A 70850-nucleotide genomic window follows, 5' to 3' on the forward strand; every position below is an offset into this window, starting at 1 on the left:
TGCCAGCCAAACATTTTCTAAGGCATTAACTAATAGGGTTCTTGGATATTTAAATTTTTTTTCTTTTAAAAGCCTCACAAAGCAAAAGAAGAGTTCTATGTTACTTTATGGCATTAAATGATGTCTTTTCATTTTCATATGAGTAGGTTCCATAGAAAATTGTCATTTTCACTCAAGTTCCAGTCAATGGTGATGTTCATGTCCATCCTAAGGAATTGGAAAGTGAACATGCACTGTGCATCCTCTCTCTTTTCAGTCATACTGCCCGAATCCGCAGTCATCCCTGAAGCACCTATTTGAAAATGTCAGTGTCCGATCACAGAAAGCATCTCAGTGAATCAATTTAGCATCAGTGTGCCAGGCACAGCCTGCTAATGAAATCCAGATGGATTAACTAGAGGCTTAAGACCTGTCTGGGAGGGAGGGTTCTCTTTCACTAGACAAAATAGAAGAGGAAGGATGGGTCAAAGAGGGAAACAGTTCAGATGGGATAAAGAACTCTCTAAAAGTAAACACCAAAATTGAAAATCTTGTTACAGAGATTAAACTGAACTAAGTATCTATGTGATTGAGACTGTTTCACTGGCATGCTAGCAAAACATTTACAGGGCTCTTCTGAACTGTTTTCCGCAGTACACTTCTAAAAGATACTGTGATAGCTACATTGCAAATAACTGCATTCTTCAGAGCTGACATTGGTGACCAGTTTCAGTGCATTGCTTTTGGGCTATCTTATGACATGTAGGACTGCATTGTGTGTCATAGAACAGCTAAACAGGTTCCAGGTGTACTTAAAGGTACCAGGTGCAAACAAGGAACTGCATGTTTGGTCCACAGGACTCAATCCAGTCAAAGGCTTCTACTGACCTTTAAAAAAAAACAAGTTAGAAAACAACAAAATCAGCAGTCCTCTACAGGAAGCCTGCCAAGTCTCACAGACAAGGAAACACCCATTGTTTGAAATATAATGCTGGCACTTGCTACCATAATGGCGGCGTGCAACTTTAATCCCAGCACTTGGGACCTGGATGTAGGCGAATTGCTGTGAGTTCGAGATCAGCCTGGTCTACCAAGTGTGTTCCAGGACAGCCAGAGCTGTTTTACAGAGAAATCCTGTCTCAAAAAACAAAGACAAAAAAAAAAATGATGGGTTATACAGTGAGTACAAATATAATTGGTTACCAAGAATATGGTCTTTTGTTCTTCAGCACAATAGGGTGACTGCATTTAAACATATATGTCTATATCCATATGTGATTTTATATATTTATATATATATCACATATTTTAAAAGATGTAGAAGAGTTTAAGTCTCCAAATATGTCACATTTAACACAATAATTAAGGAGAAAAAATCCAGTTGCAGTGATCTGATCACAATACATTATATACATGTATAAAATTACCACATTACGCATAATAAAAGTGTTATTATGTGTCTACTGGAAAAGTACTGGGTAAGGAACCAGTCCAGCCTCAGGTTCAGCCCTGTGTGGCCAGAACCAAAAGAGGAAGGGAGAGCTAGACTTCTGTCAGTAGGGTGGAGAGAGAAGTTTGGCCCCTCTCCCAGTTCCTAGGGAAGAAGGAAGACACTGGATAGAGACTGAAAATTCGGCAGAGAGAGCACAGCAGTGCAGAAATTCCCACTCCTCAGTAGGCACCCTGGCCTGACAGCTTCAGCCTCCCTCTCCCAAAGCAGACTCACGTCCATGCTGGCTCGGCGGTGAGCAGAGCCTCAAAGGACATGAGAATCTTACTAGAACAACTATGGGACTGGAAGCAGAAGAGAAACAAAACCTGTGTCCTGTGCCACTATATAAGAAAGTCAGACTCTCAGCCAGGTCCTGACAGATTCCTGGACCAGTCCATAGTTCAGCTTCTGCAACCCTGGGAAAGCCCTTTATGATAATTACAGGCATTGCTGCTTCTATATTTAGCCAAGAAGCAAAGCCAATTAGTCTGGGATTCTGCTCCTGCCTCTTAAGTACAAGAGAGTTGGCTGACTGTGGTGTCCTTTATTCTACCCTCATTTTCCTCAGAGGACAAAATTAAGATTCAGAAAGGGACAAAGCTTTCATTCATCCTGGCCAGTTAATGAGGACGTGGTCTGACTAAATGTTAAGAATTCAGAATGCCTTTAAGCAATTTGCTGGGAGTCTTCTCCCATAAGCCAGGGAGAAGTCTGAAAACAGGGAGAGTGTTTTCAGACTCAGCTTGGTTCTTTTGACTTAACAAACTCGGTCAGATACAATTTCCATTCCCACCACACAACTTGTCAAAATTGCTTCTTGTTCTTGGAAGTCAATCACAATGGGAAGCAGAAAAGAAGATTTATCCAATTTGACCACAGTGGGAAGAAGGATAAAGAGATCCATTGACCACTGCTCCCTACCCCCAAGCATTCAACCCCCCAACCCCAACTCTGGTCCTTCTTCAAGGTCCTGACCTGAGATTAAGGTTTAAATAGAGACCCAAGGACACGCTTATCTAGACAGTCTTAGTCAAGGTGTGGTCTGCCCAACCTTGACCCGTCCTAGTTTGGGCTTCAGTCTCCTCTTGGAGGGTGGTCTGACGAGACAGTAGAATGATCTTAAAGTGTTTCTTAAAGACAAGTTTATAATCTCTCCGAGATGCTTTTCTTCTCCCAACATGAGATTCCTGGAGAAAATTCCCATTTCTCTGGGGTCCTTTGTTTCTTCAGAGAGTCTCTTCAGAATGCCTGGTCAGTCGCAGAACACAGAGCTTGAGCCTCTCCTACTTCATTATTTTCCCCCTAGTTCCTCTGAAGCTGTTTGGGATTAGAGTTCTTAACATCCAGAGAAGCGCGTAGAAGCCAAAGGTCTCACAAACATTTTGGAGAATGTTTACATAGAACAGGGAAGGGCAAGGGTGTTTCCCCAGCATCTCTCTGCTGATGATTAAAAAAGCAAACATGAGGCCCTACCTCCCTCTCCTGTTGAGTCACCGTGCCTGGGAGTCTTGGTATCACCATGGTTTCTCACCTTCTGAGTTCCCTGCCTAGGCCCTTAGTGCTCCAGAAGCCATTGTGTTCGGACCTGGCCCACTTCTCACTTCCACAGAAGAAGAACAAAGCTCATCTGCTTCCCTTTTCTGTCAGAACCGTGTGAGGGGAGGGCTCTTTGTTTCCATACCTATGTCGCCCCAACCTTGGGACTTTAAAGAGTCAAAGAGGAAGCGTACAGAACAGGACCTGCAGCACACCTTGAAAAATCGGTGACACCGACAGTGTTGATTCCCCTGACTCATCTTCTGGTCACCCCCCACCTCCTTCCTTTACTTATCCCCTTCCCTACCTTAAATGTTTCCTCATTTCCTCATTGTTTCTCACAGCCACTGGGCAATAGGGGATTCGATTTCCTCAGCACCTGGCTGCTAATTTTAGGAAAGACCTGCATGTGTATAAAATAACCTCTTCTTTCCTCAGATCGCTTAGCCGCACACCCCTATAGGCTCTTGAGCCTTATTTAGTCCAGGGAACATGAGTCCATGCAGCCAGGGCCTGGGAATAAAGATTCCTTTTTTAAAGGTCAGCTTCTTGTGGAGATAAGTAATAAGACAATGTCAGCAGGTCCATGTTTTCCTTGTGAAAATGAAAATGTAAGAAATCGTAATGCACACTGAGCGTATTTTAAGGTGTTTTTTTTTTCTTTCTGTTCTTGAAACTTGGAAACTGTAATTGAAATTCGAAAAGTTCAACGTGGCATTTGGGTTCAAAAGAAGGGGATGGCCTTCAGATTTACTCAGTGACTCTTAGACTAGCGCTCTCACCTAGATCTTAGTTCCTGACTCGTTCTAAAATCTTGGCAGGATTCCAGACAGAACCTTGGAGTCCACCATGTCAGAGAATCAAAGTAAATATGACCCAGAATCCCCTAAACTTGACAACGAAAAGTGTGAGTTGAAATTCACACAATTGATCAGCCTGCTGGCTCATAGCTGTGACTTCTAACCAGTGGCCCCTATTTATCATCAGTTGCCCTAAGAGTCACCCGGTTGAGTAGATAGTTGAGTCCCACCAAGAAGGAGTTAAACCAAAAACCCCTGATCAGGACTGGCTTCCAATAGCACCTGAAGTCTGCTCCTGACAGGTGAAAACTACTTGACGGTGACACACATGAGACACACTTTAGGAACTACTTGGCCTTAAGTGGGCTTGGAGTCACCCCTCCACTGTCTGGATGCCATAAGGGAATAGCAGGATAGCCCTGGCCGCAGGGTGGGGCTAGGTTTACTGTTTGTGCCTTTAGTTCATATAGACATCATAGATGGCAGAGGTTGGGAGTGTCTAGAGGGAGACAGGAAGTGGGTACACATTACAGTCCATGAGAGGTTCAGATTTTCCAACACACGTCATAGAAAGATACAACAGCAGTCTGGATTGTTCCTCAGCCTGGGAGGTTTGTGGATGTCTTGGTCTGGCTCATGAAGTCAGCCATAGGACTCTTTCATTTCAAAGTCAGCTGGAGCTTTTCCTGAATCCTCTTCAAGAGCTGAGCTGTGCTGGCACAAGCAAGCAACTGTCCCTGTTATATACACAGTTTCCAATCAATACACTGGAATGTATAAACTGTCTAAATTTAAACTATTCTTTTTGCATACCCTCCAGTCATGAGTGGACATATTTAAAGCCTATAGACATTTATGGTTAAAATTGCAAGTTATCATTTGCTAGAGGAATTTTGGGTCTTTAAATGGCAAAACTCATCCAAAGCAAAGTGGGTGGGTGCACAACAGTTTGGTGCCTTGGACTGGCTACCACCACCCTTGAAGCTCAAAGATCTGGTCATCTGAACTAACCCAAAGGCAGAAAGCTTTGTCTGACAGATCGCTGCAAGCAGAATTCAACATGAGGACTTCTTGAAAACCTGGGAGGTACACCACATGGTGTTCAGAGTAGAAACATCGAAGATGCCATAGTTGCTAAGGAAGGTGGCTGGAGAGTGTATTTTCAGGTTGTCAGGTCTGTGTTGCTATCACAAGGACCTCAGACGGGGTACTTTACAGAAAGAAGCTTATTTAATTGACGATTTGGGAAGCCAAAAGTCTAAGATTTCTTTCTGACTAAGGACTTTCTACTATACCATAACATGACAGATGACATCATGGTGGGAGTGTATGCTAAGAGTGAAGATCACATGATGAGACAAGAAGCCAGATGTGGGGAGGAGGGAGGCAAGTTCACTCCTTATCCTTGTGGAGTGAATCACTGCAGGAGGTCAAAAGCAAAGCCTTCCGAGCATGACCTTGACTAATTGCTTCCCACCAGGCCCTGTCTCAAAGATTTCTCCACTCCTCAGCATCATCACACTAGGTCCAGCCTTCTAGCATATGAAACTTTGATGAATACAGCATACAGCATCCAAAGCATAGTACAAAGTCTCGCTCCATAGACTGCTAGTTACTGACAAAAGGAGAAAGCATACAGAACAGCTGGAAGACACTACCCTAAACAAACATTCAGGGTTGCAGTCAAAAGTAAAGGCAAATTCACATCATGGTCCCCTGACATGGTACACAAGGCAAGAACTACCACCTGTGAGACAAGTATGTAAAACACACAAGAACATAATCACCGATATGCTTTAAATATAAGTAACATTCCCCCGGAGATCCATGTGCTAAAGACATAGCCTCAGGAGATGCTGATGCTGAGTAATGTGGCCCTTTAGGAAGTGGGGCCTAATGGAGGGTCTTAGGTTATGTATACATACCATTGAGGATGAATAAGGAACCCTGCAGATCTCTCTCTCTCTCTCTCTCTCTCTCTCTCTCTCTCTTTTTCTCTCTCTCTCTCGCTCTTTCTGCTTCCTAACCTGATGTATGAATATTCTCTCTTATGTCTATTGTTCTTTTAAAAAGAATATGATGATGGGATGCCTCGGGCGGCCTGCGAGCCAGAGGCAGAGGCTGACGCCAGAGCAATGCAGGGTCTGCATGAACGGCAGAGTCAGGTGGCTGGATGTGGTGGGCAGCAGAGTAAATGGGCATAAGGCTATACATAAAGCTAAACATTTATTACTTAAAGAAAGGGAGACATAGACAAACATAGAGGGAGACAGAAAACAAGTGTGCACACGGCAAGAGACGGACAGAAAAGGGGAAAGCCAAAATGGCGACGAGGTCAGAAGTGGCTGGGGTGGGCGTGGTTAGTTCTTAAAGTGACCCAAAGGAATAACAATGTCCAACCTCAGATTAAGTCTACAAAACCATGAACCAACATATGTCTCTCTTTGCTTCACAAAGAGCCTATGTTGGGCATTTTACTGACGCAACATAAAGCTAAACAATATACATTAAAAACTGGAAATTAACATGTAAAATACTATAAAAATAACTTTATAACATTTAAAAGTATAGGTAACATGAAGGACAAGGGTAGAGCAGATGTTTCTGGTTCAAGAAAATGAAAACACATCAGAACAAAAGGCACGGTGAGATTTTGGACCAGATCCTGGAATAGATGGGGAAATGCTGTGAAGGGTATTCTGACAATACGAGGGGAACTTTTCCAAAGAACTATGAGCTAACCACTGTCTCTCAATCAATGGTGAATCTCCTGAAATCAATGATTAGGTGCTTAAAAGAACTTCTTTCTCCAGTAGAAGTGCTTAGAGGAATATGCACAATACACACCCTGAAAAGATTTTATTATAGTGTGTAACTCTGTGTTTTTAAGACATATGTGTGTACTTATTGTAGGGCCCAGCCATGACAAGCTCAAAAGAGGCCTGCTTCAGATTACTGTGAGACAATACCTGGTTCCAAGAAAGACCACAAACTGAGCCACCAAGGCACCACCCAAGAACAGACCATCTAAGGAGAAAATACCTAGTGTTCCAAAAGAAATTCCTAACGTTCCAACCATTATAGATAGAATCACCTGATCTCCCTTAGCCCAGCACACATCCATTCCCTTTCACCAAGACACCTTTAAAAAAATGTCAGTCAATCAGGGGTCCTGAACCTTAGAAATCCCTCACCCTGACCTGCTGTGATAAAAAACAAAAAAACAAAAAAAAAAAACAAACCAACCACCCCAACTGAGTTTGAGACTCTGTGATCATGCCAATGCACTGGACACAGGGAGAGTCCAAGTCCAAACTTGAATAAAGGCTCTTTGCTTTTACATATGGGACTCATCTCCTTGTTTTATTTTTTTTGGGGGGGGGGAACTCCGTAATCTGGTCATAACACTATATGTGAGCCTGTATATAGAACAGAGATAAGTAATGCTATCAAAGATAAGTAGATACCAATTTACCGCTCAATCCAACCAGATAACCAGCACTAACAACAGTTATATATGAGGAGCCCCTCAGCAGGTATTGGCACGTGTAGCAGATGTTGGCCAGGCCCAAAGCCAGGCCTTGGGGACTTTAACCTATGGACAGTACAGATGTACGAAAGTACAGCTGCTGTCCACAGTCACGTCCTCAGACCAACTCAGCTCTGTTCCCCAAGGCTCTTCTACTGACGACACTGATTCTGACCAGATCGGCTAGGCTTAGCTGCCTCCGCTGAAGTCAACTTACTGTAAACTTCAATCATATAGCAATATCACTTCACAGAAATGCTGGTAATAATGTTAAATCCCACAGCCTGGGATTGGAGAGTACCTAAGATGCCAATGAAGCTCTTTCTTGACACTTCTCTCTCAATTGGACATTTTTCAAAACTAAAACCATTCAAGCCACTCCCCTGCCACATTCTTTCCCAAGCTTCAGTTAGTGAAAGACAGTAAGCCAAAGAGTCTGGAGTCAGTGAGATGGCTGAGCAGGCAAAGGCTTGCTGCCAAGATGGACATTCTGAGTTCAGTCCGCAGGATTCACAGGGTGGATGGAGAGACTCAACTCCTAGATGTCTTCCGCCCTTAAACATGCACAATAGCACATGGGCGCTGACTCAGTGCAGAGATGTGCAAAGGAGAGAGACAGACGCACCTTATCCCTAGAAGGACCAGACCCACTTTTCTTGGCCCTCCTGGAGAAGCTAATTTGTAGCCTCCTCAGGAGGCAGCCTGGGTAGGTCACAGGACACAGTGTTTCTCAAGCACTAGTTAATAAACAAAATAGCCACAGAGCTAGCAACAGCTGCGAAGCTAACTTCCGCATAAAGAAAGCAACAAAGCATAGGAGGATTAATTTAAGGTAAAATATGAATCTTATTTTTTTTATCATACTTTCCCTTGACCCAGCCCCTCGTCTTCACAAATATATTTTTTCACTGTGTCTGTCCTTCATCCTGAGAAGCACGAGTGTTTTACACTCTGGCATGTAAACACACAGGCTGTGGTGATCATCCCGGTGCCATGATGCTATGGAAAAGACCACTTGGTCTCACTGGAGACCCCTCACAGAGAAACCAGATTCTGTCTGGGAAAGGATCATTGTAGCACCCGTTTTTCTTTGCAACACAAAACAAAACAAACAAAAAAACCAAACAACAACAACAAAAAAAAAAACTTTCATTTGGGATAAATTAGATTTCCATCAATAGTCATCTGCCCACAATTGGAAATGATTGGGGGTTCCTCTGAAACTACAATGCTCCATTCTTGTCAGTATCTGTCCTTGCTGTCTTGCCTAGAGCTTTCTGACTTCCACGTTGCCCTTCACAAGACCAGCTGAGGGTGAAACAACGTTCTTTTGGTGAAGTCCCTGAGGAGAGAATGCCTGTGGAGGAAGGACAGGAAGTAGAGAAGAACGGGGTTTCGTTTCTTAACTGCCGGTGCCCTAATTACCTACTTTGTCCGAACCAGGGCCTCAGACCTTGACTTACCTGGGAAACTCGTCTAACCCCTTCTCCCTTTTGTTTTTTTCTTGTGGCAAAATTGAACCATGGCCTTGTACAGGGGTAGCAAATAGTTCTCGATTATCTTACCAGTTCTTGGATTTTCTAGACAGGATCTTGTTGTGTAATCCTTACTAGCTTCAAATTCTTTATTCTCTTGTTTTTACATCCAGGGCTCTGGGATTACGAGCGTTGTCATCATGTCAGCGTAATTAGCTTCATTAATATAAATTTACTCTCTCTCTCTCTTTTTTTTTATCTGTTTTGTTGGTGTTCTTGTTTGATAAGGGTGGTGGTGTTTGGGTTTGGGTTATTTGGTTTGGGGGAAGGTTGATTTTGTGTGTGTGTGTGTGTGTGTGTGTGTGTGTTTGTGTAGGTTTTCTGCCTTAATTCTGCTGACATTAAAGAACAAGTACACAAAGCCAGGCATGGTGGTGCATATAATTCTAGCAGGCAGAAGGCAAAAGCAGGTGAGATCTTTACGAATTTTAGGCCAGTCTGATCTTCTTAACGAGTTCCAGGTCACCCAAAGATACATAGTGAAACCCCTATCTCAAAAATAAAAAAAAACTGAATAAATAAATAACAAGTGCACCATTGAGAAGCTGTGGGTGGCAGGAAGAGTTCAAGGCTATTCAGGCAAACACTATCTCAAAAACAGAAACAACAGACTGTGAAATATACCTGTTTAAGGACATAAAAGAGCTTTCTCCTCAAAGGACTAAGAGACACTTTTTTCTGGAGTGAGATATTAGTGACTGTGTCCCAGGCACACAGATTGAGGTTACCTCAAATGTGATGTCTCAACCCGGCAACAGTTTGGTGAACTTGTCGCAGTTCAAATACACTGGCGGGAACATTGGGTGAGGCTTGATCTGGTACAGGTTTCAGCTGCTGCCTGATTGCACTCTTGGGTTTTTAAACAGTGTAAATAACTGGTCTCTTAAGTTAATACATCCCAACAGGTCTCATGTGCTAGCCACTGGATGTTAAGTCAGATGCAAAGGCAGACATGAATGGTTTTAGCAGAGTTAATGATACCCAAGGTAATCTGGTTATTGACCTAGGGCTTTCAATTCTTCACAATCATGCAATAAACCAGCTAATCAGCCTTACAGATTCCTTGACATAGTTATGGTTTTCCTCTGAGAACTTCATTCCACATTTTCAATTCTCTCTGCCTCCTCTCTCTCTCTCTGCTCGCTTGCTCGCACGTGCTCTCTCATTTTTTGAGTCCTTTGATCATTCTCCCCTTCCCTCTCCTACCCAAACCATTTACTCAAATCATGGGAAAATCGGAAGTTGTGATGGGAGGAAACGTTGACATGTGGCTTCTTCAAAACTACTGAGAGGAGTTTGGAGTTAAGAGCACTAATTCATTCAGCAAATACCTGGGTCTCTCGTGTGCCAGACACTGAGAATGGCAGTATAGAGCAAAGTGCCCAATTATCTTTACGGTGGTGGAGACAAGAAATAGGGAAATTAATATAATGAAAATGCAAGGGAAAAGAAAGAGAGCAAGAACGGATGAGAGGGTGAAAAGCGGAGATGATTTTAAAATGTCAGGTCAGGAGCCTGGGGATATACTATGGGAAAAACCTCTTGCTTTAGCATCTGTAAGCCCGTGAGTCCAGCCCCCGGTACAATGGGTCAGAAAAGTTCTAGGTACTATGGCTGGATCCCCAGCACCCACATAAAAGCCAGTGTGGCAGTGGAATCCCAGTGCTGGCAGTGGAATTCAATGTCTAGCCACTGGAACTGACTCATGAGATCCAGGTTCTGTGAGAAGAGCTCCATCTCAAAGGGAAGGGCTAAAGAGATGACTTGGTGGTGAGTGAAAGTGCTTGTTCTGTAAGCCTCAAATTGAGTTTCATCCCTGGGTCCCACATAAGATAAATAAACAAATAATACCCTGATGATGGGGTGACATGTGTCTGTAATCTGTATTGCATCCCAATACTCTTATGGAGAGATGGAAGATTGAAACAGGAGAATCACTCTGATGCTTACAAGCCAGCAAATGTGGAGTAACAGCAACAGAAACAAGAAAGACCCTGCTTCAACACAGAGGAAAGCAAGAGCTGGCTACCAAAAGTTGTTCTCTAACTGCCAGAAGTCATACTCTGATTTCCACAGGCATGCTGTTGTAGATACATGCCTGCACTTCAAACACATACACACACACGCGCGTGCACACACACACACTATATATATATATGTGTGTGTATGTGTGTGTGTGTGTGTGTGTAAAACGAGTAAATAATAAAATTTAGATGGAGAGAGTGATTGAGGAAGTTATCTGATGTCAATCTCTGACCTCCACATGTACACATAACCACTACACCCACACCCATGCACATACACAGACACTCAAGCATGCACGATCTTCTGACTTAAAATTTCAGCTATAGAAAGCAAAAAAAACTAAATTGAACTAAGATTATCTTTTTTCTATTGTGAGTGTTCATTGATGGGTGATGTGTAAGAGAAGTCAGTTTTCTTTGGGAGTGATCACTGGTAGATTGCCCATGCTCAAGTAGATGACCCAAATCTATGTGCACATGGACAGTACTAAGTGAACTCAGTGGGTATCGTTTTTAAAAGAGGGAGAACGATAAGGGAGATATATCAAGGAACAGGGAAAATTGAAGAGAGGGAGTCAGGGTAGATGTGGTTAATTTGAAATGAATACATCTATAAAGTTTTCAAGGAGCAAATTTTTTAAAATAAAATTTTAAAAATGAATGTCACAGCATGATTTGTTATAGAATTCCAAACTAGGAACTTTCTAAAAGATTAACATTGGAGAAAACTATACACTGTATAGAGCAACGTGGAAGGAACAAACAGACCATCTGACATATGAAAAAATGTTCAGGACATAAGTAATGGAAAAGAAGCCACATCAAATTATTACCCCCACATGATCTTAGTGTGGTTAAAATACATACGTACCCACACACATACCACATACAAATTTACATGCATGCATGCAATTTACTTCCTGTTTGTTTCCCTTTACATTTGTGCTTGTTTTTATAATAGATTAATTTAATTTTTAAACATGTACTTTTATTTTCAAATATGAAAGAAGGGCTGGGAAAAGATGCCCAATGTTGCTTCAAATTGGGTTTTGCTCCATTTTTAGTTATCTTTTTTCCCTTCTAAATACAACTTGAATAAAAATAAGGATGCGGGGAAGATTTTATTCCAAGTGAAACAAAAAGAAGATAAACAGGCAACAGAAAAGACAGAACAGTCAAGAGCCACCCTCAACTTATGCCCAAGACCAGATCCATCCCAAGAGTCCCTGGGAAGGAGGCTCATCATGGCAACCAAATATGGAGTCATGTGTAGCTTGTCACCATGGCAATCCTAAAACCATCACACTGAAGTGAAAAGGACCAGACATGAACGCCAGCATACGATCAAGTCCAGTTACAAGAACATGGGGCAAAAATCAACCATAGTGGAAATGCCATCAGTTGTTGGTGAAGACCCAAACCGACTACAGAGGTAGTGAAGGCCCTTCCTGCACCCCACGGGGGTGTGACACAGCAGTACATACTTGCAAAATTCAGTGAAAGTGCACCTCAGATCTGTACATTTCACAATAGGTTTACAGCACACAAAAGCGCTACAAATAAATTCCCAGCTCTAGTTAGAGATGTGCACACAGATGTTTGGGGGCAGGATATATTAGTGTCTGCAACTACAAAATGCGTGCAGTGAAAGATGCATTTCAGGACAGAAAGAGAGGGACAGATGGACAGACAAACAGAAGTAAATACAGTCTACTACGAATGAATGGCAGACTGATGGACATGAATGTATAGATGTCTGATGGTCTTGCTATAATATTGAAATATTTCATAATAAAATGTTGAAGGAAAAATACCCCCAGATCCTGCTCCCCACTGCAGCCTGCCCCTTCCTTACTCACTCTCCATTTGCCCCCTGTCCTTCCCTAGTCTCCAAGCAGGAAGAGTATTTTCACCATGGGGCAGGCAAGACAAAGGTTGACAGCACAAAAAGCTGTGTTCAAACTTCAGGACTTGGTTCACGACTGTAAGAAAGGAGGCTAGCACACTGGCTGTAGGAGAGAGAGGAGAGTGGCACCTTCAAATTCCAACTCCAAACACAGCAAGGAAAGCAGAGAATGACAGTCAAGGGGCTACAGTGGGGGGAGTTAAGGGATGGAAAATTGGAAAGACACCCATGGTAGCTGTTTCCAGCTAAAGGGAACTCACCAAGATTAGGAGTGAAAACAGTATGTGGACATTGAGAGAGAATGAGGAACTAGACAGTGGTGGTGAGATACGAAGGGTGGAGGCTCTCTCAACTGACAGATTAGCAGGATTCTCTGCTGAGCCAGAGCAGTCAAGGTCTGGTAAGGACAAGACAGGGAATCAAAGCCACAGCCTAGTGGAGAAGATCATGGGAAAGAAGGGTCTTGGACACTGGATCCAGCAACCCAGTGAAGGTAAGAAAGGAGGTGAGAGCCCTGGAGAGAACACAGGACTGCCTTAGTAACCTCTGAACTCTAGTACCAACATTCAGGAATCCATTAAGCAGGCAGGGCAGGAGTCACTTGCTGTGACAGTGTGTAAAAGGAGCTAAGGTTCACTTGCAGAACACTGAAAGGCAGACCACCAGCCTGTGGCTTGAACAAAACTTCTGATCACTGGGGAATCAATCCTGCCAGAGAATTGCTCAACCCACGCCATCCATCCTGTTTTCCTTGTGGGAGCCTGTGAGCTGAGGCTCAGTGAGATGGGTGGAGCAGCCTGCTGCCCCAGCCAGCTGCCTGTGTCCCCAGAAGTCCTTTCCCTCCTCTAGGTTGTGGCACATCCATTACTATATCTACTCTTGTAAACAATCTGAGAATAAGAGGCATCCTGAAGTCAAGACTACCAGAGTGGGAAGTATACCAGGAGTGTCTACCTTCCTCTAAGTGTAGAGCGGTCAGGTGGCAAACACCAGGTGCTGGTCACTCACGTCTCTCTACTGGGATGCATCATAGTGTCCGGTGATAAGGAGGTAGTCCCACCCCAGCCTAACATGGTACTGAAGTGAGCACATGGCCTGGAGATGCTTCATGTCACCCTGAGCTGGTGATAGGAAAAGATAGGAAAAGAAGAGAAAAGAGAGCACAAAAGTGTGCGCACAAGGGACTTAAGAGCTTGACCCCAGTTGGAAGGTGATGATGCACACCTTTAATCCCAGTGCTTGGGAGGCAGGAGCAGGCAGGGCTCTGTGAGTTCAAGGCCAGCCTGGTCTACAAGAGCTAGTTCCAGGACTGGCTTCAAAGCATCACAGAAAAATGCTGTTTCAGGAAAAACAAACAAACAAATAAACAAAAAAACACGAAGAGCTTAACCGCAAGGAACCCCAAGTTCTCCATCAGGGAAGCTTCAGGCTCTCCTGTTTTGAGAGGGAGACCACCAAGTCTATGACTTGATCACTCAAAGCAGCTACCATGGATACTTTACTTCTAATGAATCAAACCTTGAATATTCAGGATCTCAACTCTAAACCTATTTGATCTTGTCTCCTGAAACACTGGGTAATGTCTTATCTGTTTAGCCACTTATTTAAAAATAGTATTATTTTACATCCATTTTTGTTTGTTTATGTGTGGTACTTGGAATTAAACCTAGGGCCTCACACATGCTAAGCAGGCACTCTATGACTGAACTACATCTCCAGCTCATTTTTCACTTTGTGCTTTGAGACAGGATCTCATTATGTAGCCCAGGCTAACCTTGAAGTTTGTGTCCTCCTGTTTCAGCATCCTCAGTAGCTGAGATTACTGGCCTGCCCCCACCAGGCCCAGGGAATATCCATTTATTATTATAGAGACTTTCTATCACCCCTTCATAGCCTCTCTAATTCAGAACAAGAAACCAACAACCACACATGCAGACAGAGAACAGAGTTACCTGAGTCTTCTCTGACAGAAGGGAGTCATGTTTCTCTCCTGGACAGGTAAACTCCTTTATACTGTATGAAGCCATGCGGCTCAGCCCTTGGTTTTCTCTTTCTCTCGGGGCGTCTGTAGCTTATCTCGAAGCTGCAGGCTGCAGGACACAAACTGCTCTTTCATGCTGTGCTATAGCCACTGAAGCCTGTCGCCCCTCTGGCACAGACAGTCCGGCCTCCAAATGAGTTAGATGAAGAATGGGCAGACACTTGGCCCAAGATTTGCCTCACTTTCCACCTCTTACTGCACCTGACTGGAAATGGTCCTTACAGTTTTTGAAGGTGCCCCGTAGTAGTGTCTGACCCTTGGGGATCAGAGGTGTCCCTCTCAGGTCACCTACTCTCCCAAATGAATCTGGGTCAGCCTTATAAAGGGGGATGAGAGGCAGTGTGATCCCGGATGTCAACACATACACCATTTCTCTCCAACATGCTCTCACACACACTAGTCCACCCTGGATGTCTTTCTAGTAAGAGATGATGAGATAAGTAGGATTCCCCCTGTTTCAATTCACCCTATGTGCAACAATGCTCCTGAGGGTGGAGCCCCAGCAGACCCTGATGCCTGCCAGCATTCTGCTCAGAGAGACCTTGCCAGATGCAGCCTCTTTCCTGGCTTTGTGTCTGTTTCCTTTTTCCTATTTATCCAGGGAAACATCCATACAGCTGTTTGAAGATTTCTGCTTTACAAATGGCAAATACCACTCTTACCACATCTCCCTTACCCAACAGGGCAACATGAACATTATTACTCTGGAACTCATAGTGGGGTTAGCTGGTAGCCACAACTCAAGGAAGGTTCCCTATCCTAACCCTGAACATAAATACTCATTAGTAATACTGTTGCTACCTGTTAGATTCCTGATGATAGGGTCTCATTTAGAGCCCAGACTCAAGGTCAGAGCAGGGATAACACTAAGTAACCAGTACCTACCTCCCCCAACATAATCTTTCTTGATACCCTTTAAGGGCCCAGGGCCTTCCAGCATTTGTGTCAAAACCAGACACTTTCACTTCGCTTCACCATGACATTTTCAAACAGAGAGAGAGTGTGTGAGGTTGAAAGAAGAAACAATACCATCTACCTGCACCCAGCTCAGCTCTACCCTGTCCACTCCCGGGGTCCGTAGAGAGCCCAGGGTTGCCTTGTCCTGAGCTGGAGGTCATCAGCCTACACAGTACCCACTGGAACATCTGCTTTGCTGGAGGAAGAGAACTACCAATCAGGTTAGGGAACTAGTGTAAAGGAACCTCACGATGCTGCTGCACCAAAGGACCAGACATGGCTAGTTCTGCATGCTTACAGGAAGTCTAAGAGTAGACAGAAGAGTCTCCAGGAACAGATGGGATGGCAAGGGTCGAGCCGGCACCAACAGGGACCACAGAAGTACCAGGGAGCGTTCTGAGGTCAGACACATCTTAGATTTTGTGTGCACTCAATAAAATTATTTTTGCACACATAAAGTAAGTCTTTCAATATACATTAAAAATACCTCTCTCCCGGTGAGACAGTGAAAACTAGGTATTCTTTCCAAGTATTATAATCACTTGGTCTTAAGTATTCAAGTCAAAAAAACTTACAAACATTGAACATTTTCATGTTTTATTTAACCTGTCAAATATAATTCCAACATATAACAATGATCCTTAGGGAAATAGCTTATATCCCTTAGTGTGCATATTAATTCTTTAGATTCTCTGTGTATTTGTAACATTTAGGACACATGTTCTCTCAGTCTGGTCCCATTTCCCACATCTGTTAACTACCCATGCTGGTGACTTTAGTACCGCATAGCCAAACTTTAAGCTTTAAGGTTTGCACTGGTGGTGGTGTGGGAGGGGGTCATCAAGGAGAGCGAGAGATGAGCATCACTAGTCGAGAGGTCACTTTAGGATTTTTTTTTTTTTTTTTTTTTTTTAGTTTTTCAAGGGAGGGTTTCGATCCTGTCCTGGAACTAGCTAGCTCTTGTAGACCAGGTTGATCTGTCTTCCACAGAGGTCTATCTGCCTCTGCCTTCCGGGTGCTGGGATTAAAGGCGTGCACCACCACCGCCGGTGGTCCCTTTAGAATTTAAACAGACAAGGAGTTCCACCTAGATAAGGGAAACAGCACCAGGCAGAGGGAATGGGCACGGTTCAGGTGATGGGATTCAACAGGGCTTTCCCGGGTAGAAATGAGGAACACTGGAAATTGGGTTTTTGATTGTTTGCTTGCTTGCTTGCTTGATTGTTTGTTGTTGTTGTTTAACAACAGGATCTGGCTGACCTGGAAGTACAGACGTACCAACCTGGCCTTGAGCCAACAGAGATCCACCGGTTTATGCCATCCCTGTGCTGGAATTAAAAACATGAGACACCACACCCAATCTCTCACATCAGTAGTTTTTAACCTGTCTATCAGGAAGCGTGAAAGACACACGGGGTTCATGCTGTATCACTGCTGGGTAGCCTGCTGCAATGTCTGTCCAAGGTTTGGCCACTTGTGGTTGTCTCCTGCTCCTGGCTTGCTCAGGAAGATACCTGGAATGGTTTCTTTAAGGATAATAAGTAGCGACACAGACCTAGACTCTCCCACTCCCCACCCCACCCCCAGGGTCAATTCCTCTTCTTTTGATAAGTGTTTTAGGACAAGTCCTGCAGCACTTGAAAAATAGCCCTGCTCAGAGTCTTTCCAGATCGTGAGCCAGCACTCGCAGATCAAGGCTTAACTCTGAAGACCGAGGAAGTTAAAGACTCGTTGCCCTTTTCCTTTCTGGAAAACCGGAGTTCAGAAGTCACAGGCATTTTAGGGTTCGGAAAGCAATGGCTTCTCTGTTGAAACCAGACTTTAAGAAACTGGGAACTAAGAGTGAAAGGGGAAGCTGTGAAAGAGGGTCCTGGAGAAGAGGAACTGGGAAGAACAGAGAGCTAAGAGTAAAGAAGTAAGGGCGAGGCTAGCAGGGCGCGGCTGAGTGGGGGAAGGGTGGGGGAGTAGGAGTTGGCCAGCTCCGACAGCTCGCAGCAATGAGAGACCAGAAAGGAAGGGAGGAGAGAGGAGGACTGAAGAAGGGGGCGGGATGGTGCGGAGGAGGCGGGGCCGGGAGTAGGGAGAAGGGGCGGGACGGAAGAAGAGGAGAGGGTGGTAGCCGGAAAAGGAGGAGCCGGGAGCAGAGGGCTGGTCCCCAAGTCTGTCAATTGGGTAAAAGCCACCCGGTGTTAGTAGCTTCAGTTCAGCCGCAACTCCGAGTCTAGTTGGAGAACCATCCCTTGTCCCAGCCAACCATGGCCAGCCTGTTACGCGCCCCGCTGCTCCTGATGGCGGTCCTGGCCTTGGCCTCGGCCGCGACCCCCAAGCAAAGTCCGCGCCTGTTGGGAGGCCTGCAGGAGGCCAATGTCAACGAAGAGGGCGTGCAGCGGGCGGTGGACTTCGCCATCAGCGAGTACAACAAGGGCAGCAACGACGCGTACCACAGCCGCGCCATGGAGGTGTTGAGAGCCCGTAAGCAGGTGAGTGTCCCCCACTGCCCCCCTGCTCTCGGGCAGTCCTAACCAGGCGCCCCTGGCCAGGGCGTGGTTCGCGTCTGCAGAAACTTGGCCACTGCCGCCAGTGCTTCTCATGGGAGCGGTCCACCTCCATCCCTGCTTCTCAGCCCTCTATGTGTGTCCAGGGTTATTTCCCCACTGGTTTATCCTGAAACCCAGAAGAGCACTGCGAGTGGGCACCAACCCTCTTAGCTCTATTTCCAAAAGTCTGCCGAGCAGAGGCACCAAAGCTGTAGGTCAGAGTCTCCTGCGCTGAGTTAGCCGCCACCAGCCTCCTGGGGTTAATGACCTGGGAGAAGGATAAGTATTTCCCCCGTGCCTCCTCCACGTTTGCTCTGATCTCTGCGCTCTACTCAGACGCACGTGTACCTGAGTGTGTTTTTATGCATGTTTGTGAATGTCAGCACTTCCTGAAAACAAGGGCATTCTCTACATACCAAACAGGCACTCAGTTCCTTCACTCAAAACCTCACTTAGTTAGCTGGTCTCCGGAGTTCCTAGACTCTCCAGGCATGAGCTATTTTCAATCAATCCGGTGACCTGCCTTTCTCTGAGCCTTGCAGTCTGTCTTTAGCAATGTGGAAGGGTCCAGCCAACTGTGGTGAGCATGGTACCACATGACGAGGTTCCCTTCAGCCATGATTTGGTGTGTATGGGGTGGTCCCCTATGGTAAACAACCCTGTGATGCTACAGCTACTTTAGCTTGTACATGTGCATTTTGATTCTCCACGGGGTCCATGGGACACATTTCTCGGGAGAGGCCCCCATCCTTAAGGGACACATGATTGTGTAGACTGGTGCAAAGTCTCTTGGCCATGCTGTTGATGCAGGGCACTAGGCAAGCCCCATCTTGGGTCTTCTCAGGTGTCATCTAGCTGTTCTGGGGGAGCCTTGCTTTCCTCTTATGGCCCTGGAATGTCCGTGAGAGCAGCCTCAGAAATTGGTAATTGCCCCAAGACAGCAGTCGTAACCAGCACCCCTCCTCAATTATGGCACTAGAGGGAAATAGACGAAATAATTGGGAAAACTAGGATCCCAGAAAATCAAGAGCTGTATTCCTAGTCCCACAGAGCAATACAGAGCCCTGATCCAGGTCCCTCAGTCTGCTTCACATTTCTGACAAGTTGGTCTGGGGTGCCCTGTCCCCGGGGAGAGATAAGCTCTATTCTTAAATTGCAAACGGAAGGCATACAGGAGAATGACACGCTTAAGGAATTTCTCCCGGACAATCTCACTGAAGGAGGAAGCCTTTAATGGCAGTTTTTCCTGTGGTTTGAAACATCCCTACGTGCGAAGCATCCCACATCCTCTGTCCCTGGAAGGAGGGACTCGGGGTAAATAAAAGGAATGGGTTCCCTCTAGGCTTCCTGCTGTGATGGGGGGGAGGGAGAAGGTCTGGCTTTGCTCCAGGGCTGGCTACAGTGTCTCAGCCAAAGGAGCCACAGTCAGCAGGCTTGAGCTAATCCCATACTACAGCCCAGAGCCTTTGCTTCTGATCCAAACAACTCTGAGCTCCCAGAGCACCCTGGCTCTGTCCCCAGACCTGATCCTTTCCTTCCTGACCCACTAAAGGGTTTGTCAGTCCTGGCTTCTGCTTTTTTGTGCCCTGCTTCTCCTCTTACTCAGCTACATATGACACTTTGTCAGGGTTGCTTAGAATGAAAGAATTACCTGAAGTGCCTGAGGCTACTTGTCTGAAAGAGTTGGCTTGTATTCTCTGAGAGTTCTGGCTTCTCAACAATGCAGGCATAAGGCCTACGTAAACACTTAATTCTGTGATGTAAGGTGGCTGCATATAATTGACTTAACGGGACTGTTGTCTTTTCATTGTAGATCGTGGCTGGAGTAAACTACTATTTGGATGTGATGGTAGGCCGAACCACATGCACCAAGTCCCAGCCAAACTTGGCAGAATGTCCTTTCCACGACCAGCCCCATCTGATGAGGGTATGTACCTGATAGCGCCTAAGAGCAATCACACAGGAAAATGGATTGAATATGATTTGAGTGTGAGTGGATACATTTGGAGAGTCTGTGTACACAAGTGAAAAAGTGCATGTCTAGGGAGTAGTGATTCCAGAGTGTCTACAAGTAGATGTTTGGCACATGTATAATCATGCCAATACAACCCTGTGCCCATATAGGGTTCGGGAAAGAAAGTGTGTTTACATGATTAGTTCAATTGCTGAATGAATTTATCCTGGAATTTGGGATACTAAGGGAAGAATTATCCTTACTGGACTAGAGGCAACTAGAGGATTCTTACTGGAGAGACAATTTAATCCTATCCCAGGGTTCCCATGCCTCACACAAGCTACTCCTTAACAAGTTGGGCTGGAGCTGAAGAATGTGAAATCACGGAACCAGGAAAGGGGACACATATGGGAGTAGGGATGAGCAGATCCTATTGAGTGTCCTGGGACTTAGAAAGGGGAAAAAGTTTCGCCTCCATCATTCCGCACCTGTTCCATCATCCTGGGATGCGAACTTCTCTTTTAAACTATGTCGTTGGACTGATTGTTTCTCTTTGTTCCCTTTTGCAGAAGACACTCTGCTCCTTCCAGATCTTCACCGTGCCCTGGGAAGGCACACACTCCCTGACAAAATCCAGCTGCAAGGCTGCCTAAGGGTGATGGAGGGAGACGGCTCCTTACTTGTACTCCCCTCCTTCCCTGTAGTGTCCCATCCCTTGGGAGGGTGCTCTAGCTCTGAGGGACACCTCCAGGGTGTCAGCTCCAGGGGACGGTAGAGCAGCTGCTGCAGACTGGTTCTGCACCTCTGAACAGCTGTCACCTGGTTCCACTCTTCCCCCCGCAGTACCTGTCATGCCTTGCTCAATTAAAAAATAAAGATTCCCTTTGGCTTCTTCTGAGTTGTTCCTGTCTCAGGATATGCAGCAAGCAAGACAGAGAAACCAGGAGCTGAAGGCTTATATCCACTTGCATATTAGGATGAGCCCTTCCCAAGTGCCAGGAGTGACCTGAGCTGCAACTCCGAAGCTTTGCCTCTGCCTATGGTGAGGCAGGTGAAAGGTGCCAGCTTCTGCAGAGGTGACCTGACAGAGGGAACTGCCTTCACTAAGGGCTCTCTATGATGATTCCATTGACTCTGTGTGCATGTGTGCTGATGAGTAAAACAGCCAGCGTCCCAGGCAGAATGACAACCCAGAGCTGAGGCAGCACTGGTCCTACACTGGTCCCAGGGCCACTATAGCCTATGAGGATGACAGATGGATGCCCCCAGCCCTTTTCTTCCCTGGCATAACATAATACTTATGCAACTTCATGGTGGAGATTTTGTTATTTGTTTTTGTTGAGACAGGGTTTCTCTGTTGCTTTGGAGCCTCTCCTGGAACTAGATCTTGTAGACCAGGTTGGCCTTGAACTCACAGAGATCCGCCTGCCTGTGCCTCCCACGTGCTGGAATTAAAGCCATGTGCCACCACCGCCCGGCTTATGGGGGAGATTTCAACACACATGGAGTGAAATAAGGTTGACTCCAACTTCAAGCAGAGAGTTTAAGCTAGTAACATCCCCCCAGTTACATAGATCAGGGGCATCTCAGCACCCCAGTATGGGACACCGCCACTCAATGCAAGGTTGCGTAGCCAGCTACTGGGGCCTGCATTCAAATCCTCAAAATGGTCAGGCTGTATCAGGAAGCTCCCTTCAGTCTGCAGGAGTGCTCAAATCGCAGCGCTTCCTAGAACATCTGTCCTTTTAAGAGTCCTTTGATCCTGAACAGTAGCAATTTGTTTGTCTTTGGCCTAAATCCAGGTCACTGATGAACTAAGGGAACTGGCCACACTTCCTGGATTGACACCAGCAGGCAGTGACACTGTGTGTTCCCATGGCTCTGTACTTTAGGACTGCCACAGTAATCACGACAGAGGCGCCATCACTACAGCCTCTAAAGAGGCTGCCTTCAGTCACCAAGGCCCCACCCTATAGTGGCAAGCTGTGTACTGGATAGACCCACCGTCCTGGCTTCCGCCATTGTGTCTACAGCACGACATAGCTCAGCACATCCTCACCCCAGGTTTGCATCTTTTGCTTATCTCAGTGATTGTTCTAGTCTGGTACCTGACCCAAGTCTTACTCTGAAAATTTTCCAGTGATCCATATTAACTTACCAGTTAAATTTAAAAAATAAAAAGATGGCATAGAAATACCTCTCTCTCTCTCTCTCTCTCTCTCTCTCTCTCTCTCTCTCTCTCACACACACACACACACACACACACAATTAGTTCATCAGTTCATATATCTGGTGCACAATTCATATCCAGAATGCATAAGAGTTATTAAAAAACCAATAAGGAAACTACCTAAGAGGCAGGTGAATCTCTGAGTTCATTGGTCTACAGAGCAAGTTCCAGGACAGCCAGAACTACACAGAGAAACCCTTGTCTCAAAAAACAAACAAACAAAAAAGAAAGCCACCTAAGCAAATTTTCTTTTAGAAAAATGTTGAAACTAGAAAATGAAGGCAATCTCATAAGAAAGCTAATTTTTTGAAAATTACAACCCAATTAAAAATTACAAAAAGTCTCAACAGGCATATCTCTAAAGACGATATGCAAAGCAGAGTAGCACACACATGAATACTTAACATAAATCTTAAGGTAAGTTAAAAGCATCCGTTCCTCTTCATACCCGTGACATAGCTATCACTGAAAAGAGAGAAATTAATGAATAGGAATCCCAGCTCATCTGGTGATGGTGGTGAAAATGATGTGGGAACTTCCTGGGCATATTCTCAAAGGGGTTAAACACAGCATTCCATAAGCCTAACAGTTCTACCCCTAACAAATCTACCATAATAAACGGTATAAAGGAAGTGCAGTCTCATGCTTGTGCGTGCCTTCTTACAGCTGTACCTACTCACACTCACGGAAAGGAAGGGAAACAAGCTAAGCAACCCTCACCTGGGGCTGGAGAGACAGCTCGGTAGTTGAGAGCATAGGTTGTTCTCCCACTTGAGACTTAAGAATTCATTGTAGGATGACTGGCACACTGGCCTATTTCCAATACCGTCACATCCCAGAGAGATACAGAGGCCTGAGGAGATCAAGCAATACAGCTGTGGAACTGTGTTGACACTCATGTGTCACTCTGGGCCTGGTGCCACAGAACTGTAGCTTCAGCTATCTGGAAAGCTTAGGCTCAAGGAATCTGAGATCAAAGCTAGCCTAGGCAGCTCATCGAAAGCCTGCCGCAAAATAAAAACTTAGAAATGGCTGGAGATGGATCTGACCGGTAGAGTTCTCATATAGCCTGAGTTCGACCCCAATACCACATGGACACAAAAAGAACACAGTATCACATGGTACTGTACTAGTTCCGTTTCTGTTGTGATAAAATATTAGGAGACAATCTGATTTAGGCAATCCCTCATGGAGACTCCATTTCCGAGGTGGTTTTACATCAAGTTGACAAAACTAAATACCAAAACAATTACAGTAATACTATCTAAGGTTATAGATCACAGCACACCTTAACTAATGAAAAAGTCAGAAATACTATGAAAATTATCAGAATGTGACACAAAGGCAGGAAGTGAGCATACTACATAAGTGGCACCCATAGATTTGCTCAAATGCACAGTTACTTCAAATCTTTGATTTGAAAGAAACATGCAGTATTTGTGAATGGCAACACAGCAAAAGCCAGGGGGAAAAAAAAGTATATGCTTGTATCAAGTTGTGAAAACTGCATAGGTGGGTCTAGGAAAAGGACACTGTTAGGTCTCAACCCTGGAATAAACAGTTTAAGTGCCTGTTTAACATATCAATGCTGACAATGGTGCCAGGTTCTCCCTGTCTCTCTCAGGTCCTCCTGGCTGGCAACCTGCCCATCCCAAACTTCTCCAGCCTGGGACTGGAATGTTCCTCCAGCAGCTCCCCTTCTCTGTACGATCCAGCGATCCAGCCATTTTTCTTATCCCTCCACTCTTTTGGGCCTCCTAACTGCTGCACCTGGTTCCCCTGCTCTCTCCTCCTCTTTCCCCTCCCTCCTCTCCTCACATGACTCAGGGTTATAGCCTTTTGGGACTTCCCAAATGTCCCTGCCTCTGGCTATGTTCTCCCATGTATCTATAATAAACTTTCTCTCCCAGCACTCGGGAGGCAGAGGCAGGTGGATCTCTGTGAGTTCGAGGCCAGCCTGATCTACAAGAGTGAGTTCCAGGACAGGCTCCAAAACAACAGAGAAACCCTGTCTCGGAAAACAAAAAATAAATAAATAAAAATAGAAGTTTTCTCCTCCACCGTATCTGAAATAATCATGTTCCTTTCCTTTTTTTTCCCCATTCATCTGGTACCAAAACCCAGAACCAGCCATGTTCTTTTCTTTTTTTTTTCTCTTTTTTTCATTCAGACATGAGCTACCCAGGCCCTTTCTATCCTTCCACCCCGATCTGTACATCACACACCCTCTTTTGAGGAGCGTGTTTGAAGACTCGTTGCATATGCATGATTAAAGCACAGTCACCATGATGAGCTAAGGCTTCTATTGCTGTGACAAAGCTCCATGACCACAACCAACTCAAGGATGCAAGACTTTATTCCCCTTACAGTTTTACTCCATCACCCAAAAAAAGGCAGAACAGGAACTCAATGCAGGAACCTAGAGGCAGGAACCAATGCAAAGGCCATGGGTGGGTACTATTTACTGACTTGTTCCCCATGTCTTACTCAGCCTGCTTTTTCTTATACCATCTTACCATCTAGGATCCTCCACCCAAGGGGATAAGCTTATGCACATCAATGATCATTTTAGTCATTGCTCTATTGCTGTGAAGAGGTACCATGGCCATGCCAGTTCCTATAAAAGAAAGCCTTTAATTGGACTTGTTTACAGATTCTGAGATTTAGTCTGTTATTATTGTGGCAGGGAGCATCTCAGCACACAGGTAGACATGGTGTGAGAGAAATCTACAAGTTCTATACCCAGAAGAGAGAGTCTCTGGGCCTGGCTTGGGCCCTTGAAACAACAAAGTGACACACTTGTTCCAAAAAGGTCTCATCTCTTAGTTCTTTCAAATAGTACCAAGCCCTATGAACATGTAAACTACCACAAACATTAAGCAAGAAGATGCACCACAGGCTTGCCCACAGGCCAATCTGGTGGAAGCATTTTCTCAGCTGAAGCTCCCTCTTCCAAAATGACTCTAGCCTATGTCGAGCTGACATGAAAACCAGTCAACTATGCAGAGAAATGTAACTGGGAAAGGGGAATCTGATTTAGTGCTAATATGCTAAAAACCAGAGTGAAGAAACACAAGGGAAAGTCTGCCCAGACTCTTGGCCCTTCTGTTCACCAGCCCTGTTCTCAGTGCAGGGGGCAGGACACTTTCCTAAAATCGGAGTCCTCTGATGTGTTTGATGAGGTAAGTCGGAGAACGTTTCTTTGGGGTCTCCCTAAGTTTCCTGTTCTCAAACTCAAGACTCTCCTGCCTTCGCTTCCTGAGTACCACAATTATGGACATCCATCACTATGCCTGGCAGAGTTTCTTTACACCATAATATAAGACAAAGGGTAACGGATGGATGAAGTTTAACAAAATGCTGATTGGCTAGTAGTCAGGTAGGAAGTATAGGCAGAATGACAAAACTAAGGATGATTGGAAGGAGAAGTGTGGGGTCAAGAGAAGCCAGTCAGTTGTCCAAGAAGCAAGGCAAGCTAGAGGACAGGTAAAGCCACTAGCCATGGGCCAATACATAGGTTAATGGACATTTAAGTTGTAAGAGCTAGTTAGTAACAAGCTTGAGCTATCTGCTGAGCTTTTGTAAATAGTAATAAGTCTCTATATGGTAATTTGGAAGCAGCTGCTAGGATGGAGAGTAGGCATTGGGGGAGGGAAGGACAGGAAATATCCATTTACAGTACCTGCTGCTCTAGCTGGCGGAACATTCCATCCCACAGGGGGAAAGACTTATGTGGCCAACTCAAAGGGCCTTCTCTACAAAAACACAGCAACTGGGACCGCATTGAGCTTTACAGAGACGCTTTATTCTTGTCCAGTATCCAGAGTAGTTCTCAGGCAGGCTAAACTTTTCACCTGGCCTGAGAAAAACAAATTGGGAGTAGGGAGAACGGGATTATTTTCAAAGCTTTTAGATGTGAGTCAGCACATAGAGGAGAGTTGTGAGAGCTAGCCAAGCACAAGTTGCCAGCATGCCGGCCAGATGTGTAGCAAACTGCCTTGTAAACACATTTGTCTTCTTCCAAAGACAAAATTCCCTCTTGACACATGGGTTAGCTAAAAATCAAAGTGACCACAGGTGCCTTATTGTTGACCCACCAGACTCTCTGGCTGTGAAAAGAAAACAAAAGCCCACATATTACATTCTGCTCCCTTGGGACAAACCATCACTGACCACCACATTTCTTCCCAACTCTCTTTGTAGTTCCTATAACATCATTTTTAAATGTGGTATTCTTTTACTAATTCTATGAGCATTGGATATGTAAATACGATATTTTCTGACAATATTCATTCCTTACTCCTTCCTGATCCACCCCATCCTTTCTCCCAGTTTCACATTCTTTTTGTTTTACTTGTTTGTTTTTGTAACACACTGGGTCCGGTTTGTGCTGCCCATAAACTCACGGGTATGGGGCTATTCCCTGGAGCATGGTTGACCTATCAGGGGCCACAGTAGTCTCCCCAGCAGCCATCAATTGTCAAGACATCCTCAGCTAGAGGTGGAGGCTTGGGAGCATCTCCCCACTCTGGAATGTTGACTGGCTTGAACTTGTGCAAGCAACTACAGCTGCTGCAAGTTCTGCAAGTTTATGAGCGCTGCAGTCCTGCCATGTCCAGAAGACACACTTCCATTCTGGCCCTCCTTGACCCCTGGTTCTTACTATCTTTCTGACCCTTCTTCCGTGATGGTCCCAGATCCTAAGAAGAGAAACTATGATATCGACAACCCGCTTATGACATTCTTAAAAATGTTTTTAAATATTTGGATAGACAATTGCTTGGCCTATAAAATTAACACATCCCATAAGCTAATCCTTCATTCATTAATCCTAAGTGCTCCATCACTCCTTCCCCCATCAAATCTTCTTTGAGGTCCAAATATCTTTGGCCCTATGTGTGTATTTGTGAGGAGGAGGTGAGGTAGTGGTAGTGGTGGCATTCCATCCTGTTTTTTCAGATGAACCCAAAGTCTACATCTCTAACTCAAATCCCTTAATATAACATTTTCATGAACAATTTATATGTAATTGCTAAGAGCATGTAAATTAGGTGAATGTACACAGAAAAACGTTTATACTTTTATTGTTCATTGTTTCAAAAAATCTTTTTTAGAGGGAAGAGTTTAGGTACGGTAGCGCATGCCTTTGATTCCAACAATTGAGGCAAGTGGATCTCTGTTGGTTCAAGATCAGCATGTTCTACAAAGCAATTTCTAATCCAGCCAGGGATTCATAGAAGCAATATCTCAAAAAAAATATTTTTCAGTAATATAAAATCTTAATGTTATGTTGTGTTAAAGTTCATAAATATTCATTGTTTGTGTGGGTCATTTCTAAATAAAGTACAATATTAACAAATCAATTTTAATAGAATATCTTTTTATTTATTCTTTGACAATTTCATGTATAACGTATCATGAGTGTATCCACACCTAACTTTCCCCTACCTATACCTAGGCACCCTGAACTTGTCCCTCTACCTCCTTCGTGTACTATATATTTTTTGTGAGCCACCATGTGGTTTCTGGGAATGGAACTCAGAACCTTTGGAAGATCAGGCAATGCTCTTAACCTCTGAGCCATCTCTCCAACCCCTACATTTTTTGTAACTCATTAAGTCTTAATAGTACTGCCTTCCAGAGTGTCAAAACATCAGTTATTATACATGAGCTGAGCGTTTATATGCTCATTTTTGTATGATATAAAGCAGCAAATATAATGGACAACTGTGCATTAATGAATATGAAAAACTGGGCTGAAAGATAGCTCAGTCAGTAAAGTGCCTACTGTGTCAGCATGGATGAAGACATGAGTTTGGCTCCTGAGCACTGACGTAAAATTCAGTCTTGGTGGTTCATGGCTGTGACCTCTATGCCGGGAGTGAGGGTTGGAATTAAGAGAATCCCTGGAGCTTACTGCCTAGTGAATCTGGCTGAATTGGTGAGCTGCAGGTTCAGTAAAGACCCCTGTCCCCAAAGAATTGGATGGAGAGCAGTGAAGAAAGACATTCAGTGTCATCCTCTAGCTCCACCTGCCATTCATACATGTGCATGTACACTGCATGCATGCATAAAAGCACCCGCATGACTGTATATATACACATCAAACACACACACACACACACACACACACACAGAGTTCGATATATGAAATGGTACTTGCCTGCAGAATGCTTTTTAAAATTGCCAAGGATTAAAATTCTCTCTAATATATGTGCAAGGCATTTATTTTTATGGAGCAGGTTGTAGAATATAGATAGGGCTGAAAAAGAGTATGGCTTTGCTTCCTTCTGGTCCCCAAACTTAATTCTTCTCTCAATAGTAGCCTTCATTTTTACCCAAAATAATCACAGTAAGATCAATTTATGTGAAAATGGATATAGTCTCCTGGTTACTTATAAAAATAAATATAGCCAAAATAACCACACAGAGTCTTTGAAAAATCTGCTCTGTTGGAAATTTTGACAGATTAAAACAAACAAACAAAAAAACCTGCTCAAGGCTACAAAGCCACAGTAAGGAAGCCAGACATTCCATGCACACTATTAAATATGATATTCTGATCAAAGTCAATATTTTCAACTGTGTTCTGTTACAAAAAGAACACATGGGCCTCTTTAGCAGAGTTTCATGAAGATCTGCCTTCACTGAACCTTTCTCTGCGGGGACGGCAGTTGACTCCAGGAGGAGAAGAGAAGCAAGATCCTTGCCCTGAGAGAATCTGGGTGTCTATTCTGGTCCAGTACACCATGCTCCATCAGGCTGCCTTTGTAGCTGGCGAATTCCACAAGATGACCTAGCCCCTCCCTCCCCACCTCTAAAGGACCACCTTTGGAATTCTCTTCCTCTGTATCTTTGTCTGTTTCTGTCTCTATCTGTCTATCTATCTTCTGTTCTGTCTCTGTCTGTTGTCTGTCTCTCTCCCTCTCAGTAGTTCATTAGGAACTTGCACAGGTAACCCAAAGGAGAGCTGAATCTGTCAAGCCCAAGATTCCCAGAGATCCGTAGTGGGGTAATTTCAGCAATGTCCTTAATACATCCATTTGCTCAGATTAGCACTAATGGCAGCATCTTTGACACAGCAATGCTCTCTGCTTCCATCCCAGGATTCTAGGCAATAGAATTGATGCCTGGTAGCTGAAAAGGGAAGTTCCTGTGCCATTGCTGAGTGTTCTTATTCATACAGATAAATTCACCAGGTATGGTTAGAGCTCAGTTGCCAAAAGTAATCAGCAGATTATTTGGATCAAATAGACAGACTCTTTATGTGACTCTTTAATCTATTCAGATTTAGAAGCTTGGTTTATGAGTATCCTAGTTAAGGAGTGTACTTCAATTCTTGATATTACCCTTCTGACAGCCCTACCAAAACTCTTATTGAATGATTGGGTTTTAACTTGGGTTCCCATCGTTGTGATGCATAGGCAGGGTACCATCTGCAGGCTGGCCTTTGGTGACCACTGAGCCGATGATCTCTCTGAGCTCTCTTGCCCTCTGATCCTTCATTCCTTGAACACATGCTTAGTACAGACCAATGAGCCAGCAGGAGCAGGATCTTGAGGGTCATTTAGGGGCTACCCATACTTCACAGCCTATCTGAATCATTTGTTGTACACTCAGCCATCCAGAGGCACCTCCTGCCGCAGCTTTTATCTCTCAAGCTGTGACTGCTTTTGAAGACCAGCAGCGCTCAAACCACACTATTGGAATAGAGCATGGTTCTGCCCTTGCCTGGTCACTGCAGGGTCCCCATCTAGTGAGTCTGACAGGAAGAGGGAGAGAGGCTCATGGGGAATGTATCAGACTCCAAACCCTGCTGGCTTCCATTTAAAGGATGCCTATTCTGACCTGGGGTGAGAAGCAATGACTTCAGGAAGGGAGTGTTTGATTAAATGGAGATTCTAAAATTTTATTAAAAGTTAAAGTTTCAGAGCTGAATTAGTAGTTAAGAACACTGCCTGGGGGCTGGAGAGATGGCTCAGAGGTTAAGAGCACTGACGGATCTTCCGTCGGTCCTGAGTTCAATTCCCAGCAACTATGTGGTGACTCACAATCATCTATAACGACATCTGGCGCCCTCTTCTGGCATGCAGGTATACATAATAAATAATCTTAAAAAAAAAAAAAAAAGAACACTCTCTGTTCTTCCACTGTCGTGGTAAAACACTGCAGGTCCCCAAGTGGCAGCAGTGGGCAGCAGGCCATGCACAGCAGGCCACAAAAGCAGCCTGTGCCAGGCAGGGATCTAAACAGTGGGTGAGAGACAGAGACCTATTAGGCATGCCATGCAGAGAAAGTGGGTATTTATTTAGTGGGTATTGGCGGAAGAAGAGCAGAGAGAGAGGCAGAGTACTGCAGCCTTCTGAGACCATGGAGTTGCAGCCTCAGATAAAGAATGTCTTGAAGCATAAGGGAGCCCAGAGATGGGATACAGCCTGGAAGCCCTGTATACATGAGCCCTGTATGCAAATTCTGAACCCTCAGTGTTTGACTCTGAAGACCCAGGCCTTAAACTCAAAATTCACTGCAGTAAATGAAGCATTTCCCATGGTTATCTCAGGCCATTTAGCCCAGAAAACCTAAAGTGCCACAGACTGCTCCCCACATCAGTCACAGTGTGTTCCCTTTGCCGTCACACCTGCTCCTTACTGGGGTCCTGGGTAAGGCATCCCCTAAGAGAATGGGCCTATAGCATTCACCCATTCTCCTGTCCTGGCCCTCAACTCAAATCACCCTATTTGGACCTAACAGTTACTCTTTGAATCCAAAAGAGCAAAGAAGGATTATTTTATTTTTGACAACGTAACAACTGCACAAGTTTTTTAAAAAAGGCAGCCAAGCTTAAGATAAAAGGAAAACTTTCTGTGTGTGCCAAGCCTCTGATACAAACCCCAAGAGGCAAACTGACTACTTGATGTTCTTTTGGGAGCTTTCCTTACAACTTGTCTAGATCGTTGACCTGAAAATATGCCTACTCATTTGAGACCAAAGCTGTCCAACTCTGGCCTTAAAAACAATGAGTGGCTAGTCTGGGCACAGCCTGCACCAATATAAGACATCAGAGGGCCTTGAGCACCAGCCTCAGTACCCCCTCAGGGCTCAGAATTGAATGTCTATGGCAGGCAGGGATCTGAGGGTAAAAAAATTAACTCAAATGTGTTACCTCTGCATTTTCTTTATTTTACGTGCGAAGGGAGAAAGTGAAGTGAAAGGGTGTGGAGAAGAAAAATAACAGGAAGAATAAGGAGAAGAACGAAGGAGACTAGGGAAGAAGTAGAAGTAGTGAGAAGATTAAGGAGAAGCAGAAGAAGTAGTGAAGAGAAAAAGAAGAGGGAGAGGAAAGGCTGCTCTCCACAAGGTTTCCAGTTTTTAGAGCCGCAGTTGGAAAATTTCTTAGGAAAGGACAGTGATAGTATGCATACCAAAATCACAAAGAGGGGCAGGTAGAGCCTGACAAAAAAGGACTCCAGAGCAGGTGACCCGACCCAAGAAAGAGCCAGCATTCAAGGGGAAGTACCTGACATTCCAAACCATTAGATAAAGTTACTAAACAGCCCTGAATCCTGGATTCACCCACTCTCCTCATCTAATCTCTTTTGTGATAACCAGCTTTGGGACACCCAGATTTGTTAGCAAAGGTGAGGCATGCTGCCTTCCTGCTCAGTGTCCGTCTTCTATAGAAATTTCTATGTGGTCTGTTAACAGGTAAGTTTGTGGGATTGACTCTATGTAAATTTGACTGTTAGAACAAAGAGTGAATGCCACCCCTCCAAGGCCTCCTGGTGTGGGGAATGGAGCAAATCCCATTTCGAAGGGAAGAATCATGGCTTCACAAGGTTCCCACAGATATAACAGTGACTTCTCCAAAAGACAAGAGTTCCTGCAGCTCTGCAAAATGGGATATTCCATGTGGACTCGTACTTACACACTTCCCATGGAGCTGCCTATTGATCTCTCAGCTGTGCATTCATTGTATAGTCTTGTGGGCTCCACCAATACGATATTTCTATTTTAAAAAGTCTCCTAGTTGTCTCTTCACCAGAGCCCCTACCCAGGGCACTGGAGAAATTGGTTCCAAGCTAAACCTTTGGCCGTGTGGTGGCACTTGAGAAAGACGTTAGCTTGGTTAAGAAAAGCTGATAAGTCTGGAAGGTTAAAGAAGGTGGAAAATAAGAAAATCAGTGTTTGGTCCTTCAAAAGGAAGTGTGAGCCCTGTCGTGGTTTACCATCTGACAGTTCCAAAACAAGCCCGCTGTTGGACACTTGAGGTTTCTCTCTAAATAACACTCGCCAAGGAAGTGGAAATTTGGCTGAGTTGACAGAAACCGCTTCAGGAGATTCAAAACGGGCTCTGAATGGAATCATTTCCAGGAGAAAGCAGCTATTGTCCAGGCCTGGGAAGCCATTAAGAAAGGGGGAAAAGACCACAATGGCCACATTGGCCAAGTCTAAAGAGAATGTTTTGGAAATAGGAGCAGTAAACACTGCCCAAAACTGTCAGAAAGAAATTTTCGAGAACATCGTGTACTATGGAGATGGTGCGGTTCAAGGCAGGAAGATTCCAGAAAGCAGCTCTGCAGAGAAAGCTCTCAGGACAGAGTGCCATTGTAAGGGCCAGCGGAGTGACTGGGGAAAAGCTTCGAGGGTCTCGGCTGTGGCTTGTGCCTTATTTCAAATGAAACTACAGTTGTTACCAATAAGGAAAAAGCCCAGGACCTATTCTGACACTGGTGAGGGGACATGAGAGTGGGCATGTTTTATTAGCCAACAGGTACAAGGTGCTGTAAAAGACCACACAGTATTTAAATGTGGCATCTGACCATGTCATAGGACAGAAACAGAGGCCAAAGAAAAGACTGAGACCCCCAGCCATGATATTCTGACTCACCAATGAAAGCAGTGGGGTCAAGCAGCCACTGACTGAGAATTCTGAAGCTATGAGCAAACAAGTCTTCCCTTTTTCTAAGGTGTGCATCTCGAGTGGTTTGCCACAACAGACAGACAGACAGACGGACAACACAGAGCTTTTCAAAGGGAACTGTCCGATTTCATTATCCAGAATTATTTTTATTGAACTCTGATCTCAACCTGAATTAGACCAAAAGTCTGAACTAAAACCACATGACAATGAATAAGTCTGTTTCTTAACCTGAATCCACAGCATCCTGGGAAACCTGGTAAAAGGGGGCTGAGTCCTACAAACCCCCAACTCCAGCATCCTCCTGCATGTCCATTCTGCATCTTAGATACTTTGGAGCCATCATAACTTATTTGTAACCTACCTGATGATGAAGGATTAATGCTTGATACAGGGACAATTTCCCTGTAATCAGCAATGGGGATAAACATGACAGATACTGTTTGTGGAGTGTCTGTCCTGATGGGCATTCTGTTAGTGCCTTGCTCACCACATCACCTTCACTTTCACAATTCCCTGAGGGAGATAATTCTAATTTTATGGCCATGAAAACTGAAGTTAACGTAAAGTAAAGGATTCCAGAGACAGGAGAGAGGCTCAACCTCCAGTGCATCCAATACCAAAGAACTCATTGCCTTCTTTGCCTCCTGCTATGGCCTCTAGAAACTGCATTATATTAACCAGAAAAATCACCTCAACACTCCAGTCTCTACAGATGGGTCCGCTGATAAAACAGTTTTCTTCCCTGTCAACCCAAATCTCTCACAGGTTCCCAGGTTCACAGTCCTGCTCACCCCAATATCTCACCTCACTCTCCAGAGTGAATGACTTGCTTGTAATTTCAACTTTCCAGGAAGACAAATGCCTTGAAAAATAAAACCTAGGTTCCTAAAAGGGCAGAAGACTGAACCTCGTGTGCTATAATGTGGATATGGCTTGTCCCCGCAGCCACTTACAGTGAGACTCAGGTTTTGTTTTGTTGTTGTTGTTGTTGTTGTTTGGAGACAGGGTTTCTCTGTAGCTTTGGAGCCTGTCCTGGAACTAGATCTTGTAGACCACCGGGTTGGCCTCGAACTCACAGAGATCCACCTGCCTCTGCCTCCAGAGTGCTGGGATTAAAGGCATGGGCCATCACTGCCCGGCAAGACTCAGTTCACAAATATTGGGCAGTAATGGAACTTTTCTGGGGTGATTAGGTCACGGGACTTCACCACCACCACCCCACAGAGTAATGGTGCTCCAGTGAGAACAAGTTCAATGGGTTCTTTACCCCAAAAGACTGTTAAAAAGGAAGCTAACCCATTCACCATTCTGTTTCTCTCGCTCTCCTTATGACCATTTTCCCATGAGCACTCTGTGTCTGGCTGCCGTGAAATCCCCACTAGGAACTGAATAGAATGTCAATGCCATGTTTTTTCACTTCCAAACTGAATTTCCTTTGTAGCTTACCTAGCCCTGTATATTTTGTTGTAGCACCAGGAAATTGACTAACACAAAGCTATGTTTCCCAATAATGAAAGTCTGAGGTCTAACTTGCCGATTTGGGAACCTGAAATAATTCTGACAGTACCAATTCCAATGACCAATACATGACAAGCTTCCTAAAATCTGAGATCCAAACTCAAACCTCAGAGGACGTAGCACAGAGATTCATCCAGGAGAGGGTATGGCCAGGAGTCAGGGCGGCACCAACGTGCCCACTGGCAGGCAGTTCCAGACCTGCATTTTTTTCTGTCTTTTTCCTTTCTGAGCCAAGGTAAAATTATAAGCTCCTTTTTTCACTAGTGAAACAACCAACATGCTTTTAAGAAACTGGAAAACATCAAAAATCATTATCAAGAAATCATTATCAAGACCAGATAAGCAAATTAAACAGAACCAATGTAATGATTGTTTTGTCTCTTTAAGAGACAAGCCACGACCACTCCCTTCCCCATCTACTGAGGCAAGCTGATCTTCAGCTTCCAGCCTGGGCTCGCTCTCTTTGTCTTCCTCTCAGAGAGGCAGCTTCTGCCTCTCTCCCCACTTTCCCTCTCCCCACTTTCCCTCTTCCCCCACTTCTGTCTCTCTCTTTTCTCTCTCTTCTCTCTTCTGTCTCTCTCTCTCTCTCTCTCTCTCTCTCTCTCTCTCTCTCTCTCTCTCTGCTCTTCTCCCCTTCTCTCTTACCCCTCCATAACCCCTTGAATAAATATCCATCCTCACTCTGCATGGCCTGCCTATCCATGTCTCTGTCCCTTGCCCGCCTGCCACGTGTCTCCCTGCCTGGGACCAGCCACTGCTTGGGGATGGGCAGCTGTCTCTGCCTGGGACTGGCTGCTCTCAGGACCCACTGCCTGTGGCTACATGGCCCGCTACCACTGCTTGGGGACCTACAGCATTTCTGCTGCCTACTGCCACTGGGGATCCTGCAGCATTTTTAATTTTTCCATTATACCTACAACTGCTGAAGAAATAAAAACAGTCATCAAAAGTCTCCCAATCAAATAAAGCTAAGGACCAGATTTCAGCTCAGAATTCTACAAGACTTTCAAAGAGGAACTAATACCAATACTCCTCAAATTATTTCACACAATAGAAACAGAGGGAACATTGCCAAACTCTTTTTATGAGGTTACAATTACCCTGATACCCAAACCACAGAAAGACAATACCAAAAAAGAGAATTACAGACCAATCTCACTCATGAACATTGATGCAAAAATACTAAATAAAATACTAGCAAATCGAATCCAAGAACACATGAGAACCATCATCCACCATGACTAAGTTGGCTTCATCCCACAGATGCAGGGATAGTTCAACATATGAAAATCTGTCAACGTAATCCACCATGTTGAAAACTAAGAACCACATGATCATTTCATTAGATGCAGAAAAAGCATTTGACAAAATACAGCATCCTTTCTTGATAAGGGTCTTGGAGAGAGCAGGGATATAAGGAACATACCTAAACATAATTAAAGCAATATACAGCAAGCCAACAGTCAACATCAAACTAAATGGAGAGAAACTCCCAACGATTCCACTGAAATCAGGAACAATACAAGGTTTTCCACTCTCTCCATATCTATTCGATACAGTTCTTGAGGTCCTAGCTAGAGCAATAAGCCACCAAAAGGAGATCAAGGGGATAAATTGGAAAAGAAGAAGTTAAACTCTCACTTTTTGCTGATGATATGATAGTTTACATAAGTGATCCCAAAAATTCTACCAAGGAACTTCTACAACTCATAAACACTTTCAGCAATGTAGTAGGATACAAGATGAACTAAAAAAATTATTAGCCCTCATGTACACAGATGATAAAAGGGCTAGGGAAGAAATCAGAAAAATCAACACCCTCCACAATAGCCACAAATAGCATAAACTATCTCGTAGTAGCTCTAATCAAACAAGTGGACAAATTGTATGACAAGAACTTTAAATCCTTGAAGAAAGAAATTGAAGAAGACACCAGAAAGTGAAAAGATCTCCCATGCTCTTGGGTAGACAGAATTAATATAGTAAAAATGGCAATCCTACCAAAAACAATCTACAGATTTAACGCAATGCCCATCAAAATCCCAGCAAAATTCTTCAAAGACCTCGAAAGAACAGTACTCAACTTCATTTGGAAAAGCAAAAAACCCAGGATAGCCAAACCAGTCCTGGGCAATAAAAGAACTTCTGGAGTCATCACAGTCCCTGACTTCAAACTCTACAAAGAGCTATAGTACTGAAAACAGCCTGGTACTGGCATAAGAACAGACAGAAGAACCAACGGAACTGAATAGAAGACCCAGATATCAATCCACACATCTTCAAACACCTGATATTTGATAGAGAAGCAAAAAATATCAAATGGAAAAATGAAAGTGTCTTTAACAAATGGTGCTAGCATAACTGGATATCAACATGTAGAAAAATGAAAATATATCCATATCTATCACCATGCACAAAACTCAAGTCCAAATGGATCAAATACTTCAACACACAGCCAGCCACACTGAACCTTATAGAAGAGAAAGTGGGAAGTACACTTGAACACAATGGCACAGGAAACCACTTCTTAAATATAACCCCAGTAGCACAGACACTGAGAGAAACAATTAATAAATGGAACTTCCTGAAATGGAAAAGCTTCTGTAAAGCAAAGGACACAGTCAACAAAACAAAATGACAGCCCACAAAATGAAAAAAGATCTTCACTAACACCACATCAGACAGAGGTCTGATCTCCAAAATATACAAAGAACTCAAGAAATTGGACACCAAAAGATCACATAATCCAATAAAAAAGAATGGAGTACAGATCTAACAGAGAACTCTCAACAGAGGAATCTAAAATGGCTGAAAGACACTTAAGGAAATGTTCAACATCCTTAGTCATCAGAGAAATGCAAATCAAAACAACTGTGAGATTCCATCTTATACCTGTAAGAATGGCCAAGATCAAAAACACTGATGACAACTTATGCTGGAGAGGTTATGGGGAAAAGGGAACACTCCTGCATTGCTGGTGGGAATGAAAGCTGGTACAACCCCTTTGAATGTCAGTGTGGCGATTTCTCAGACAATTAGAAAACAACCTTCCTTAAGACCTAGTGATACCACTTTTGGGTATATATCCAAAGGATGCTCAATCGTGCCACAAGGACATGTGCTCAACTATGCTCATAGCAGCTTTGTTTGTCATAGCCAGAACCTGGAAACAACCTAAATGCCCCTCGATTGGAGAATGGATAAGAAAAATGTGGTACATTTACACAATGGAGTACTACACAGCAGAAAAAAATTAACGACAGCTTGAATATTGCAGGAAAATGGATGGAGCTAGAAAACATTATTTTAAGTGAGGTAACCCAGACACAGAAGGACAATTATCACATGTACTTACTTGTAGGTGGTTTTTAAACATAAAGCAAAGAAAACCAGCCTACAAACCACAATCCCAGAGAATTTAGACAACAATGCAGACACTAAGAGATACTTACATAGATATAATCTACATGGGAAGTAGAAAAAGACAAGATCTCCTGAGTAAACTGGGAGCATGGGGACCTTGGGAGAGGATTGAAGGTGGGAGGGGAGTGGCAAGATGGGGAGCAGAGAGAAATGAAGATCTCAATAAATATCAATAAAAAACACACACAAAAAAACTGGAGTACATCAGAAATCATCAGGGAATTTGTCTTTTTCCATTTTCTTTTGGTGGCAATAGCACCACAGACAGACTATGTTGTTTTTGTTTTGGGTTTTTTTGTTTGTTTGTTTGGGTTTTTTTTTTTTTGGTTTTTCAAGACAGGGTTTCTGGAACTAGCTCTTGTAGATTAGGATGGCCTTGAACTCACAGAGATCTGCCTGCCTCTGCTTCACGAGTGCTGGGATTGAAGGTGTGGCACCACCACCACCAGGTTTAGACAGATTATACTGTAAAACTAAGAGTTTTATTTTACTCTGTAGTTCTGGCCCAAGGTCAATGGAATGACAGCTCTTGTTGGCAAAGGCCTAAAGCCTTACATATGAACTGACAGATGTGCTCCAGAGACCAGGCAAGCAAGGTGGTTTTCATAGCACATCCATTCTCAAGGTAATCCTTTGACCTATCAGTCACATAATGTAGGGCCTGCGGGTCTACCCCTCCTCTTGGAGTTCATCTTGAGGACAGTTTCTGGCCAGACATCTTGTTTCAATTTCTGGCTAAACATCCTGTTTGTTCCTGTACTCCCCCTGGTGGTTTGTTTACTCCATTTTCCCACCTGCGGGGGGCAGGGGGAGGGCAGCAACTAGGTATATAAGATTTTACCTAAACTTGAATAAATGGTATTCAGCGTTATATCCTCACAAATGACCTGTGTCTCTTGTGTGTTCCTTTAATCTCCAGGCCCTTGCCCGGCTTGTGAATGGTACAGTAGCAAGAACTGTACCATAGAGAGTTATGCAGGCATTACAACATAAATATTTAGTCCATCCACAATAGCAGAACCTGAATACCTATAAAAGATCCTACCTAGTGTGCTCTCTGTCTTCCTCTGTTTCTATCTCTGTCTCTCTGTATCTGTCTCTATTTCTCTCTGTCTCTCTCTTTCTCTCCCTTTCATATCGAATCTAGGACTTATCACAAGCTAGGCAAATCATCTACCACTAATTTGCACTGCTTGTGTAAATTCTCTCTCTTAATATCTCAGAATAAGGATTAAATTTCAGTCTGTGTTTTGGCAAGGACAAGCCATATTCAAACCACATCAGAATCAGAAGTGTGGAGGCCTGAAAATATGAGCCTATTTCCACATTGACTAAAGGTCAGGGAGTTCGAACTTACCTTTAGTTCGTCAGGGTTATTGTGCTTCTACCTTAAAGGCCCCACCTAGATTTAGGTTAGAGAGTTCTGTTCTCTCAAGATTATTGTCAACAGGTGTGGCTAATAGCCAGACCTTGTACTTCAGGGATAGCAAAGCAGATGTGTTCCTACCACAAACAAAAGTCTAAGGATCCAACTAAGGGTCTAGTTCCTTTACGGAGATAACTTGGGATTTCACCCAGGGAGTGGTTTGCCTACATAATGTTTTGGTCTAGGGTGTGAGCATGATTTGCTATGCTTTGTTTTAGCAACAGAATGTTTCACTATGGATGTACCTTCAAATGGTATGTTTGTTTTCTTGTATCATGTTAATGTAGTTTTTTGTCTTACTCCCAGCTTTTGGTGTCAGGGGTATCTACAGCAACTGGAAATTAAACATGGGCCAATTTCAGTACTCGCTGGAATTCCCTCCCAATATTATTCTATGTTTCTCCATTTTCTTATTTTCATTTGTGTCTTAACATTCTAATAGTTTCTAAATTCCCTTGCCTCTACCCTGGCAAGAGGTATTTTTGTTGAGGCTGGTCCCTGACCCAGAAGGTAACAAAAGTAAGCTGCTCTGTAAACAGTACTAGAAAAGTAAGCTGTGCATCTGGGGGTGGACGTCCGTCTCCCTCAGATGTTTTCCTCCACATGGATCACACGTGCGTGCATGCACACACACACACACACACACACACACACACACACACACACAGAGAGAGAGAGAGAGAGAGAGAGAGAGAGAGAGAGAGATTAAACAACTAATGACATATTGTTATTTCTAGAGGTCAGTGCATGGCTCAAGCATCACCAAAGAAGCTTATTGCTGTAGATGGTGGTGATCACAGAAAATCACAACTGGATAATGTACACTCATCCCACAATACGACCTCTTTATCATACCTTTCCCTTCATAGCTCACAGATCTCTGCAGAAGAGGAAGCAGAATGATTGCAAGAGGTAGGTGAGGCAGATGACACCAAGGAAACTAGACACAAGAGAACTGATGCCCTTATGAACTTACAGACACTATCACAATGTGCCCAGGACCTGCATAAGTTCAAGACACACAATACTCCAGCATGGAGAAAGGGAAGAGGACACAAAGTTCCAATCTCAACGGAGAAGCTATTTGCGATTGATAGTTGTTGGGAGAAGAAAAATATGTTTTCTTCAATGGAGTGATACTGGGTATAACAACTGCACTCTAAGACAGGCCTCATGCTCAGGAGTAATTGGCTGACATGGAACAGACTCCACAATTTGTTTGTGTTTCATAGTTTTTTGTAGTTTGTTTTTGAGAGAAAGAATATGAACTTAGGTGGGTAGGAAGACAGAGAATCGGTGAGGAGTCATGGGAGTGGAAATAATATCAAGATGCATTGATACTTTTTTTAAAAAAGTAAGTGAATAAAAAAAATAAATTATTTAGAAGAAAATTTGGAGAATAAAGGAAAGAATTTTTAATGAGGTTTTTTAAAGTTCTAAATAAATTAGTGACACCTTGAACTGTATTTGATCTGTGATTCTGCCTAGAAAGAAGCATCATTTGCACAGTGGTTCCAAATAAAGCTAAAAGGGGGTCGTCCACATCTTTTAAGCTCCTTTATGCCTACCCTGGAGAAACAGATGCATGTCCATGGCGAGTGGGCCAGGGGGCTCTACATTCAAGTCCAAAAAGAAGGGAGTCGATCCAGGCTGTTGTGGGAGTATCTTCCGTTGCCTCAGCCAATAGTCGCTGAAGCACGAGCCCACAGTGCAAAAAACTTCCGCTCCGTCAGCCAATAGCTGCTGAAATACCAGCCCACTGGGGCATGGTATATTTCTCTTTTAAAAAGAGACGCAGATCCGGATCAGGCTCTCTTGGTTCCGGCGCTCCTGCTCCCGGCTCCTGCTCCAGCGACTAGGCTCCCTTCCTGACGGTTTATGGTATATGTAAGTTTTACCCCCCAAAATAAATAACCCCTTAAAACATAACTGGTGTGGGATTGATTTGCCGATACCAGGTCATAGGGAATGAAGCAAGGGACTAATCTGCTTGGTTGAGGCTCTAAGGACAAGCAAAGCAAGAAAAGCGAAGGAATTCTGTCTACAAATTCCAGCAGGGTGACTCAGTCATGAGTTGAGTAAAGCATCCAAGCTACAAGGAATGCAGTATGACTATTTATGCAATTTTTTTGTTTTTTGTTTTTTTTTTTCCAGGACAGGGTTTCTCTGTAGCTTTGGAGCCTGTCCTGGAACTAGCTCTTTTAGCCCAGGCTGGCCTCGAACTCACAGAGACCCGCCTGCTTTTGCCTCCCAAGTGCTGGGATTAAAGGCATGTGCCACCATCACCAGTGCCCGGCCTATTTATGCAAGTATTAAAGGAATAAAACTTAGTTAAAACAGCATAAGTATTATTTCTTTCCAATGCTTGAGATCAAAAGTCTTTTGGATTTGGAGCTGTTTGGGATTTTGGAAATCTATAAACTGTAAGATGTCTTAGATACGGATACTGTAAGTGAGGTCATAGTGAAGAGACCACCCAAACGGTGACTCCATGATTTGAGGGGAAGGGTTTTAATATTGTAGGTAAGAAAAAGAGAACATTTAAAGGCAGCTTGAAGGGTCCAGAGTAAAGAGAAAAAAATAAAAAGTAGACTGGACGTGACCAGGTCTACCCGAGGAAAAAGCGAGAATAGAAGCAGAGATGGTAAGAGAGAGAATGACTGGGCCCCCCATGGGTGGGGGAGCCTTGTCATAATAATGGAGCAGGAAGTGAGCTGGAATCTGGAATGGCCTGAGAGCTAGCACAGCGCAGGAGGAGTGGAAAAGGTGAGTATGGGCAAGAGACTAGTGTGGACTTTGGGATGCATAGCAAGTACATGCTTATAGGGACCAGGGGAGTCTGGAGGCTAGCATTGGCTTTGGTATACATGCCAATAGGGAGCCAGATGCTCTATCAACCAGAGGAAGGGAAGACAGGGAAGTAGCTCTTCCTGGCAAACAGAAACCTTCCATAGGTTCCCAAGGTATACTGAGAGGATGGATCCTCCAGCAACCCTTCTGTGTTTCCTGCCCGTGTCCAGCCCAAGCTGAATCCAGGCTGTCATCTTGGGCATAATCAGTGGGCCTGTTCTTTTGGGGAGCTTTGTGGTTTCCTTCATACCTAACAGAAACCAAGTCTAAACATAAAACTCATTTACACTTATATAGACCTAATATTCATTTCCCAAGAGTAACTTGATATCAAATATATGCACCACTGCATTTTGGTCATAGCCAGCACCTAAGTCAGAGCTGAAATGTCCCACTGGGGCATCTGAAGGACACTAAAAGCTTCAGGCTTTGTAGTGTTGCAGATATTAGATGTTCAGATAACGTATGCTGCCTGTCTGGAACGTTGGTTGATTCTTTCAAGTTTTCATGAAGCTGATGGCATGGAGTGCTTACCCACAGTTCCTGGAAGAGAAGTAAGGCCAATGGAGATGCATCTTTTTGGTGTCTATATAGAGTCCTCATCACAGTGGTCCCCAGTAAAGCTAAACAAGAGATAGCTTTACACTCAAAATATGACACAGTACCCTGGCTAGATGAAGCCTCTGTAATTTGGATTTTTCATTATACTGAAACTAATATTTTACTTAGCACTGCAACATTTTGGAGCTGTTTGTGTAAAATGGAGGTTTGAGGTTGTTAGTTAGCAAGCAATTGCTGAGAAAAGAAAGGCATATTCAGCATGAAGAGAGAATTTGGTCTGGCTGTGCTTCATGAACCACAGTAAACACTGGCCTGTGTACAGAAGCCAGTGATTTCTGAAAGGAAGGAAAAGATATTTTATTCTTTTGTAAAGTACTAAAGATTGAATTTAGAGCCTTGAGTTGGTTGATGCCCACAGCAGCAACTGACCACTGAGCTACACCCTCAGCCCTTAGTTCTTTGATACAGAGTTTTCCTATGAAGCTCAGGTTGGTTTTGAACTCCCAACCCTTCTGCCTCATTCTCCTTGGTTCAGGGACTGCAAATATATGCCACCACTTAGCAAATGACATTTTAGTAGAAATCTATAAGCAGCAACAAGCACATTTAAGAGAGGGACGTGTTTATATCAGGAAACAGCTTGTCCTCTCTCCTCCTTCTAACCACCCTCAGATACACTTTGTCCTCACAGAACCAAAGTTAAATAGAAACCTTGGTTTCTGTGTAAACAAACACCCAAAGAGACAGACTTGTCAGTTCTGAACACTCGGACAGAAAAGAACAGTGTCCCCCAAATAGATCACTCTTCCACTCAGAAGGGAGCTGAGATGAGGCTACCCCACTGGCAAGTGAGGAGCGAGGAAAACATGACAGGAGGGCAGAAATGGGTCCCCCAGGACTTTAGATTTCTGTGTTTGGCAAGTGGTTTCAGGCTGAGGGTTCACATACTTTTGATTATGCAGTGTAACTCCCCTTGCCATCGTTACATGCAGCCATTACCCCCTTTTAGTTCAAATTTGCTGGAAGTCTAGGTAGGATTCATCCTTTAAAAAGTCAAGACTGTGGTAAAAAAGTCACAGATGGAAGAAATGAAGCAAGGATGTGGGTGCAGAAAACTCCAGAACCCTGGAATCTGGGCCAGAGAGAAGAAGGGTGAGCTGGTAAAAGGGGCTTGCTGCACAAGCTGGTGACCTGAGTCCAATCACTGGAACCCAAATAACCAACTCCTTAAAGTCGTTCTCTATCCCCCATGTAGACAACACACAACCACACACACACACACACGCCTCACACACCACACCACACACACACACACACACACACACACACACACACACACACACCACAAATAAAGAATCCTAGGATCCTACAGTCTCTTCCATCTGTGTCAGGGACCCCTTTGTTCCAGACATATCCTCTTTCTTCTTTTACATTCATGGGTGCTGCACACCATCTTGTGTTTCAGCCTATTTGACAGGGCTTTTGAGAGTCCTCTAAGGGAATGCAAGCAGAAAGTACAAGGCTCTGAACAAGTGACCTAGAAGTCAAGCAGGGGATCCTGGGACCTAGCAGGACCCACAGAACCAGGAGCAGGTGTGGGAAAGCTGGAGTGGGTTGGTAAGAAGATGGGGCAACGCAGGCCAGGCTGGTAAGACGGGACCAGGGATATGCTCTGAGCCAGGCACTCCACCATCCCAATGGAACGGTGAAAAGTTGCACATAGATACAGATGATGGCTAAAAAAATGCCCTAAAAATGGCACCCAACTGCAGGTCACTAAGGTACACATAGCATATCCCAAAGATGGCTTCCTGGTGCCACCACTTCATGCAGAAGGTCTGACAATTTGTTTAGTTATTCCTGGTCCTTTTTGTTACTGATGTTTCTAAAAACAGAGCTTTGGTTCTAGAAGTTCTGAGAAACTACTGAAACTTTGCTATGAGACCCACATAGGATGCCAAGTGCCAGAAAAAAGCAGATACGCGGCCCACCCCAGAGGGAAAGTCAATACCATTCAGTATATAGCTTAGCAAGCCAGAACTCTTATAATGTGAGTCCCAAGAGCTTTTGGAACAAGATGGCATTCATTCTTTACTTATGTCTTGAGATAACCAAGCCCAGTCAAAGAAGGGAGGCCATTCCAGACCTTTACAGATACAGCAGGAGTGTGGACACATGCTAGTTAGAGTCAGAAGTACCAAGCACAGGGCCCAAGTATTACATGTAGATACAGATGCGTGATAACAGTAAGAATGTGGACACACACTGGTTAGGGTCAGAAGTGCCTAGCACAGTCCACAAAAATTGCTTGTAGACACACACGCAGGCTAAAGGCACACTTCACCGTGGGAACAAGGCCTCGGTTTTATTCAAAGGAGTGGTTCAGATGTGTCTTCCCAATTAGCTGCTTGGATTGGAGACTATAACCTTCTCTCCAGAAATCCCACCCAGAAATTGTATTTCCTGAGCTGTAATGATCCCGGCCACAAGAGGGCACCAGTGCCCACAGAACAAGCACATTCCTCACCGCCCTGAGGGATCTCTTCCCCCTCTAGTCCCTGTACTCTAGGTGCAAATGCCCACCCCTCTGTTGAACCCCATGAGGAGATGGCTCTGACATCCTAGCTAGGATGTGGCACAGTGCAGTGGAGCGGCACACCCCTGGGACTAAGAAACCGGATTTAGGAAGTGCACCTGAGATTGGATCCCGCTACTCTGGACACCTCAAGGCAGGCAACATCTCCCAGAGCCCTGCAGAAGAATGCCTGCTCCGGCTGGGGCGCAGAGGAACATCCCTTGGGAATCTCAAATCAAGAGCAGAGACAACTGACATCAATTCAAGAGGCTCCAATTCTCCCTTATCAAAATGTTCATCTTCTCACACACCTTAAATCTGTCTTTTCCTGGGTTATTGTCTCCTCCAGTGGCCTGCCCAGAAATTACCTTTCCCTAAAGCCTGGTGCCAGCATAAATCTTTCAGCACCTTCCTGTGGAGCATCGTATGAAGGCTCTTCTGCACACTGAGAGGCACAGGAAACAAGCGTGGTAGACTCAGATCAGGGGCCCCTCTGCCTCCCCCTTGCTTGCTCTCCCCAAACCACCTGCCTGGCCCCTTTTGCTCCATCCAGGACAGGAAGTGAAGGAACAGTTTTGTCTGGGAGAGGTAGTACCAAGTGTGGAAGGAACTTAGTGTGATGGCAGAGAGGAGGCCCTGAGTGGGGATTTTGGGGCCCAGGACATGAACTTAAGGGTTAGACCTAAGCAAGTAAGACTGTAAAAGCTAAGGCAGGTGGCAGACCTTACAGGAGGCATTCTGTGCCCAGCTGGGAAGATGGCTCTGCCATGGGCATTATTGTTGCTTCTCTTGGATTTCCAAGCCCAGGGAGCTCATGCATGGTGTTCTGAAAAGGATAAACTCTACATTGATAAGCCAGTCAGTGACGCTAACATAGTGAAGTTTGCTGTGAGTGCATTCAACAATCAGAACAAGGACGAGTATGCCTACAGACCGGTTCACATGATGAGTTTCTCAAAGGTACAGGTGGGCGACCTTGTCCACTACAGTTACTGTTTCCTGATGGAGTCGGCAAGACAGTCTCGGTTAGTTATTTGCAGTCTGTGGTTGAGTTACATATAACAGCAAATCAGTTGTTCTCAGTAGTTAGAATGCTTTTTTAGCTTATACATTCTTTTAAATTAAGTCTACTCACATACAGAAGGATCTGGATATTTATGTCAAAAATAATAAGAAGAACAACAATGGTAATAACTTTAGAATAGGTGCAGCTAGGGAGATAGTTCTACTGAGTAAAGAAAATATTTGCACAAAAGTTCCACAGACAAAGACTGAAAATATGTCGAATCACAATTTAAGATTTTTGCTAGTGTATACTTACTGTGCACAATAATAGGCTTTGTGTGACGGTTCATAAATGCATATAGTTTATTTTCACAGTGTGGGAATTGCTACCCCGAGTTATATCTCCCTGCCCCCATTTGAGGTGCTTATCTGCAAAGAATCTTAACTTCCCTCTGCTCCTGGAGTTGGATGAGGAAGTTTGAGTGCACGTGATTATTCCTTGATCCCTGCTGGGGTCAGGTGACAGTCCCTACTGGGGACAGGTGAAGGTGCAGTGCATGTGATCAGTCCTTGACCCCTACTGGGGTCAAGTAAGAGTTCCTCCTTGGGTCAGGTGACAGTCCCTTCGCAGCCCCTTCCCCATTTGGTGCCATGGTATAAAAGCTAGCCCCAGCAGAACAATAAACGAGCTACTGTTTCACCTCAACCTCGTGCTCTGTGGATTTCATTCAACCTGGACACCCTCCGCCGAGACTCGTGGTTCCAGACCGTGCTGGCGCGGTAATTGGAGGTCCCCACCGAGATCGGAAAGGTGAGGAAAGTGGACTGGGTCATCCTGTAGCCGGCCAGGATGTATTGGGGATTAAGATATAATTAAAAAATAAGAGAAACTTGAGATAATTAAGAGATAAGAGATAATTAAGAAATGGGGAATACCCCGGGTAAATCAGAGTTAACGAGGTTGTTGAAAGGAACAGCTGTAAAGACTAAGACTTTGGATGATTTTCTTAAAACTATAGAAATGTGGAGTCCCTGGTTCATCACCAGTGGAGCCCTCAGTATTTCTGAGTGGGAACAGGTTCGCGGGAATCTTCAAAAATCTTTGAGAAAGGAGGGGCCTGAAATCCTGCCAATTGCCTTGTTCTCCCTTTGGGGACTGATCAGGGATGCTTTGCTTACAGAGAAAGTCCGGGTTAAGCAGGCTTTAAAAGCAACTAAGCTAGCTCAGCCCGGTAAGGTAGAGCAGCGAAGGATTAAAAAGAAAAAGCCTCCAGACAGGGAGGGGCAAATGAGTCATGGGACAGAGTTTCCTCTTAGAATTTAGGGGCTCGTCCCAAGCTCACAATTTTCACCTACTGGTGTTTTTTGGCAAGGGGGACTCATTTATTGGTTACATCTACCCGCTTCCCCTAAGAAGGTAGTGACCCCATATTATGAAATGGTGCTACAGCTTCTATGGAAGGCATATGATTTTAGTTTACAAGTTTTTGGCAGGATCCCAAATAAATTTCTAATCCCTTATCAAAAAGAGAAAATAACAAGGCTACAGAGGGTTCAAGATGGATGGACCTTGTTCATCGCAACCACTGGAGCCAATTTTGATAACCATTATCCTGATTCTCGTTTAATTTCATTTTTTAAGAATCATCCTGTTATCTTTCCAAAAATTATTAAAACTTCCCCCCTTAAGGGAGTGCGTTCAGTGTTTACTGATGGTTCTTCCAAGGGCTATGCAGTGGTGGTCTCTGGTTCAATTAAAGAAAAGCAGCTCCTAGGTCCGATTTCTGCCCAAGCTGCAGAACTCACAGCCTGCCTTATGGCATTTTCTCTTTTCAAGGATCAACCCTTCAATTTGTATACTGATAGTATATATGTGGCAGGAATTGTTGGGCCATTGGAAACCTCGCCATATATATTACCTACCTCTCAGGTTTTCCATCTTTTGGTTCAGCTGCAAAGTCTTATATGCCAAAGAGTGTTTCCTGCCTTTGTTGGCCATATTCGGGCCCATACTGATCTGCCAGGGCCCTTGGCAGAGGGAAATAAGCTTGCAGATTCCCTCACCCGCCCAATGGCATTGTTCCTTTCTGAGGAACAACGAGCCCGTCATCTTCATGAAAAGTATCATTTAAATGCCTCTTCTCTAAAGTTTCACTCTGGCTGTACTCTAGCTACAGCTACTCAAATCACATCCCAATGTCCAGCTTGTGCTCCATTTCATAATGCCCCCAATGAAGGTGTTAATCCTCGAGGCCTCCATCCTAACCACCTTTGGCAGATGGATGTTACCCATTTGTCTCAAGCTGGCAGACTTAAATTTTTACATGTTTCTGTAGACACTTATTCCAAGGTAATTTATGCCTCCCTACATTCAGGAGAAAAGATTAAGGACGTTATTGCTCATTGTCTACAGGCTTTTGCTTATATGGGCATTCCAGATTTTCTCAAAACAGACAATGGACCAGCTTATACCAGCCAAAGGTTTGCAAAATTTTGTCAAGAACATCAAATTACACATACCTTTGGAATTCCACATAATCCCACAGGACAGGCCGTAGTGGAGCGCACGCATGCTACCCTTAAACAATTTTTTTGTAAAATAAAGAAGGGGGAGTATATCACCTCCCCAAATGCCCAGTTAGCTACAATTTTATACATTTAAAATTTTTTAACAGTAGATAAACAAGGTCTATCAGCAATGGAGAGACATTGGCAAAAACCTTCCCAATCTCTGGGTTGGGTTAGATGGAAGGATAGTATCACAGGACAGTGGCAGTCACCCACACCCATGTTGGCTAGGGTGAGGGGGGCCGTTTGCGTTTTCCCTCCAGGAACCAAAAAACCCATCTGGGTGCCGGAGCGGAATGTTCGGCCAGTGGAGCCAGGCCCTACTGGTCCTGACAATATGGATTCAAGTGAAGAACATCGAGGGAGCCCTGAGATGGGCACTGGTGAGGAATCCACCCATACTGATGCCAGTAAGTAAAGTAAGCTCTGTTTTTCCATCCTTTTATTCCACCAATTATACTTTGGGAGTTCCTGCAGCAAATATAGCATTAGAAAGATCTTCATTGGGTAATTTAACGTTTGATATATCTCATGCCCTCTGCTTCCGGAAGATTAGCAATATTTCAGAGATGCCTAGTATCTCTCTTTCTGGACCATGCGTGGTCCTTAGTAATTATTCTCTGGGAGACTTTTCTTCTGATTCTTCTGGGCATCCTTGTTATGGATTGAGAGATATCTTTTACCCAATAAATTTTAAAAGAAATGTTTCTGGACTTCCAACTCCTCCGAGACCAGCTCCCTTATGTTGGAAGACGCCACAATCCTTCAGATTGTACTTACCATTATCTTGGGGAAATTGTGCTCCCAAGAAACCATGGAAATTGGAGGGAGATCAATATTTATGGTGGTTTGGTCACCGACCTACCTCTAAAAACTCCTTGAGAGGGGCCTTTGATTACTCTTATAGAAATCCAAATATGCCAGGAGTTTCACCTACGTTTGCAGGCATGTTTCTCTGTGGCCCTCGTGCATGCACAGATATTAGGCCTTTAGCCCTTCAAAGGGGCTTGGCTTTCAATGCTACAGCCAGATGGAACACATCAGACATCTTTGAAACATCCCTCCAGATTAACTATGCAGTGGGAATGAATTTCTCTATTGTCAGTCTGGCTTGTGTTCTGCCTCCCTTTATGTTTGTCTCCTTTAATGGGTCGGTCGGGGAGGATGGTGTCCTTGATTGTTCTTCCAGCTCCTGCTTTTTGAGCAACTGCTGTCCCCGATTGATGAGTCCGTGCTGATGGTGAGAATTCCTGCTCTGGTTCCCCTGGTGGTAGAAGACCCACATGATGGACGAGAGCTTATCTTGTATCGAGAGAGAAGAGACTTCGGAATCACCGCCGCAGTCATCGCAGCCATCGCCATATCAGCCACAGCTGCCACCGTTGCGGGAATCACCGTGTCCCAGAATGCAGCGACTGCAGAGACTGTTAACACTCTTGCTGCCCGTGTTACCCAGGCCTTAGAGACTCAAAATACCATAGACTCACATATTCAATTAGGGATGCTAAATTTAAATCAGCAAACAGCCTTATTGCAGGAACAGATTAATGTGTTGTGGATGGTGCAACAAGCTTCTTGTTCTCATTTCTATCATTCTGCCTGTGTGACCCTTATGAAAGTGAAAAATGTGTCCTTTGAGGTGCAACGCCTTAATGCTTACCTTAGAGGGCCTTGGAATGATTCCTTTGTAAACTTTACCCACTCTTTGGTACATGAGATTATTGCAGTTAATGAAACCCATGTTAACCCTATATCTGCTGAGGGATGGTGGAATGCCATGGCCCAGATTGGTGGTTGGGCACAGCGATGGGGAGGTGCCTTGTCCCTGGGGATCTTGGGACTAGTAGGGGTAGCAGTAGGTCTGCTCCTCTTAAAACGACTTCTAAACACCTTCACCAAGACTGAGCTTGTCCACCATCAGGTGTTACTCAGTCTGGCCCATGACTCTCCCGGAAGTCATGAGGTATGGGTGCAGATGCTGAAAAAATGAGGGTCTCCAAGGACGGGCAACCTGTGGGGTGACCCTCCCGCCTAAGACAGGGTATCGGGGGCCCAGTGACGGGTAAGGGAAGGTACTTCCCTTGCAGGACCTAAGACAGGACCCCTCATTATAAAATAAAGTTGGGGGAATTGTGGGAATTGCTACCCCGAGTTATATCTCCCTGCCCCCATTTGAGGTGCTTATCTGCAAAGAATCTTAACTTCCCTCTGCTCCTGGAGTTGGATGAGGAAGTTTGAGTGCACGTGATTATTCCTTGATCCCTGCTGGGGTCAGGTGACAGTCCCTACTGGGGACAGGTGAAGGTGCAGTGCATGTGATCAGTCCTTGACCCCTACTGGGGTCAAGTAAGAGTTCCTCCTTGGGTCAGGTGACAGTCCCTTCGCAGCCCCTTCCCCATTTGGTGCCATGGTATAAAAGCTAGCCCCAGCAGAACAATAAACGAGCTACTGTTTCACCTCAACCTCGTGCTCTGTGGATTTCATTCAACCTGGACACCCTCCGCCGAGACTCGTGGTTCCAGACCGTGCTGGCGCGGTACACAGTATTCGCCTCCCATTTCTCTCTCTCTCTCTCTTTCTCTCTCTCTCTCTCTCTCTCTCTCTCTCCCTCCCTCCCTCCCTCCCCTCCCACCCTTATTTCTTTTCTCTTCCCAACCCATACCTTTTCTACTTGTCTATCTTTTTTTGTTATTGATCAAATGAGTTTAATTAGAGATCCCTACAGGAACATGGTCAGGTTTTCTTTAGAGGAGCATGGGCAACCTACAAAGATATTCAAATGGTAAAGCAATTGGTCGGCTGGGGAGATGGCTCAGTCAGTAAAGTGCTTGCCAGATAAACGGAGAGATGATAGTTGGGATCCCTGTCACCCATGTGAAAAGCCTGACTCACAGATGTGCACGTGTAATCCTAGGGCTGGGAAGGCAGAGTCAGGAAGGTCTGGAGAGGGACTGGTTTTGACCAGCCTAGTCCAGCTGAGCTTCAGTTTTGGTGAGATATCCTGTGTCAAAAAGTAAAGAGAGAAGCTGCTGAGGAAAACTTCTGGTGTCGCTCTAGGCTCCACGCACACACATGTGCACACACATGCACACAAGTGAGCAATTAGAAATTGAGAGAGTGAAGAGAAGAGAAACAGAGGAGTAGGCAGTGAGGACTCACTGTCTTGTGGCCAGGAACAAGCTAATTGTCGTGAGAGCCACCTGCCAGCTCAGCCCCTTCTCCCAATTCCCTCCTACTCTGGGCCCTTGGCAGACTCACTCAGCTCATTGACCACATCAAACCATCTTCTTCATCCTAAAATGCTCCCTGTTAATGGGATGCCTACAGAATGTCCTCAAGATGTCAATACCATCTCCTAATTTCACCCTTGTGGTCATGAGTGAGGAATACTTTGTTCCTCCTTCCTCAGCAGAAGAAAGGCAGAGGGGTTTCAACCCTGCACAACACCGTGACCTCTGGGAACCTCTGCAGAACACTAGCTGACCCTGTTGTCTGAGCTCTTTGGGCTGGAGTCTCACCCGTGAACTATGACTGTGGATTAGCTATAAGGCAGGATTGGCCTTGTGGGAAGAAAGAATGGGAAGGATGAGAGTCTGGGGAAAGGATGAGGAAGATACAGTAGAAAAAAGCAGGAGGAGCTTTCTAGAACACATATAAAAACTTATCCCTAAAGCCACCATTCCTATCCTGTGTGCTGGTGCATAGTGATTTAAACACAAGCATTTTCTGGATGTAGTTCATGTGACAGTTGATACTGCAAATCTGGCTTCATCTCTTTGGGCTGAGTTATCAGCAGAGCCACTACCCTCCCAGAGCCTGTCCTCTAGGAATTCAGGTATTGGTTCAGGCACCTATTGAGAGTGAAGCTTAGGCCTTATTTGGTAGAATGAGGTAGAAGATATGTTAGTGGTATATGACTCAGCCTGTGACTTCACCTAGCTTCTACCAGACTGCCACCTCCAAACTCTTAACTCTCCAAGGTAGAGACTAGTCCTTTGACTTTGACCTCCAAGAAAGAGATGCCAGGCCTTGGAAAGCTTCAGACTCAGGAGACAGTCCAGGTCTTTCCCCATACTGACCACAGACCTGAGGCTCGTATACAAACAGGAAGCAAGAAGGATCTGCTCACGTCGGGCTTTTTCTCTCTTCAGGAAAAGCTACCAGCAACTTTCCTCATGAAGCTGAGGCTGAGAAGGACCATCTGTAAGACATTCGAGGAAAGCCTGGACACCTGCCCCTTTCAGGACGACCCTGAACTGGAAAAAGTAAGGCGGGGCACAGCCTCCACCCCTTTAACAGTTGTGGGTGCTGCCAGGGAGAGAGGGGGATGCGAGAGCAGACGACAGAGCGATCCTTAAAGACCCAGGAATGGACTAGTGGCAAATTTCCCAGAATTCTTTCCTAAGCCTTAATGAGAAAAGAGTCCCAAAAAGCAGGCAGTCTAGGTACAAGCTATAGAGGCCTGGCCAACCGGTGAGCCCATCTCTGCCCACTCCCAGTATTAGCTGCCTGTTCCTTGTTGATGTCAAGGCTTCATGATGCCCATGCATCTTGGGCATGAGTAGCAATTGCTCATTGTTTGGTGGTCTTCTTCCTCTCCTGGATTCAGGGGAAAGAACCTAGTGAATTCTGATGCTATATTAGGGACCCTTCACTAACACACAGCCTGAAAAGGGAGTGAGAGAAGGGGCCCCACTGTCTGTACTTCAGAACCTATGCCCAGCAGAAGGGCCAGCAGCTTTTCTGAAGGACAATGAAAAGGGCAACCTAGTTCTTGAGATAATGCCACCCAAAGCTGGTAGACCCCCATCAAGAAAAATTAGTAGCTTAACTAATGACTTATGTCTGACAGTAGTCAACTCCTTCTGGAACAGAGCATCCCCTACTGTTCCTGGGAGCTTGCATCACACAGTAACAGTCCAGAAGTTCTTCTGGGGGTCACTTATTGGGTAAGGACAATACCCCAAATGCCTCTGGATCAAGAGAAAGCCCAGATGCACACAGCTCACCACTCAAGCAGAGTTTGAGTTGTGGTTACACCTGTAATCAAAGGCTAAAATCTTCCAACTGCTGGTCAAGAAAGGGATAAGGTTGAGTAGACAGGAGCCTGATAATAAACCACAGGCTTCCTGCGCCTCCTCCATCCCCCATCCTACTTTGATTGCTTCCTTAGATCTTCATCTGCTCCTTCACCATCAGTACCCCACGTTCAAAACAGTTCAACCTGTTGAAAAATACTTGTTCTCTGGGGCTTTCCTGACTGGGACCCACAGCACTGGTCCAGGCCTGCTCCTTTTTCTGAAGATACCTGATGTTCATAGGAAGCAGCAAATACAGGCATAGGAAGCTCTGTGCTTCTTGCAAGTGTCTGAGATTTTATGTGTTTATTTCATGTCTCTTCTTTTTATTTCCCGGCTCCTACATTTTTTTTTTCTGTTCCCTCTTCCACAATGGTCTCTGAATTTTAGAGAATCTTGTCTAAAAATTAATTTTATTATTAATGTGTATTTGTGTGTGGTATGTGTATGTGCATGTGCCTAAGAAGGTCAGAAGTGGGTCTGAAGATTCAGAAGACACAATCATTTCAAAGACAAATGCAGCATCTATGGATGCCTTCCCTGGGTCTACACAGGTACGAATTCATCAGCACTCAGTCACGGACAGAAGGACTCAGAGAACCTGCTCTTCACTGATGACCTATTAGGAGATGAAGAATCATTGCATTTAGTTGTGTACCTACTGATGACCCCATCAGACTCCAAAAGATAATCCCAACCCAAGTGTCATACAAATGTCCCTGATTAAACTAGATGGTAACAAAACAAAGCCATAAGTCATGAATCTGGTAAAAAAAAAAAATGGGGTTGGTGGAAAGGTGGGGTATTGACAGGGATGAGAGGAAGATAAGGATAAAGGAATCAGAATATATAGAACCCACGTATAAAATTTTCAAATAACAAAATCAATAAAAAGAAAAAATTGTAATCTGCTCTATCTCACAATTCAAGAGGCCCCTGAGGACCCTCGGTACTGGTATTCATTGAAGATTTCACAGTAATACTAAACCAAGACTTTATTTTTCCCCCAAAACAGAGGATATCCTACAGCTGAACCACTTACCCAAGACCATAGAGAAAGAGTTCTTACTAGTAGTACCCTCATGAAACACATGCCCCCCCTTTCCTCTCAGCTTGTGCTTGTTTCTACGTGGCTGGCTGGTGCTGGGCTTGGAATCTCACACACTCCCAACAAGAAGCACTGACTGAATACAGAAAATACCTCCTTTAACCCACGCTCTTCCTGATTTTCAAAACACTCTAGCTCCTTCCATGACTGTGTTTACTGATGTTCCACGTGCATCTGATTGCTGAATTGCACCTTGACTTTTCCCATGGTTTTTTCTTTCAGATTGCAATCCATTGTTAAAGTCTAACAACAAACAAAAAATATTTCTAGAATATTATAAGAAAACTAAAAAGAGAGATCATTTGATAGTTACACAAATCCACTTATCTGCAAATAGCTTCCCACCTGCAGTGATTTGATAATGGAATATTATATAAAAATTACTAGTGATTATTTTCTGGTAATCTGGGACACAAAAGATGCCACCCACAGAGGACAGTCTGTTGGGACTCTTTATAATGGGCAGTGTTCTCTGGGAAATTTGACAGTCAACTGTTCCAGTGAGCATTTCCAGGTCTCAATAAGTCGGAAGAAAGAAGCCAACATAGATGTGAGATTCTAGCAGCTTGATTGTCACTCAAAAGCTGAGCATTGGTCAACTCCTGCTAGTTTTTACTACAGATCACAGAGGGGTTATCAAGCAGGTACAAGCCTCCTTTCATGGGAATGTTAGGGAAAATAGACTTTCTCTCTTGGCATCAATGTAATGAGGTGATTAAGAAATATTAGTTTCCATGGCTGTCTATACTGCAAAGATTGCAACTGTACAACAAGTAGTTGTGAATTCTCTTGCTGGAATTGTTTGAAGTAACAGAATTGCCTAGGACTACTAAGGATCTGGAAGCTCTGAGATGACAGGGCATCAGTGGTAGTTAGGATGACAACTGGCAGTGGGCTGGCATTTGAGTGAGTCCCAGAACCACCCAGAGGGCTCTTATGAAGGTTTTGGAACCCAAGATCAAGAATTGCCTAAACCACAACATGCTCATATCAATAGCACGTCCTGTTGAAACAGCCACTCTTCCTTGATCATACAGGGTTTATAACTGCATAGGAGATCAACTTTGGGAGATGAGGAACCACAGGGATCACAGAGGTCATGGAGGTGACTGTTAATGTTGACAAACCTTGCTGAGCCATGGCCTAAGGTGGGGTTAGGTCACTAGTTGTTGCAAGGTATCACAGTTCATTCTACAAGTAGACACAGACCCTGTGCTGTGGGGGTTTGAAATCTTTCTGGGCTTAACTTGTATATTCTTTTTTTTTTTTCAAGATAGAGTTTCTCCGTGTGACAGCTCTAGCTGTCCTTGGTCTCACTCTGTAGACCAGGCTGGCCTCAAACTCACAACTCACAGAGATCTGCCTGCTTCAGCCTCTGCCTTCTGAGTGCTGGGATTAAAGGCACGCACTGCCACAGCCCAGCTATCATGCATATTCTTACGTCTGGGTGATTGCAAATGCTTGATGGTATTTGATCATGCTGCTGATGCTTGTTGTCCTTGGCGCTGCCCTGGAGACTCACAAAGCTCCTGTGGCTGTAGAAAGCTTCTTCCTAATCACAGAACGATAAGGATCCTAAGCAACTGGTGACAATTCAAGAACTGTGTTGTCAGGGCTAAAGAGGTGGCTCAGTGGTTAAGAGCACTGGCTGCTGCTCCAGAGGTCCTGGGTTCAATTCTCAGCACCCATATGGTGTCTTCCAGATATTTTTACCTGCAGTCTTAGCCAATCTAAAGCCATTTTCTGGCCTGCCCAGGCACCAGACACACAGACTGTTATATAGATATACATGCCGGTAAAACCCATGCACATAAAAAAATAAATGCAATAAAACAAAACAGAAGTAAAAAGAAAATGTTGTCCTGGAACCATGTGTGGTATTCTGATGACCTGAGTTCCTGGTAATGGTGAGGACCTCATTGGCTGTGACAGAAAATGTCTTGGTGACAGAGCTGGAATGGTGGAGTGCTGTCCATCTCACAGGTGATGGAGACACACAAAGATTAGCCAACTTGTCGACTTGTTGGCTTTGGTGCAATAACTAAGAAAATCAACTTAAAGGGGAAAACTTTATTTGACCTTAGAGTTTTGAAGCTTTTAGTCCTCAGTTTGTTAGTTTGATATTTGTGTGGTTTTGATGAGTTAATACATCATGTAGGAACTTATGTCTAAACAATGCTCTAAATTAGAAGGAAATTAGGACACAAAAAGAAAACAAAAGATTGTTGTCTACATATCTCTTATAAGTAAGTATCCCCATGATCTAGCTTTCATCACCGGGTTCTAGCTCTTAAAGGTTCTAGCACCTTCGGACCTAAGCCTGGGACAAGCAAGGTAGAGCAAGTGATGGTGTAGATATTGGTCTGAAGAACTGGGCCTAGCCCATGTCTATAGGGTCATCCTGGAATCAAACCTGCTAACATGGTTGGACAGTGGAATCTATCAGAACAGGCCTATTTGCTGGAACATGATGGACCCATGATTCTTGTTCTGCTGAAGTCAGAATAAAGCTTAGGTCATGGGAAACAGCCTAGAAACTGGGGAAGGTTTGTAGTTCTTATCACTAGGGCCAACCTGACTGACATGGTATGCCAGATTCTCCTTGGGTTGTTCTAGACTCTATAACCAATAAAAGAATCTTTACTCAGAGTGGGGCTAGAATCCCAGACTGTGGGCCTGCTTGGTACTGAGGTTGGTATGCAATATGGCTGTACTTTACTTGGAAGTCACCAAGGCAAATCTATTGTTGGCATCCAAAGCAGATTATAGCCTTTTCTCACCACCAGAGAGAACGTTTGTTTCCTGAAGATGGGGACAGTTGAAAAGGGTAATGTAAAACTGTTGTTCCTGGTGAGCGTGTCTCCTTTTATTTCTGTGCTTACCCTCGGTGCTGAAATCTCACCTGATTTCTGAGCACTTGTGAGGATATGGTCACATGCCCACACTTGCTCAAACTGAGGCTTGTATGATGAGTACTATCAAGTCCTCTCCCACCAGCTAGGTGATGTCATACAGAGATTATTAAGATTTATTTTATTTTTAATGATGCGTATGGGAGTATGTGCAGATGTGGGTACAGGTGCCCACAGAGCCCAGAAGAAGGTCCTGAAATTCAAATTCAGGTTCTCTGTAAAAGCAGTGCATGCTCTTAATTGTTCTCTCTCTAGCCCAAAGTCCAGTGGTTTTTAGTTAGCATTTAAGTGTCCTTGTTACTAATCTTGGGAAATGAGTTTTCCAAATTTTATATTCTTAACTATTTTATGGACTCCTTGACTGATTAAGAAATTAAGAAATCAGCAATTCTTTAGCAAATGTAAAACCTACTTGCCCATTTTGTCACCAGGGAATCATGAAAGCCACATTCTGAAGATCAGAGGCTGCACAAATACGTTAGGGTAAGAGTGGCAGAAGATCTGCCTGGGCCCTTTCTTGGATATTTGATATCCTGGGAGGCTACAGCCCTTGTGCTTCTTGACTTCGTGTCAGCAGTTCTGATGCATCTTACTTACTTATGTCTCCTTTGTTCCCCCATCAGGAATGTCAAGGTTAGGGGAACATCTTAGAAACTCAAATTGTCCCCCACCACCACCCCATGGCGCTTCCTCTAAAAATACACATGGAAAGTTGTCAGAAATGCAATATTTAATGAGCTATTCTAAATGATGAAACAAGAGCCATATGAAATTTTGTTGGTTATTATCCACATACTCAGTCTTGACACTACACAATGTTGCAAAACAAGCAACATGAGCTCATGGAGGCCCTGCCAAGGATAACTGCTCCATGAATGCAGAAAGAAGTGAAAGAAGGACCAGCCCATGATGACTCCAACCTGAGGAACTATGAGCACTCATGCTTGTAGAGCTTGAATTCTGTTACCCAGGGAAAGGTACCAACAGTGAACAGGCAGGTGAAGGTCTGAGGGAAAAGAACAAGAGAAGACATTAAAAGAAGAAGGTGAAGGGAGTTTGTGGCTTGTGCTCCAAATAGCATCTATTTCACCCTTTCACTTCTGTAGACCAATAGGTAGTAGAAGGAGATAGGGCCTTCAGGCATGACTACCGAGTGAACCCTTGCAAGTGTTGACCTATATCTTGATCTGAAGCTCCATGGTAACCCAGGGCACTTGCTTCCATTCCATGGGCAGCAGACAGTGACCCGTAGACAAATATCTAAGATGTCCCTGTGTGATTCACATACCTAACAGTAATGGTAGAAAGCACCCTGCATTTAGTTTCCCGAATGGGCTTTGCTTACTGGCGGCATGCTGCAGCTCCTTTAAGAGAGGTTTTCCTGATTCAGCAGTAGCAGAAAAAAAAAAGAAGCTGAAGTTTGTAAATGCTGAATCTCTGGGTTGCGCTACTGGCATGGTGAACTCTTACTTTTTCTGGAGGTCTGGCTATGGAGCACTTGAATGGGGTTTGTGGGCCCGGGTGCTTGTATGCCTGCATGGGAAAGTAGCTGAGATCATGTCTGTAGCTCAGCGCTCCTGCCTGGGCAAGCAGTGGGATCAGGACTGCTAGGAGTGCACAGGAAGGAGAGCATGGCAGATTCCTGCCACCACACACAGAGAAATATTTCCAGGCCGTGCAATGCTCTGTATGGCATATTTAGTTATTATTCAGATAAAAAAGGGTGTATGTGCTGCATGCTCATTATCAGAGTTAAAGAGTGCTGAGCATGGCTCCTACCTGGTAGTCCCAGAGTTGGCAGTAATGGTACCTCCACCAGTTTGAAAGTGGAGAGAGGGAGCCAGCATCCAGAGCCACTGCAACCAAGCTGCTTACCATTTTAAAAGCTCTTCAAGACAGAAAAGAATTTCAAATACACAATAGGACAGATTCAGACATAAAAGACCTCTAAATGGGTCACAGTGTTGAATAAATGTGCATAGGCTTGGGAGAGAGAAGAAAAAGAGTACAGAGAGTTATAAAAAGAGGTAAATGGTTTTTTAAAAATAAAACAATGTCTTTAAAGAGCAGAGTACAGACAGTCAAAAATTAAAAGGAGTGAAGAAAAGTAAGCCATGTAAAGATGGAAAATTCACAGAGAGTCTAGATTATGTATATTATTGTGTTTTCTTTGAATTATTTGACTGTGAAGGAGCTAAGTAACCAGCGATATACTTTATAGGTATCTTGACTTCAGAATTGAGTCTGAGGATATGTTGTTTGGAAAAGAGGTTCTTCTTGTTTCCACAGAGGATGATAACCTATGGAATCATTCCAGACTAATGTGGTTTGATGGACCAAGACTGCCTGAAAAGTCACCTTGAATGCCCCTCAAAAAATTACTTTGCCCAATAAACAGCAGGAAGCAGTTTGGATAGAACTATGCCCATATTCCCAAATATTATTTATAAATGTTTGTTTACATCTAAAGTGGGATGTAGACATAGAGATTTGCGTTGGCATAGAACTTGGTTTATTGATACAAATTTAAAGTCAGTTCTGTTAAATGTATATTTATGATTTTGATTAAGGTATTGTGTTTGTGTAGCTCATTTAAAAATTTAATATATAGTTAATAAATATAGATTAATAGTTAATCATCTATAATAGTCAAGCTTACAGTCATGTTATTCTGCTTTTCTAGATGTACAGAGGTGTATTTCAGATGGGTAGGCATTCTTTAAACCTTTCAATGACTATGAAATATAATATGGCATTTAAAATATTTTAAGAGCTTGGGACATTTCATGACAATGAGACACATCTGCTTCTCGCAGCCCCAATTACTTCAAGAGAATGATGGGCATCGAAGAGTCTCCTTATGGAATTGTTTAGTCACTTGGGCAAGAAACTATTCTTGCCTGGACTACTTGATAAACTGGACAAGCAGGACCCACAGAACTTTAGGCTGAACTTGCCTAAAGGTGAGACAATCCTTCAAGGTTCCTGCTTCATGAAAGTCTGCTAGACATTCTGCAGGACACAGAAGAAAGTGACTGACAAACTGCCTATATAGGCAGAACTGTCTTTGAAATTTCCTGCTTCATGGAAAAGTCTGCTGGATATTATGGGTCTTTAGGCTGAAGATGGATGCCCCAATGGCACAGAATAATTTGGGTGACTATCCAGGTAGTGAGATGTCTCTGTCAATTCTAGAGTTTTAGAAGTTGCTTACAATGAACTTATTGTTTACTTAGGTAATATCATATCCTTCTGGAGTCTTTGATGTAGTTGAAGAATTTATAGTTGGAATTATAGTTTTTCTTAGTTATGATAAGAGATAAAATAGATATAAGTATTGTAACTGTAATTCTTGCTTGATACCTGTTTTGTTATATGTAATTTAATTATGTTAAAGTTAAAAATCTTCCTTTTTATTTAAACAGAAAAGGGGAGGTGATGTGGAATTTCCCTCTGTAGGCTGTGATTACCATTGGTTAATAAAGAAACTGTCTTGGGCCTGCACAGGGAACAGAGCTAGGTGGGGAAAACTAAGCAGAATGCTGGGAGGAAGAAGGTAGAGTCAGAGAGAAGCCATGTAGCCCACTGGAGATAGACACTAGGAACTTTAGCCGGTAAGCCACAGCCACAAAGCAATACAGATTAATAGAAATGGGTTAAATTAATATGTAAGAGTTAGTCAATAAGAAGCTAGAGCTAATGGGCCAAGCAGTGATTTAATTAATACAGTTTCTGTGTGATTATTTCAGGGCTAAGCTGTTGGGAACAAACCAGTGGCATCCTTACTACAAATCTGGGAAAACCATTTCAGTGAGGAATGACATAGATCAGGTTGGCCTACGAGAATGTCGGTAGGGGATTGTCTTGATTACATTAATTACAGAAAGACCTAACCTACTAGGGGTGGCACCATTCCCTGGGTTTGGAACCTGCACTGTATCTGAGTGAGAAAAGGGGGCTAAGTACTAGAAACTTGTGTCCATTCAGTTTTCTTTCTACTTGTGACCATGGATGTTTTATGACTAGCTGCCCAGTTCCTAGTGCCCCAGCCCGTCCCTGTAGCCCCCACAGCTGTAGAAACCATGGAGGTGTATGTCCTGCCTTACATTATTCGGACTGTTGCTCTGCTGAAAGGGGCAAGTGTCGAGACTTTCCTCAAATTTCTTGCACATGGTTCTACGCATCTGAAGCTTCATGGAGTAAACAGCTGGAAAATCCACCTGCACACAGAAAAAAAAAATAAAGTGAACAGACCCTTCTTGCCACTTAAGAGACTCTGTGACTGTGCTTAGTGTGTCAAGAGATCCAGCTTCTCCTCCATTTGGAGTTCTTCCAAGGCCTGGTGGCAACTCTATGGAGACAGAAGCCAGGGAGGCAGTCTCTAGATTAGAGAGTTAAGAACCCAAAGTGGAACCCTGTTGGAAAGCAGAGAAGTCAAGGCTGAGTCCATTATCTCCAGTCCCTGTAACCCACATTCAGCCATAAAACCCAGACTTCACTCTCAGCAGACACCTGAACTTACACCTGCACTCCCAGAGGACACAGGACATGCTCTGGGAGGGTGGTGGCTTTCCCAGTGCTTACTGGACAGTCAGCCCTAACTCAGAGCTCCAGATACTTTCTCAACTGAGCTACAAGTAAAGCTCCTGCAGTACAAACACAGCCCAGAGCAGTGTTTCAGGAGCAGGTTGTTCTGTTTACAGTCTGTGCTTCTGAAAACCACTTAGATGTTGAGCAGTGATCTCAGAGGCCTCAGCGCTGGGCAGGGCTAGAGGCCCTTGGCCTTTTGCCAGGGAAGGAGAATTGAGTGCCCCCCCCACATGGCCAGAAGTGCAACATTGGAGATGAGCATTGCTATCCTCACCACATTCTGTAAGGGCATTATAGGATGACAAAGAGGGTCTGATGTGGTCGGTGGGCAGAGTGGGCCAGCCAGCCAGGCGTCCAGAGCAGGAGGGAATTGAGAAGAGGAGCTGTCCGGTGCTCTTTTTCTGTGCTCCATGAATCCCCAGCCTCTTTCTAATTATCTTTCTTTTACTTTATCCATTTTTACCAATTACTGTTTTGGTTTGTTTGTTTTAAATTTTGTGTCTGACTAATTTTTTCAACTTCATCTACCACCACCTTTTTGTGTGTAGATCTTTTACTTACTGAGTGGTTTTAACTGCTTAGAAAAGTCTGTTCTGGGACCAGTGAGATGGCTCATCAGGTAAAGACACTTGCCCCCAAGGCTGACAGCCTGAACTCAATATCCAATATCCATGGTGGAAGAAGAGAACTGAGTTCCCTGCTTATTCTCTGACCTCTGTGCATGCCAACACACAGACACTCACACACACATACACTCACATGCACTCGCACACTCATACACTCACACACACATTAAATGAATGAATGAATAAATAAATATAATAAAAATCTTTTAAAAAAGAAATTTTCACTCTAAACTTACACATTTAAAATGTTTCAAACCAATAAGAATGACATATGTAGCTTGCATGTGGATAGAACATGATCTAATTTTAAAAGAATTTGTGTGGGAAAAGTATGTTAAACATTGAAACTGGCAGAATTAGGTTATGCATAACCTGCAAAAGAGGTGGATTCCCCTCTCCTGTCCCTCACTGCGTAGCAGGTATATTCAGGCAGGACAGGCAAGGATGTGGTCACTTACCTTCTCCTCCCAGGAACTCAGGATATGTTCTACCCTGTAGGCGTATTCCTCCTGACTTTTCCGGTTGAACGTCTCCACAGCAAACTCCACTGTGGGAAGGAAATAAACAGAGGCGGCCGTTTCCTCATCGGCCTTCGAAACAGGAGTGATGAGGAACTGGAAGCTTAGGAAGAGAAGCAGAAGAGTATGAGGGAGAGTTTTCCTTTCCTGTGCCGAGGACATGGTGCCAGAACTTCACAGTCTCAGCCCGTCGGTCCCACAGGAGCTTGCTTATCAGGCCCAACTCTAGCCCTTGGTCTCTTCAGCTTGGGCACAGACTCCACCTTCTCAGACGTCTCTCTGATTTACACCCTCTCCTATTCTTGTTTGCTCCAACAAAGATGTTTTGTTTTGTTTTATTTTGTTTTGTTTTGTTTGCTTTTTGGGTTTTGGGGGGGTTGTTTTTGTGGTTTTTGTTTGTTTGTTTGCATTTGTTTTTGTTTTTGAGACAGGGTTTCTCTGTGTACCCTGGTGGTCCTGGAACTCACTATATAGACCAGGCTGGCCTTGAATTTGGAGCTCTGCCTGCTCCCTGCCTTCTGAGTGCCGAGATTAAATGCATGTGCCACCAGGCCTGGTCTGGTTTTTAAATCACCCCCAGTCCTGGAAAGAGGAACAAGACACCAAATAAAATGTGCTGGAGAGAATCAGCCAATGGGGAAGAGCATACTTAGATGAGGTCAGCCACATCTGCTCCTGATCTTCAATGAGACAGGGGAGCTGTCATCAGAGCCCTCCAGATTTGAATACTAAATAAGACATGGCCCTAAGACATATGTGTGTGTTAGTGGAAGTCAGTGAGTCAAGGAGCAACTGAGATGCAAATAATAGGAGAGAAGAATAAGCTTTGAGTCTGAGGAGGCGCAGCTGCTGGAGGCTCACGGGACATGCGCAAAGCCTGCCTGAGCGCCACTGGCATGGGGCCTATGGGATTAGGTTGAGAATGAAGACCACTGTCCTGTGTCACTTCCTTGTTGCTTCATAGTTTTGGTCCAACTACTGACAGAGCAATTGGTTGTGCAGAAACAAAGACAGGAGGTTCAGTGAGAGAACTGTCTCAAGGAAATAGGTGTGAACAATAAAGACAACTGACCTCAGATATGGTCTTTGTAGTCTCTGACATATCAGAGTACCTCAGTTATTCACGGTAGCTGCATTTATGGGGATCTGTGAGATGCAGCTCCTTCACGTATCTTGGTCTCCATAGAAGGCAGACATGGGAACATCTTAACTTATGTCTCTTCCTTTTGCCCAGAAGAGAGAGGTGTTACCTTGCTCAGAAAAGGCACCACACTCTTTCTTCGCTAACAGCTCAGAAGATACACTCTTTCTTTGATAAGAGAATTAAATGGTCAAAACTGGCAAAATTTTCCAGGCTTATTGCCTATATTAGCTCCAAGTTCTGAAGCTTAGACTGAGTGTGTGATCTGGCCAATCTGAACAAATTATTAGGGCAAGAAGAAAAACTTTTTAGAGAGTTGACAGACTGAAAAGATGTAGCCTGTGACCAACAAAGATCACTTGCCTGGACGTTGTAGGTACAAGACCTGCATGGGAAACTGGCAAGGTGGCTCAGCAGGTAAAAGCTCTTGCTGTCATCCCTGAGGTTTGATCCTCAGAACCCACATGGTGGAAGAACAAACAGACTCCTCCCCCCACCCCCCCAAGTTGTCCTTAAAGGCATACCCAAGTGCGTGTGATCACACACACACATACCCAATAAACAAATAAGCAAGCATGCATGGAGTCTAAAAGGCATGTCAGATAGGCTGGCTGGCAGCAGAGTGGTTAGAAACATCTGGAGGTCCACTCTTCTGATACTAAGGCGGAACTGTTGCTATCTGCAGGACGTTCTGGGTTCTGTGAATCTGAAGAAAAAAAAATGCTGATTAGAAAGTCACAGGGACTCACATCTTTTTAGTTCCTTTCCCACGAATGGCTGATTCTGTGGCTCATTGTTAGGACAGAAAAGGCTTCTTCTCAGTGGAGAAGGGGAAGATAGCAAAGGGCTACTTTTCTAGGACATAGATAATGAAAATCTACTCTTCCAGGGTGGGTGGGGACGATAGAGGCAGCTTTCCCTGGGAGACCGGACAAGGGGAGACATTCCCTGGAGAATAGTTTTCAGTTCTCAGGGGGCTTCAGTGAGATGTGTCTTTCCTAGCAAAGCCTGTGGAAACCAACAATATATTGCACAGCCTCATAGCCTTCAGAGTGACTTTTAAAATCAGTGGAAAGCTTGCAGCCTAGAGGGTTCACTCATCTCCCCTTGCTAACAGTTCCCCCGACCTGGAACGGCCCCCTTTCAGGTCCACAACTCTTTCTATATGCTGCTCTTCCCCAGTCCACAGTACAGATAGATCCCAGACTTAGAACAACACCTAGGGCAAATGGAAAAGGATATTTGAAGGGCACTTCCCTGAGGTGGATATATATTTTAGTCCCAATGACATGAAATAAGACTCCTCCTTGATCCTTATGGTTACGGACCAGATGATCTTTTGAACAAGGTCAGAATGAGACATTTTGCCTGTGCTTATGTGCCATTAGTTGGTTAAATTCCATGAAAATGACTCATCTTTAAAAATAGGCCATTTATTTTTTATAAGAATTGGCATTAAAAGCCTGGGGAGATGGCTCGATTGGTAAGCTACTTGCCTTGCAGGGACAAGGATCCAAGTTTGTATCCACAGCTAATTGGTGACACATGCCTGTGATCCTAGCCCTGAGGAGACAGAAACAAGAAGATTTCTGGAGCTCACTGACCAGCAAAGTGTTGTCAAATCATTGAGCTCTGGGTTCAGTAAGAGACCTTATCTCGAAAGATAAAGTGGAGAGGGATAGAAGAAGAAGATAACCCACATCAACCTCTGGCTTACACATACGCACACACACGCATGCATGTATACTTACAAGACAATACTTACAAATGCATACACCATATGCCACACTACACATATGCAAAAAAATTATGTCAAAAATTAGAGCTGAAATGGAAAATACAACAGTGAAAGCACGAAGTGTGGCTGACCCAAATACAGTGTCCCACCTGATGGAGATGTCACAGTATGGCAGAGATCAGGGGAAGTAAACGGATCTGATGAAAAGTGACCTAAGAGTATTGGACCCCATTTTCTGGGATCAAGGTCACCCCTGTGCAGAACCAAGTAACGCACTGAACTGTGTTCAGGTCTGTATAATTTCCCTCGGTGAAGGTCAAAGCTCTTTCCTCTTCCAGCACCATTTCCACAGTCCCCATGAACATAGCTAAGGGAGCAGCACCACAACCCAACTGCCTGAGCTTCCCCATAGGGAACTCTAGATGATACAGCAGTGACTCTTTCAAAGGCCAGTGACCGGCTCTGCACAGGGACATTAACCCTAATCTCCCTCCGTGCTCTATCTTATCAGTACGTGGATCTCAGATTCGGGGAGAGACAGCAGGAACATCACGCCACCTTTCTCTAGGATCAGCCAAGACTTGCTGACAAATATTCCAAGAGCTGGTATCCCAAGGTCTGTGTACCTTGTCCATAGGAAGCCCAGATAGAAAAATGTACACAGCAGTGGGAAGGGGGCAAGACCACAGAGAAGCCATGAGGAGCAGTAGAGACAGCCTGCTCTCAGAGCAGGGAGGTGAATTCTATAAGACTTCCTCTCCTAGGGTCCCACACCCTGTTTCCAATCACTACACAGTCAGGGATCAGAAAGGGTGCCATTATGTTTAACCTTTCATCAAAGGAGGCACAGGTGAATTATGCCTGCTATCTGACCCCATAACAGGTCTCTGGGTGGCAACCTCACCCACCACACACAGAAGACAGACAATTCCAGGAGTTGCTGCTCTCCATGAGCCATGTGTCACTTTGATCTTCTCCCTAAACTCCAGAAAGACGATGAAGGCAACAGATTACCTGGACTTGTAGGTCCCGACCAGCCATCATTGCAAATGAACTACAATCCAGGTATTCTATGAAGTGTAACTGGTGTTCTGGTTGACCCCAACAAATCCACCCTCCCCATATTTGTTTATAGGTAGAGAATACACTACTCAACCAGAAAATCATTGGAGAATTCTTTGTGAACTTTGCCAGATTGTGTCTTGAGCCAAGCAGAACCAAACAGAACTTGGAGGCTAAGGGAGTTCTGATACAAGACCCCAACTATTTTTTCTCCATCTGCCCAAACCCTGTCTTAAGGTTATGAAAATAAAGCCTTCCCTAGAGAATTCCTTAGCCTGTCATGCGTGAGCTAAGTGGGAACTGACTTTCTCTGGAATGATCTGGAACTGAAATGGGGAAATGAATGACTTCAAAGATGGTAACGCAACTGATAGTCACTTTGCTAGTGTTTTGCTAATTCCATGCACTTGTGTGAATTTCAATGAGTGAAGAAGGGACCCCATGGAGCAACTGTGGACATTGGAAAGTATTTATGTTTGGAACTTAGTTAGGTTAGAAATAACATCCATCTATTATAAGCAGATTGTCTCTCCTCAGAGATAAAGGCACCTCCTAGAGAAGGCTGCAAAACCTCAGAAAATAGCATCACTCTTTCTCAGTGTCAGATACACACACACACACACACACACACACACACACACACACAATTAATGAAGATAGTGGGTCAGCTGTGGTGGTCGTTTATCTTGAAGCATCTTTATTTAAAAGTGAGAGTGGCAAGGTACACTGGATGCTGATTAGATATCTTTGCATTGTTTCTTCAGCATCTTAAGTTCAAATTTCCATGGTTTGGATCTAACAATAAAAATGCAAAACACCATCTAAAAAAGACAAGAATAAAATTAATTAGGGAGCTATGGAAAAGGCATAGAAAGTACCTGAATTTAGATCCCAAGCACCCATGTGAAAAATTCAGTCATAGTTTTATATCTGTATAACCCAAGCACAAGGTGAGCAGAGACAGGCAGATCCTGGAGGTCAGTGGTCAAGCTGTCTACCAATCAATGAGCTCAGTGAGAGAACTTATCCCCCAAAATAAGATCTACATGACCACGTGCATATAAATAAACACACATAGAGGTATAAGCCGAGAGAGAGGGAGAGAGAGGGAGAGGGAGAGAGAGAGAGAGAGAGAGAGAGAGAGAGAGAGAGAGAGAGAGAGAGAGAGAGATAGTATGAAAAAAGGGGAAATGACACAAGTTACTGTTTCCAGGTCCCAGGATTTAACTTAAGAGGACTAAGAGAATGAGTCAAGCATACCCATTGCACTGCATGTATGGTCAATTTTGGTTCTAAAGACAGAGGAGTCAGACTTCCTCACAGAAGCATTCTGAACACAGGAAATGTTCGACCTTTCAAATCTGCCTCCAGTTACAACCCATTTTCCTGTGATCAACAGAGGCCCTCTGCTGTGCCTAGATCCCAGTGGATCCTGCTTCATGGAATCAATGAAACCAGAGCACACAGAGCTGTGTGCTTCTCAGAGAAAGTAGGAAATCTGTTCAGACACCAAGCAAAACCAAGCAAAACATCCTTCATGGAGAACCTCAGAGAGATGTGTGACCTGGTCTCAGAGTCTTGCAGAAGGGCAGCTCCCACTCATGATGGGCAAGGAGCACTCTCTTCTAAAAATTTACATTAACTTAGAGTAAAAATATAAAGTTGAAATATCTCTATGGCATTAAAAGTGAATGATATGTGAATAATATCCTTAAGCAAAGATGATCAAAAAATTGCATCAAAATACGCATCATGCATAACAATTTAAAAAGCAGAGAGAATAAAAGCTTCAATTTATAGGAATCTCTATAAAGGTTATCTTGACCTAGATGGTGCCCAAAGTCACTCCTGGAAGTGAGAAAGTGGAAAATTATCAAGGGTCCCAGAAGGACCCACACTACCATTTTTATCTCTAGTATAATTTTATGAAGTTTTAGAATACATTTATGTACACATATACAACCTAATTCACTTATACAGCACAAATTGAGATATAAAATGTCTGCTTATCAGACATTAATATTCATCCCATTGTCATAGACTGGCCCCTGTGTACTCATCTGGGCACAAGGTCTGGTAACACTAGAGCACAGCTGTGATGCGCCTCAACTCTAACACGAAAGAGCAAAAGGCAGTACATGGGATTCTATGTTGGACATCTAGAGCCATTCAGAAGCCCCACAGCCTCCCATGGCTTCCATACAACAACAGGCCTAATAGAATCAGACAAGATGGTTTTTTCCTGACCCTCCCTGCTTCAAGGATTTCGGTGAAGTGATCATGCCACCCTGTTCACTGGCTCAGTTCCTCCTCGTACATGGCACTTGGGGAAGGGTATCTACCAAGAAGGCCACTATCCAGGCCTGATAGCAGGGTCTGCTTATCTCTTCTTTAAGAAGGTAGGGCTGCAGAGATAGATCAGTGAGTAAAGAATGCTGCACACGCATGAAGACCTGAATTCAGACTCCAGCATCATGTAAAAGCTGGAGACAACATCACACATCTGTAATGTCAGCACTGTGAGGAATAGAGACAGATCCCACAGGCTTCCTAGACAGCCCACCTAGCCCAAATGGCAAGCTCCATCCTCAGTAAAAGACTATGTCTCCAAAGACTATGTAAGATGAACAGCAGTAGAGGAAGATAGCCATCATCAACCTCTGGCGTGCACTTGCACAGGCACAAGCATGCACACACCTACCACTACTAC

At 44.2% G+C, this 70850-nt stretch overlaps 4 protein-coding genes and 2 long non-coding RNA genes across 7 annotated transcripts in view; 4 read left to right on the top strand and 2 right to left on the bottom strand.

Annotated features, from left to right (window-relative positions):
- The first annotated feature begins 13184 nt into the window (after nt 1-13184).
- On the top strand, nt 13185-17159 carry LOC146892696 (uncharacterized). Its single transcript, XR_015003982.2, has 2 exons — nt 13185-13294; nt 17048-17159. It is a non-coding gene; the product is annotated as an uncharacterized LOC146892696 (long non-coding RNA).
- A 772-nt stretch (nt 17160-17931) lies between these two features.
- On the top strand, nt 17932-21179 carry LOC125413857 (cystatin-C-like). The gene is made up of 3 exons (XM_087911135.1): nt 17932-18279; nt 20150-20263; nt 20860-21179. Exons 1-3 carry the CDS (start codon nt 18055-18057, stop codon nt 20941-20943), a joined length of 423 nt encoding a protein of 140 aa, XP_087767261.1. The 5' UTR covers nt 17932-18054; the 3' UTR covers nt 20944-21179.
- A 25371-nt stretch (nt 21180-46550) lies between these two features.
- Nucleotides 46551-54868, top strand: LOC125413875 (cystatin-9-like). Its single transcript, XM_048455564.3, has 3 exons — nt 46551-46760; nt 53519-53632; nt 54541-54868. The coding sequence occupies exons 1-3, from the start codon at nt 46551-46553 to the stop codon at nt 54625-54627; spliced, it is 411 nt and encodes a 136-aa protein (XP_048311521.3). The 3' UTR covers nt 54628-54868.
- On the top strand, nt 47179-51829 carry LOC148120603 (uncharacterized). The gene is made up of 2 exons (XR_015739050.1): nt 47179-47610; nt 49631-51829. It is a non-coding gene; the product is annotated as an uncharacterized LOC148120603 (long non-coding RNA).
- Nucleotides 54869-59177: 4309 nt separating the features above from the next.
- Nucleotides 59178-64450, bottom strand: LOC125413891 (cystatin-9-like). Its single transcript, XM_048455578.3, has 3 exons — nt 64140-64450; nt 62572-62685; nt 59178-59471 (listed from the first exon to the last, which is right to left on the bottom strand). Exons 1-3 carry the CDS (start codon nt 64359-64361, stop codon nt 59394-59396), a joined length of 414 nt encoding a protein of 137 aa, XP_048311535.1. The 5' UTR covers nt 64362-64450; the 3' UTR covers nt 59178-59393.
- Nucleotides 64451-68817: 4367 nt separating this feature from the next.
- The window catches only part of LOC125413896 (cystatin-13), a 5841-nt gene continuing 3808 nt past the window's right edge, over nt 68818-70850 (bottom strand). For both annotated transcript variants that reach the window (XM_087911426.1, XM_087911427.1), the window contains exon 4: nt 68818-68961. In XM_087911426.1, coding sequence (XP_087767552.1) covers nt 68878-68961 — 84 coding nt within the window. In that variant the 3' untranslated portion in view covers nt 68818-68877. The remainder of the gene's footprint in view (nt 68962-70850) is intronic.

This window comes from Myodes glareolus, chromosome 10 (genome assembly GCF_982192425.1).
Source record: "Myodes glareolus chromosome 10, mMyoGla1.1, whole genome shotgun sequence".
In the NCBI taxonomy this organism is placed as follows: Eukaryota; Metazoa; Chordata; class Mammalia; order Rodentia; family Cricetidae; genus Myodes; species Myodes glareolus.

Coding starts and splice junctions, on each gene's coding strand:
- LOC125413857 (XM_087911135.1), top strand. CDS start 18,055: ATGGCCAGCCTGTTACGCGCCCCGCTGCTCCTGATGGCGGTCCTGGCC. Junction 18,280..20,149: donor TGTTGAGAGCCCGTAAGCAG/GTGAGTGTCCCC, acceptor TTTTCATTGTAG/ATCGTGGCTGGAGTAAACTA. Junction 20,264..20,859: donor ACCAGCCCCATCTGATGAGG/GTATGTACCTGA, acceptor TCCCTTTTGCAG/AAGACACTCTGCTCCTTCCA.
- LOC125413875 (XM_048455564.3), top strand. CDS start 46,551: ATGGCTCTGCCATGGGCATTATTGTTGCTTCTCTTGGATTTCCAAGCC. Junction 46,761..53,518: donor TGAGTTTCTCAAAGGTACAG/GTGGGCGACCTT, acceptor TTCTCTCTTCAG/GAAAAGCTACCAGCAACTTT. Junction 53,633..54,540: donor ACGACCCTGAACTGGAAAAA/GTAAGGCGGGGC, acceptor TTGCTTCCTTAG/ATCTTCATCTGCTCCTTCAC.
- LOC125413891 (XM_048455578.3), bottom strand. CDS start 64,361: ATGTCCTCGGCACAGGAAAGGAAAACTCTCCCTCATACTCTTCTGCTT. Junction 62,686..64,139: donor TGAGTTCCTGGGAGGAGAAG/GTAAGTGACCAC, acceptor TTCTGTGTGCAG/GTGGATTTTCCAGCTGTTTA. Junction 59,472..62,571: donor AGAGCAACAGTCCGAATAAT/GTAAGGCAGGAC, acceptor CTTTTCCCTCAG/ACCTTCACCTGCCTGTTCAC.